At 45.0% G+C, this 71,673-nt stretch overlaps 2 protein-coding genes across 2 annotated transcripts; both read left to right on the top strand.

The window, feature by feature from the left end:
* Positions 1-21,121: 21,121 nt before the first annotated feature.
* Positions 21,122-31,994, top strand: LOC307063846 (signal-regulatory protein beta-2-like; the record flags this gene model as incomplete). The annotated part of the gene is made up of 5 exons (XM_079720168.1): positions 21,122-21,242; positions 28,206-28,571; positions 29,645-29,986; positions 30,534-30,599; positions 31,897-31,994. The coding sequence occupies 5 exons, from the start codon at positions 21,122-21,124 to the stop codon at positions 31,992-31,994; spliced, it is 993 nt and encodes a 330-aa protein (XP_079576294.1).
* A 6,496-nt stretch (positions 31,995-38,490) lies between these two features.
* On the top strand, positions 38,491-58,900 carry NSFL1C (NSFL1 cofactor). The gene is made up of 9 exons (XM_079718398.1): positions 38,491-38,781; positions 41,220-41,317; positions 46,966-47,040; positions 49,550-49,715; positions 50,326-50,418; positions 51,651-51,760; positions 52,165-52,302; positions 57,189-57,353; positions 58,499-58,900. Exons 1-9 carry the CDS (start codon positions 38,677-38,679, stop codon positions 58,659-58,661), a joined length of 1,113 nt encoding a protein of 370 aa, XP_079574524.1. The 5' UTR covers positions 38,491-38,676; the 3' UTR covers positions 58,662-58,900.
* The last annotated feature ends 12,773 nt before the right edge of the window (positions 58,901-71,673 follow it).

A 71,673-nucleotide genomic window follows, 5' to 3' on the forward strand; every position in this document is an offset into this window, starting at 1 on the left:
CATCTGGGACCTCAGAAAAAGCACTGTCGCTCTGAGCTCAGTTTCCTCAGCTGTGCTATAACACTGTTATGCCCACCAGGTGGGGACCAGCTGGGACTCTTTCCCTTGACCCCTGCTTGACATCCAGACAAGGGGATGCAGAGTGGGTGCTCTGTGATAACTGTGTATAGTCTCCATAGTGCCCAGCCTAGAATTGGACTGAAAAAAGGAAAATATCGTAGGTCACTGATTATAATGGGGACGATTCTGGAGAAAGAGAAGCAGCTGTGATGTAACAGAAAGAGCCCTTGAGACAGAGTCAGAATTCCTGGGTTGGAATGTGAGTTCTGTTTGCTATGGGGCCCTTGGGTGAGTCATTAACCCTATCCTCTGTTAACATTAGAAATATGATTCATAAACATTTCTCAGATGGTTGTAGTGGGTATATGAAGATGGTAGTTACAACTTACAGAGTGACTACTATGTGCCACATATTTTATGTGAGTTACTTTACTGAATTTATTAAAGAACCCTGTTAAGAAGCATCCCCGTGAGGCTGAGCGTGGCCCCCAGAGCCTGTGCTTCTCCCCCTTCTCTGTGCTGCCTGGGAGCAGTGAGATGCCCTTCTCTGTCCAGGGACTGAGGACAGAGCTGAGCCTGGTTACTGGGCACAGACCCTGGGTCCTTACATCCTGGCTAAAAACCCCAGCTCTACTGACCAGCTGTGGATCTTGGACAAGGTACCTAGGCTCTGGGCCTCAGTGTCCTCATCTGTGAAATGGGGATAGGAGCAGCTCCCTCTTCCTAGGGTTACAGTGAGAACTTGGTGGCTTAGTTCTCAGAGTCTGTAAGCAGGGTCGTGGCATGTGGGAGGGAGTCGGCCTCCTTATAAACTGCTGTGGTCCCTGTAGTTTCCTTGTGTGGCATGTGAAATAGGCTTCAAAACTGAACTGCTGTCAGAATGTAACCTTCAAATCCTATGGAAGAAGAGGTGATGGGGCTTCTCAATAGAGATGTTGTGCATTTGTTCGTACTTGGTTTGGGCTCCTCTGTGTCCTCTCACAGATGGGGTCTCTCCTACAGGCAGGAGTGGCTACTCTTATGCCCTGCAAGGCCCTCTTAAGTGCTGTCAGCCTGGCACAAGCATCCAAATGAACTTCATGTCCTGTAGATTCCCCACAGGCCAGGTTACTGTGACCTGGTTTAAAAACAGCCACAAATGGACATATATACACTGCCAAATGTAAAATAGATAGCTAGTGGGAAGCAGCTGCATAGCACAAGGAGATCAGCTCAGTGCTTTATGACCACCTAGAGGGGGGGGTTAGGGAGGGTGGGAGGGAAGGAGACTCAAGATGGAAGAGATATGGGGACATATGTATAACTGATTCACTTTGTTATAAAGCAGAAACTAACACACCATTGTAAAGCAATTATACTCCAATAAAGATGTTAAAAAAAAAATAACAGGCACAAGCTGTTAAAGACCAGTCTCCACCCTCGTGGAGACACCTACAATGTGACCAGCAGTGTGTTTATCCTGCTGCAGACTGACGATGTGCACTCCCTTTCCTCTGCCACATCAAACACAGGTTCACACTGGTTTTCCAGAAAACCATGAGATTGGATCTTTTCAGAAGTGTTAGTGCAGAGTTAGGATGTGATGTCTCTGGACCTCAGTTTCCTCATCTGAAAAATGGGACATCCCTCACTCGGTTGGGGCAAGGATACAGTACTTTACAATGGTAAAGTACTCAACACATAAAATACTCATATTAACCAGGCCGAAGTGGCAATTTTTATTATTCATTCTTATTAACTATTCACACAACCTCTCAGAACTCAGTTTCATTCCTCATTTGTAAAATGGAGACAAAATAATACACCAATTTAGTGTTATTATTAATATTTTAAAGTTAATGTATATGAATGGGGTATAAAGATCCTTGTGAACTTAAAATTTAGGGATTATAATGTCTTTAGGTAATTAGTCATGCCTGGGTAAAGACCTTATTTTTATCTGATTTTCTGGCTTGGATCAGCACTTGGCAGGTCTGTAAATTCATTGAGGTCATAAGGTACCATGCCTAAAAGGAATCTTAGTGATCATCCCTCTGTTTATGACTCTAAAGCCCTAAGAAAGCAAGTGAATAGTCTAGGGTTACACAGCAGTAAAATTAATTTCCTACATATCAGACTTTAAAGTTTATAAAATATTTTCCCCTTCATTTTGTGTGCTATTATCACATTATTTTACAAAATATTTTCCCCTTCATTTTGTGTGCTATTATCACATCATTTTACCTCATAAAAATATTGGCATTTGTATCTTGAATGAGCACAGCACAGTGCCAGCAAAGCACATTCGAATGGGTTGACTTATTCACTGTTTACAACTGCCCTGTCTTATTTGTCCCATTCACTTACAGAAGGAATTTGAGTTCAAGAAGTGAAGGCTGCCTGACATTTTAAAGTGGGTGAAGGAGAAATCTTTGACATGAATTCAGGCTTCAGACCCTGCTATTTACCAGCTATGGAACCTCCTGCTGGTTACTTAAGTTGTATTGGGTTTCCCATCACAGAAATAGCTTTGTGGGTATCTTTATTTGGGTTCCCCAGAAAGCAGAGTCTAAAACTAGGTCTTGTGTGTAGGTGGTTGGGAGGTGATCCAGAGGAGTTGGGAAAAGAGATGGGGAAAGTGAGACAGGGAATGAGAGACACCCCTAAAATGGTGAATTATTGAATTGGGAACCCCTGTGGACACCTGAGGCTAAACGCCATTGTGGACCCTCTGAGGAACTCTGTAGACTATTCTTCAGGATTTTCCCATGGAGGAGGGAGGCGGGGATGTGCCTGAATGGACTGGGTGGCGATTCATGTTTGTGGAGAAATCCTGAGGCAGAGTATTGGGGAAGTGTTTTAGGAACCTGAGGTGGGACGTGGCACCACAAGCAATGCTGCCCTGAGATCAGGTGGCTGAAGGAGGTGGTGCGGAGGCCAGAAACCCTCTGCTCTAGGAGGTGGGTCTTGCTTGAATGATGTGTGGCCACCTTGAGACCACACTGTGCAAATAGAATCCACGGCCATGTGAAATCAGGGATCTGGAAAAGTATTTCAAGAAGTTGATGCAAATGACGTGGGGGAACTGCTGGGATCCCAGGTGGTCTTCTGAGCATTTAAAGGTGGAAAAAGAAGAAAAACTATCTATGCCAGTGACCTGTGGGCACTTGAGAAGAGAACACTTTGATTAAAAGAGGCCCCTGTGAAATGTGATAAAACACTCAAATAATTTCAAATAATTTTTCAAAATTACCTTTAACAATTGTGCTGTGAATGTGAAATTTGAAATGAAGGATTTGTTGGTACTAAGGCATGGGTTTTGGGGAAAAGATTATACCAACTTCCTTACACTTCCAACATTTCTTTCAAGAGTTGGTGCATAGTTGTGACTATATTCTATATATTTTTTTTATTAGTTTCTGCTTTATAACAAAGTGAATCAGTCATACATATACATCTGTTCCCACATCCCCTCCCTCATGCATCTCCCTCCCTCCCACCCTCCCCATCCCACCCCTCCAGGCGGTCACAAAGCACCGAGCTGATCTCCCTGTGCTCTGCGGCTGCTTCCCACTATCTATCTACCTTACGTTTGGTAGTGTATATATGTCCATGCCTCTCTTTCCCTTTGTCACAGCTTACCCTTCCCCTTCCCCATATCCTCAAGTCCATTCTCAAGTAGGTCTGTGTCTTTATTCCCGTTTTACCCCTAGGTTCTTCATGACATTTTTTTTTTTTTAATTCCATATATATGTGTTAGCATACGGTATTTGTCTTTCTCTTTCTGACTTACTTCACTCTGTATGACAGACTCTAGGTCTATCCACCTCATTACAAATAGCTCAGTTTCGTTCCTTTTTATGGCTGAGTAATATTCCATTGTATATATGTGCCACATCTTCTTTATCCATTCATCCGATGATGGACACTTAGGTTGTTTCCAGCTCCGGGCTATTGTGAATAGAGCTGCAATGAACATTTTGGTACATGTCTCTTTTTGAATTATGGTTTTCTCAGGGTATATGCCTAGTAGTGGGATTGCTGGGTCATATGGTAGTTCTATTTTTAGTTTTTTAAGGAACCTCCATACTGTTCTCCATAGTGGCTGTACCAATTCACATTCCCACCAGCAGTGCAAGAGTGTTCCCTTTTCTCCACACCCTCTCCAGCATTTATTGTTTCTAGATTTCTTGATGATGGCCATTCTGACTGGTGTGAGATGATATCTCATTGTAGTTTTGATTTGCATTTCTCTAATGATTAATGATGTTGAGCATTCTTTCATGTGTTTGTTGGCAGTCTGTATATCTTCTTTGGAGAAATGCCTATTTAAGTCTTCTGCCCATTTTTGGATTGGGTTGTTTGTTTTTTTGCTATTGAGCTGCATGAGCTGTTTATAAATTTTGGAGATTAATCCTTTGTCAGTTGCTTCATTTGCAAATATTTTCTCCCATTCTGAGGGTTGTCTTTTGGTCTTGTTTATGGTTTCCTTTGCTGTGCAAAAGCTTTGAAGTTTCATTAGGTCCCATTTGTTTATCTTTGTTTTTAGTTCCATTTCTCTAGGAGGTGGGTCCAAAAGGATCTTGCTGTGATTTATGTCATAGAGTGTTCTACCTATGTTTTCCTCTAAGAGTTTGATAGTTTCTGGCCTTACATTTAGGTCTTTAATCCATTTTGAGCTTATTTTTGTGTATGGTGTTAGGGAATGATCTAATCTCATACTTTTACATGTCCCTGTCCAGTTTTCCCAGCACCACTTATTGAAGAGGCTGTCCTTTCTCCACTGTACATTCCTGCCTCCTTTATCAAAGATAAGTTGGCCATATGTGCGTGGGTTTATCTCTGGGCTTTCTATCCTGATCCACTGATCTATCTTTCTGTTTTTATGCCAGTACCACACTGTCTTAATTACTGTAGCTTTGTAGTATAGTCTGAAGTCAGGCAGCCTGATTCCTCCAGCTCCGTTTTTCGTTCTCAAGATTGCTTTGGCTATTCGGGGTCTTTTGTTTTTCCAAACAAATTTTGCAATTTTTTGTTCTACTTCTGTGAAAAATGCCAGTGGTAGTTTGATAGGGATTGCATTGAATCTGTAGATTGCTTTGGGTAGTAGAGTCATTTTCACAATATTGATTCTTCCAATCCAGGAGCATGGTATATCTCTCCATCTATTTATATCATCTTTAATTTCTTTCATCAGTGTCTTATAATTTTCTGCATACAGGTCTTTTGTCTCTTTAGGTAGGTTTATTCCTAGATATTTTATTCTTTTTGTTGCAATGGTAAATGGGAGTGTTTTCTTGATTTCATTTTCAGATTTTTCATCATTAGTGTACAGGAATGCCAGAGATTTCTGTGCATTAATTTTGTATCCTGCTACTTTACCAAATTCATTGATTAGCTCTAGTAGTTTTTCGGTAGCATCTTTAGGATTCTCTATGTATAGTATCATGTCATCTGCAAACAGTGACAGCTTTACTTCTTCTTTTCCAATTTGGATTCCTTTTATTTCCTTTTCTTCTCTGATTGCTGTGGCTAAAACTTCCAAAACTATGTTGAATAAGAGTGGTGAGAGTGGGCAGCCTTGTCTTGTTCCTGATCTTAGTGGAAATGGTTTCAGTTTTTCACCGTTGAGGACAATGTTGGCTGTGGGTTTGTCATATATGGCCTTTATTATGTTGAGGAAAGTTCCCTCTATGCCTACTTTCTGCAGGGTTTTTATCATAAATGGGTGTTGAATTTTGTCGAAAGCTTTCTCTGCATCTATTGAGATGATCATATGGTTTTTCTCCTTCAACTTGTTAATATGGTGTATCACATTGATTGATTTGCGTATATTGAAGAATCCTTGCATTCCTGGAATAAACCCCACTTGATCATGGTGTATGATCCTTTTAATGTGCTGTTGGATTCTGTTTGCTAGTATTTTGTTGAGGATTTTTGCATCTATGTTCATCAGTGATATTGGCCTGTAGTTTTCTTTCTTTGTGACATCCTTGCCTGGTTTTGGTGTCAAGGTGATGGTGGCCTCGTAGAATGAGTTTGGGAGTGTTCCTTCCTCTGATATTGTTTGGAAGAGTTTGAGAAGGATGGGTGTTAGCTCTTCTCTAAATGTTTGATAGAATTCGCCTGTGAAGCCATCTGGTCCTGGGCTTTTGTTTGATGGAAGATTTTTAATCACAGTTTCAATTTCAGTGCTTGTGATTGGTCTATTCATATTTTCTATTTCTTCCTGAGTCAGTCTTGGTAGGTTGTGCATTTCTAAGAATTTGTCCATTTCTTCCAGGTTGTCCATTTTATTGGCATAGAGTTGCTTATAGTAATCTCTCATGATCTTTTGTATTTCTGCAGTGTCAGTTGTTACTTCTCCTTTTTCATTTCTAATTCTACTGATTTGAGTCTTCTCCCTTCTTTTCTTGATGAGTCTGGCTAATGGTTTGTCAATTTTGTTTATCTTCTCAAAGAACCAGCTTTTAGTTTGGTTGATCTTTGCTATCGTTTCCTTCATTTCTTTTTCATTTATTTCTGATCTGATCTTTATGATTTCTTTCCTTCTGCTAACTTTGGGGGTTTTTTGTTCTTCTTTCTCTAATTGCTTTAGGTGCAGGGTCAGGTTGTTTACTCGAAATGTTTCCTGTTTCTTAAGGTGGGATTGTATTGCTATAAACTTCCGCCTTAGAACTGCTTTTGCTGCGTCCCATAGGTTTTGGGTCGTCGTGTCTCCATTGTCATTTGTTTCTAAGTATTTCTTAATTTCCTCTTTGATTTCTTCAGTGATCACTTCATTATTGAGTAGTGTATTGTTTAGCCTCCATGTGTTTGTATTTTTTACAGATCTTTTCCTGTAATTGATGTCTAGTCTCATAGCATTGTGGTCAGAAAAGATACTTGATACAATTTCAATTTTCTTAAATTTACCAAGGCTTGATTTGTGACCCAAGATATGATCTATCCTGGAGAATGTTCCATGAGCACTTGAGAAAAATGTGTATTCTGTTGTTTTTGGGTGGAATGTCCTATAAATATCAATTAAGTCCATCTTGTTTAATGTATCATTTAAAGCTTGTGTTTCCTTATTTATTTTCATTTTGGATGATCTGTCCATTGGTGAAAGTGGGGTGTTAAAGTCCCCTACTATGATTGTGTTACTGTCGATTTCCCCTTTTATGGCTGTTAGTATTTGCCTTATGTATTGAGGTGCTCCTATGTTGGGTGCATAAATATTTACAATTGTTATATCTTCTTCTTGGATTGATCCCTTTATCGTTATGTAGTGTCCTTCTTTGTCTCTTGTAATAGTCTTTATTTTAAAGTCTATTTTGTCTGATATAAGAATTGCTACTCCAGCTTTCTTTTGATTTCCATTTGCATGGAATATCTTTTTCCATCCCCTTACTTTCAATCTGTATGTGTCTCTAGGTCTGAAGTGGGTCTCTTGTAGACAGCATATATATGGGTCTTGTTTTTGTATCCATTCAGCCACTCTGTGTCTTTTGGTGGGAGCATTTAGTCCATTTACATTTAAGGTAATTATTGATATGTATGTTCCTACTCCCATTTCCTTAATGGCTTTGGGTTCGTTATTGTAGGTATAGTCCTTCTGTTGTGTTTCTTGCCTAGAGAAGTTCCTTTAGCATTTGTTGTAAAGCTGGTTTGGTGGTGCTGAACTCTCTCAGCTTTTGCTTGTCTGTAAAGGTTTTAATTTCTCTATCAAATCTGAATGAGATCCTTGCTGGGTAGAGTAATCTTGGTTGCAGGTTTCTCTCCTTCATCACTTTAATTATGTCCTGCCACTCCCTTCTGCCTTGTAGAGTTTCTGCTGAGAGATCAGCTGTTAACCTGATGGGGATTCCCTTGTGTGTTATTTGTTGTTTTTCCCTTGCTGCTTTTAATATGATTTCTTTGTGTTTAATTTTTGACAGTTTGATTAATATGTGTCTTGGCGTATTTCTTCTTGGATTTATTCTGTATGGGACTCTCTGTGCCTCCTGGACTTGATTAACTATTTCCTTTCCCATATTAGGGAAGTTTTCAACTATAATCTCTTCAAATATTTTCTCAGTCCCTTTCTTTTTCTCTTCTTCTTCTGGAACCCCTATAATTCGAATGTTGGTGCGTTTAATGTTGTCCCAGAGGTCTCTGAGACTGTCCTCTGTTCTTTTCATTCTTTTTTCTTTATTTTTCTCTGCATCAGTTATTTCCACTATTTTATCTTCCACCTCACTTATCCGTTCTTCTGCCTCAGTTATTCTGCTATTGATCCCATCTAGAGTATTTTTCATTTCATTTATTGTGTTTTTAATCGATGCTTGATTCATCTTTAGTTCTTCTAGGTCCTTGTTAACTGTTTCTTGCATATTGTCTATTCTATTTCCAAGATTTTGGATCTGGGAAATAGAATCTTGGATCAGCTTTACTATCATTATTCTGAATTCTTTTTCAGGTAGACTGCCTATTACCTCTTCATTTGTTAGGTCTGGTAGGTTTTTATCTTGCTCCTTCACCTGCTGTGTGTTTTTCTGCTTTCTCATTTTGCTTATGTTACTGTGTTTGGGGTCTCCTTTTTGCAGGCTGCAGATTCGTAGTTCCCGTTGTTTTTGGTGTCTGTCCCCCGTGGCTAAGGTTGTTTCAGTAGCTTGTGTAGGCTTCCTGGTGGGGGGGACTAATGCCTGTGTTCTGGTGGTTGAAGCTCGATCTTGTCTTTCTGGTGGACAGGTCCACGTCTGGTGGTGTGTTTTGGGGTGCCTGTGGCCTTATTATGTTTTTAGGTATCCTCTCTGCTAATGGGTGGGGTTGTGTTCCTGCCTTGCTAGTTGCTTGGCATAGGGTGACCAGCACTGTAGCTTGCTGGTTGTTGACTGAAGCTGGGTGCTGGTGTTGAGATGGAGATCCCTGGGAGATTTTTGCTGCTTGATATTATGTGGAGCTGGGAGGTCTCTTGTGGACCCGTGTCCTGAAGTTGGCTCTCCCACTTCAGAGGCACAGCACTAACTCCTGGCTGCAGCACCAAGAGCCTTTCATCCACCCGGCTCAGAATAACAGTGAGAAAAAGTAGAAAGAAATAATTAGTAGAAGAAAGAAAGAGAGATTGAAAGAAAGGAAGAAGGGAAGTAAGGAAGGAAGGAAGGAAGAAAGAAAGAAAGGAGGGAGGGAGGAAGGATGGAAAGAAAGGAAAGAAAGGAGGGAGGGAGGGAGGAATGAAAGCAAAAGGAAGAGTGAATGGAAGAAGAGAGGGAGGGAGGGAGGAAGGAAAGAAAGAAAGAAAGAAAGAAGGGAGGGAGGGAGGAAGGAAGGAAAGAAAAAGAAAGTGGAAAGAAGAAGGGTGGGAGGGAGGGAGGGATGGAGGAAAGAAAAAGAAAGAAGGAAAGGAGGAGCGGAGGGAGGGAGGGAGGAAGGGAAGGGAGGAAAAAAAGAAAGAGCAGGTAAAGTAAAATAGAATAAAGTATGAAATATAGTAGCGTTATTAAAATTAAAAAGTAATTATTGAAAAAAAAACACGGACCGAAAGAACCCTGGGACATATGGTGGAAGCAAAGCTATACAGAGAGAATCTTACACAGAAGATTACGCATACACATTCACAAAAAGAGAGCAGGGGGAAAAATCAAAAATCTTGCTCTCCAAGTCCACCTCCTCGATTTGGGATAATTCGTTGTAAAAAGAGGAAAAGGGCGAAAAGTCTGAAATCTTGCTAAGTCCACCTCCTTAATTTGAGATGATAATTCGTTGTAAAAAGAGGAAAAAAAAGGGGGGGAAAGTCTTAAATCTTGTCCTCAAGGTCCACTTCCTCAATTTGGGATGATTCGCTGTCCATTCATGCACTCCACAGACGCAGGGCACATCAAATGGACCGTGGAGCTTTAATCCACTGCCTCGGAGGCTGCACAGAGAGATTTCCCTGTCTCTGCTCTCACAGCTCCCGGGTCTCAGCCTTGGACCTGGCCCCGCCTCTGCGCGTAGGTCGCCGGAGGGCGTCCGTTCTTCGCTCAGACAGGACGGGTTTAAAGGAGCCGCTGATTCGGGGGCTCTGGCTCACTCAGGCAGAGGGGAGGGAGGGGAATGCCCTCTCCTCGCGCACCAGGCAACAAAAGGGAAAAAAGTCTCTTGCCTCTCCGGTAGCTCCAGACCCTTTCCCCGGACTCCCTCCGGGCTAGCACTAACCCCTTCAGGCTCTCTTCCTGCCGCCAGCCCCAGACCTCTCCCTGCGCTCCGACTGAAAGCCGATACCCGAGCCTCAGCTCCCAGCCCCGCCCGCCCCGGCGGCGAGCAGACAAGCCTCTCGGGCTGGTGTGTGCCTGAGGGCACCAATCCTCTGTGCCAAAATCTCTCCGCTTTGCCCTCCACACCCCTGTTGCTGTGCTCTCCTCCGCTACTCCGAAGCTTTCCCCCTCCGCCACCTGCAGTCTCCGCCCTCGAAGGGGCTTGTAGTGTGTAGAAACCTTCCCTCCTTCACGGCTCCCTCCCACTGGTGCAGGTCCCGTCCATATCCTATTGTCTCTGTTTATTCTTTTTTTCTTTTGACCTACCCAGGTATGTGGGGAGTTTCTTGCCTTTTGGGGGGTCTGAGGTCTTCTGTCAGCGTTCAGTAGGTGTTCTGTTGGAGTTGTTCCACGTGTAGATGAATTTCTGATGTATCTGTGGGGAGGAAGGTGATCTCCGCGTCTTACTCTTCCGCCATCTTCCTCTGGCTCCTATATTCTATATTAAGTTTTAAAAATTGTTTTTATAATTGAAATGTTTTTTCAAGTTCAAATATGAACCCATTCCTCTTTGACAATTTCATTGAAACTGGGGCCTCATTTTGTGTAGGGTCCTTCTATTGGTTTTTGTTTTCTTTTCTGATACCTAGTAACTGTTTGTGTTTATATTATTTGGTTTTGGAGAATAAATAACACATGTGCAGTGATTCAAACACTGCTCTCAGTGCAGGGGAGAAGTTATCATCAGCTGTGCCCAGGTCTATGTCCTCCCGACACTGTCCTGGACCCCTTACAGCCCAGAGAACTCACTGGTGACTGGAGTGGTCTCACTGAGACCCTCCATCCTTTTATTGGTCCTTGTCACCCTCTGGAGACCATGGCACTTGCTTGGTGGTACCTTGCCCTGGCCTGGTATCCTATTGCACCACCTAGTTACCAGGCCTTCCCAATCTGTTCTCAGGGTTCTGTTCTTTGCTTGGTAGGAATCCCTGCCTGTGTGCTGAAGGGGAAAGACTGAGAACAGATAGCGACCTTCTGGAGATGGTGTCTTGCCTGGCTGTCCCACCCATTAGCAGTATCATTGATGTAACCATATAGGTCAAGTTGGGTTGAGTATAAAGAAACAATATTTGGGGAACAAACATACACTCAGTTCTTTCAAATTGCACTACATAAAAGGAGTTTCTCTCTCTACCTTAGACCAAGAGCTGAAGTTTGTCTTAACTGGACCCCTGAAAGCTGATCTGACCTTAGACAATTTCATAATAAGGGTCTTGGAAACAGAGGGAAGGTGACCTTCACAGGGTCTTGCATTTGGCTGTGGTATCAGTGCAGGGACCAGAATCTGGTTCTCCCATCCCTTGGTTTAGTGTGAAAACTGCACCATCCTGTGTGTTCCTATGAATTCTACTGAAACCCTTAATGGCTTTTACTATTCTAGAAATCTCCCAAATTTTCTTCAGTATGCATACATTCTACTTCATAGCTGAAAAATCTGGTTGAAAAAATTCTAGAAATGTTAGATTATGATTCTGGAAGCCTAAAATCATAAATGCTTATAGCCTTAAAGTTTGGGTGTCAGAATAGCAAACGGTAAAACATACTATCTCTGACATGACCCCTGCTTTGCCACTTGTGACCTTGGGCAAATATCAATACTCATCATCTCCAAATCTAAGTTCCTTCCTATGTCAAATACTAGCATCCTGAGATCATGAAGATTAGAGGCTAGGAATCTTCAGCAAGACATAGAGTGAGTCAACTTATTCATAGGTTCTTAAATGGTATCGGGTACACCTTTTCATTTTTAATGGCCACAGTGGAAAAGAAAGGAAAGATGAAGATGGCTTTTATCATTCCATGCTTCCATCCAAACATGCATTCACTCATGCATTCCCACTCTCATTCAATCATGCATTTACTTATGCACGCATCTGTTAACTAATACCTAACTCCTTCTCAGTGGCAGGCCCTGGGCAGATGACCCCATCCTCAAGGAGCCCCCAGGTTCCCACAGTGAACTTCCTACAATAATTGTCTTCTCTTGCTGGGCTGTGTCAGTTCCCCGTACAGTGATCGTGTCCCAGTCTTCACCCTCCTTGGATTGTGGCTGTTACCTGTCACATGCAGAGATTCTATCCACAGGCTGTGCATCTTACCTGACTGGAGAACTGCCCTATGTTCAAGGGAGCTGAGCAACCCACATCCATGCAGAATAGCGATGGGAACTGCGCCCTGGAAAGCTTGCAGTTGGTAAATGCCTCAGTGCAGGGGTCTGAGCATGTGCTCAACTGTAAGGTGCAGGATGAGACGCAGCCTCCCATCCAGGCCAGCCTCATACTGCCTGTAGCAGCCCACGGCACATAAAAGCCCATTGGGACCACAGGTAAGTTCACCTCTACAACAGTGAGCAACTAGGTCAACTCTGTCTCCAAGTGGAGTGAGGTAGTAACTCACAGAGTCCCATTTGTTATCCTATCTGCACTTTGGCTCTTAGGACCAGGTATTCCTGCCCTTAACTTTGTGGCTTTCCTCCTGGGCTTCAAAGACCTGCTCATAATTACTTTCATGGTCACCTACTTCCACAGGTGGTGGAACCTATAACAGGTGAGTTGATGGCAACCTTTGTCCTTGGGAGGGAGATCAGGGCCACCTTTCTGGGCTGGCAAGAGGAATCCAGGGTAAGCCCGAAAATCACAGGGCGATCCAGCCTCAAGGGAGAGTCATGAACAATCTTATTTTTTCCAAATGTGTCTCGGAATTCTCAGAGGCTTCCAACTCTCATTCACTATTTAGTGCTCTGGAATTTGAAGTTTCTCCTATTAAGTTCCTTGGAAACTTGGAGGTGAGGGTCCAAGGTGTAAAAGTGGGATAAAGGTCCAAGTTTTGAGACCCAGACTCCAAAGAGCCCTTCCATAAACTGTTGTATATTCAGTTATCACAGGTATATCCTTGGAATGAATAAGGAGAGTATTGCTAAAATCAACTAATGGAACTTTTCTGGGGGACTTGGATGTGCTGACTAGTGAGACAGATGAATGTGCGTATGGGAGAGAATTCAGAACTCAGAAAGAGGTATTGGGGTGTAATGAGTAGGGTCTTCATTTCTGATCAGCACCATGAACCCAGGACAAGAGTGCCTGCCATAGAGTATGCGCGCAAAAAAAAAAAAAAACACTGGAATTAATGAATGAATGTTTTCCCCTACAGGTCCTGCATACCCTGGGATACACTACCTCCTGCCCTGTGCAAGGGGCTCAAGTGGAGAGAAGCTGTCAGACTAGAGGTAACCCAAGACTGCCCCCCACTTCACTCTGCTGTCCCCACCACGTACATGCTCCCTTCCACACACCCTCCTATGTTCCTTCTCTCTGAGCTTTGGAGCTGAGTCAAGGGTAGACATTGGTCATGCAGATCTGGAATGTCTGACCCTGATGCATTGAGCTTCAAATTGGCCCTGCCTGCACCCCAAAGAGAATCAATTAGATCAAGCAAACAGGTTTCCATTGTGCCCCTGATCATGAACAACCCTTAATTTTCAGAGCACTTTTTACATTCATCCCCAGCTTTTGCAAGTGTGATTTCATTTCAACACATATATACTAAAAATCACAAAGTTGAATAAGCATTTTTCTATCCAGAAGTTTATAAAGAATAATATAAAAAATATCTGGGCATCCCTGGTGGCTCAGTGGTTGAGAGTCCACCTGCCGATGCAGGGGACACAGGTTCATGCCCCGGTCCGGGAAGATCCCACATGCTGCAGAGCGGCTGGGCCCGTGAGCCATGGCCACTGATCCTGTGCGTCCGAAGCCTGTGCTCCGCAACAGGAGAGGCCACGGCGGTGAGAGGCCCGCATACCTCAAAAATATATATATAAAAAATATCCATGGACCTACCTACCTATCTTTGCAAACTGTTAACAAGTTCCTATTATGGTCTTTTGTTCCTTTTAAAATTACTGTCCTGGATTTGGTATTTATAAGCTCAATCATGATTTTGTACTTATGTAATATCTCTATAAATCCTTAAGCAATATGTAATATTACTTGCATGTTTTAAATTTCATATAGATGCTATTATACTGTATACAACATTCTGGAACTTTTATTTTTTGTACTTAACAAAGTTTGTGGGATTTGTTCATGTTAATGTATGTAGCTCTATTTTATTAATTTCCACTACTCTATAGTTTCTATTGTGATAATATGCCACAATGTATTGATTCTTCTTGTGATAGATATTGAAGCTTTATCTAAAGTTTTGTTACTATAATTTTGCACAAATATTCTTATCTTTGCTTCCTTGGCACATATGGGAGAGTCCCTCTTCCTCTGGTGTGGTCCACAAATCGTACTGTTGGTATCATTTGGAGCTTTTGTTATAAAAAAAAGATTTGCAATTCTTGATCAAGTTTTGCTCTTTCCATTTATGACTTTGATCACACTGTATTTTTCGTATGTGTCTGTCTGTGTGTGTATTATCAGTGGGAATCTTATTAAAATCTTATTTTTTTTCTTCCACAATGGTAAATTATCCAGCACTCACTGATCTGCACTGCTACTTTGCCATATATCAAGTTTCTATAAATTTCTGGTTCTTGGGACTTCCCTGGTGGCACAGTGGTTAAGAGTCCACCTGCCAATGCAGGGGACATGGGTTAGAGCTCTGGTCCAGGAAGATCGCACATGCCGCAGAGCAACTAAGCCCGTGTGCCACAACTACTGAGCCTGCACTCTAGAGCCCGCGAGCCACAATTACTGAAACCTGCACACCTAGAGCCAGTGCTCCACAACAAGAGAAGCCACCACAGTGAGAAGCCTGTGCACTACAATGAAGAGTAACCCCTGCTTTCCACAACTAGAGAAAAGCCCGGGTGCAGCAATGAGGAGCTTATAGTTGAAAACTTCCCTAATATAGGAAAGGAAATAGTCACCCAAGTCCAGGAAGCACAGAGAGTCCCATACAGGATAAACCCTAGGAGAAACACATCAAGACATATATTAATCAAACTAACAAAAATTAGATTCAAAGAAAAATATTAAAAGCAGCAAGGGAAAAGCAAAAAATAACATACAAAGGAATCCCCATAAGGTTATCAGCTGATTATTCAGAGAAACTCTTCAGGCCAGAAGGATATACTTAAAGTGATGAAAGAGAAAAACCTACAATCAAGATTACTCTACCCAGCAAGGATATCATTCAGATTCGATAAGGAAATCAAAAACTTTACAGACAAGCAAAAGCTAAGAGAATTCAGCACCACCAAACAACTTTACAACAAGTGCTAAAGGAACTACTCCAGGCAGGAAACATAAGAGAAGAAAAAGACCCACAAAAACAAACCCAAAACACCCATTTATGATAAAAACTCTCCAGAAAGTGGGCATAGAGGGAACTTAGCTCAACAAAGACTATATATGACAAACCCACAGCAAACATCACTCTCAATGGTGAAAAACTGAAAGCATTTGTATTAAAATCAAGAACAAGACAAGGATGTCCCCTATCGCCACTCTTATTCAACATAGTTTAGAAAGTCCTAACCATGGCAATCAGAGAAGGAAAAAAAAAAAAATAAAAGGAATCCAAACTGGAAAAGAAAAGGAAAACTATCACTGTTTGCAGATGACATGATACTATACATAGAAAATCCTAAAGATGCCACCAGAAGACTACTAGAACAAATCAATGAATTTGGTGAGGTGGCAGGATACAAAACTAATGCACAGATATCTCTTGCATTCCTAAACACAAACAATGAAAAATCAGAAAGAGAAATTGAGGAAACAATCCCATTTACCATCACAACAAAAAGAATAAAATACCTAGGAATAAACCTACCTAAGGAGGCAAAAGACTTGTATTCAGAAAACTATAAAACACTGATGAAAGAAATCAAAGAGAACATAAACAGATGGAAAAATATACCATTTCTTGGATTGGAAGAATCAATACTGTGAAAATGACTGTACTACCCAAAGCAATCTACAGATTCAATGCAATCCCTATCAAACTACTAATGGCATTCTTCACAGAATTAGAACAAAAAATTTTACAATTTGTATGGAAACACAAAAGACATTGAATAGCAAAAGTAATCTTGAGAAAGAAAAACAGAGCTGGAGGAATCAGACTCCCTGACCTCAGACTATACTACAAAGCTACAGTAATCAAGACAGTATCGTACTGACACAAAAACAGAAATATAGATCAATGGAACAGGATAGAAAGCCCAGAGATAAACCCATGTATATATGGTCATCTAACTTATGACAAAGGAGGCAAGAACATACAATGGAGAAAAGACAGCCTCTTCAATAAGTAGTGCTTGGAAAACTGGACAGCTACATGTAAAAGAATGAAATTAGGGGCTTCCCTAGTGGCACAGGGGTTAAGAACCCACTTGGCAATGCAGGGGACATGGGATTGAGCCCTGGTCCGGGAAGATTCCACATGCTGCAGAGCAACTAAGTCCATGTGCCACAACTACTGAGCCTGTGTGCCACAACTACTGAAGCCTGCTTGCCTAGAGCCCATGCTCCACAACAAGAGAAGCCACCACAATGAGATGCCTGCACACTGCGACAAAGAGTAGCCCCCACTCGCCACAACTAGAGAAAGCCCGCATGCAACAACGAAGACCCAACACAGCCATAAATTAATTAACTAATTATTTTTTTAAAAAGCTCAGCATCTTGAGGTGGTGATTACATGCGTGTATACAGAAATTTAAAAAATCTAAAATTTCAGTGAGCTACATTTTTGTTCCCTTACATACACTACTCTGTAAGTCATACCTCAACAAAAATTAAAACAATACCAACAAACATGTCATGGGATTTGACATAAAATAAGAAAAAATAGACAAGAAAGGGGAACCAAGCCACAGGATAGGACAAGTTGCAAACAGCAGAGAGTCAGGTTCAAGGACCTAGAGGCTTCAGTATTAATGAGACACCAAATGCTCTTCTAAATAAAGAGAATGGGACTTCCCTGGCGGTCCAGTGGTTAAGACTCTGCTGTTCCAATGCAGGGGGCATGGGTTCAATCCCTGATCAGGGAACTAAGATCCCACATGCAACGTGGCCTGGCCAAAAAATGAAAGAAAGAGAGACAGACAGAGAGAGAGACAGAGAGACAGAGAGGGAGAAAGAAAGAAAAAAGAAAAAAGAAAGAAATAGAAAGAAAGAAAGGAAGGAAGGAAGGAAGGAAGAAAGAAAAAAAGAAAGAAAGAAAGAAAGTAAAAGAAAGAAAGAAAAGGAATGAAGAAAGAAAGAAAGAAAAAGAAAGAAAGAAAGAAAAGGAAGGAAGAAAGAAAGAAAGAAAAAGAAAGAAAGAAAGAAAAGGAAGGAAGAAAGAAAGAAAGAAAAAGAAAGAAAGAAAGAAAAGGAAGGAAGGAAGAAAGAAAGAAAGAAAATGGCTGAAATGATGCTAGATGAATTCAAGTTCAGGTCAAAAAAAAAAAAGCCATGCAATCCTGCTTTATTCTCATGGAAACTGGGAGATTTGTTGCGTACAGAACACTGGACATCCTCACTGCTTTAGCTCCCTAGTTCATTCCTAGCTTCTGAAGAAACAAGAATCTGCAATATTCATGGGAACCCACCACCAGTGGTCACAGCTGCCTGTGATTTACAAGTGATTTATGGAAGATTTATGGTGGGAACCACTGCAAAACCGCACATTTGTCCCCTTCTGATGCCCACACATCTTCCCCTCTCCATTTTTAGAGGGGCAATCATGCCTCTCCTTCTCTTTCACCTTCCAAATCTAATGCAAACATCTCTCCTCAGTAGAACTGAATCCCAAGCAAACCTGGCAAGGAGTTCTGAAAAATGTGGTCCCCAGGGTTTAGCCCCTCTGATAAAGAGGAGAACAGAGAAAGGAATGGAGATAAATGTTGATTACAAAAACACCAGTGCTGTTTTTCAAATTGTTTTCTTTCTTCTTCTTCTTCTTTTTTTTTTTTTTTTTTTTTTTTTTTTTTGCTGATGAGGTTGAATATTTTCCCTAGATTTGCTTACTGGGTTTTCCATTTTGTGGTAAACAATGAAGAAGCTGTTGTTTTACAAAGTTCCAATTTTGCAGAGAGAAAAAAGTCAATGTTAAGTGTGGACTTGTGTTTTATATATACCTCAGTTACCCCTGTTGAAAACAATTTAGACTAACTCCTCAAGCCAGTAGTAGACACCACCATTCCTGCAACAACCAAGTACCAAGTCCACTAACCAGGAGGAGAGTCACTGCTCCTAGATACTGAGAAATTACTGGGAGCCAGTGCCCCACATGCTAATCATATGGCATCCTTTTTATGGTGAAGGGATAAGTTTAATATTTTTTATGTACTTCCTTGTGCATTTTTCCTCCTCACGGTAGTCCAGTCCCTTCCTGTGCAGCTCTGTCCCTTATCAAAGATGGAGCCTAAGACTTGTTGCCTCAATGAGGGGGGCAGAGGGATTCCAGCCAAAACAAAGAGACCATCTGCTCAGAAGACAGTTGAGGTTAGGAAAGTCCCCACAGAAAGAAAGAAGGGGATGTCTTCCCTATGATTTGATGAGGGTGGCAAGAAAGGGGGAGGAAGAGCAGGAGTTGAGATGCTAGGGTCCTGGCAACCATACTCTGGGGTCAAAACTCTGGGGTGTGGTGAGAATGGCATATACAAACCCCAAGTATATTTAGAAATCCTAGGGCGCAAGGGATTTGACCTGGCTTCTTAGGGTGTCCAGGAACCTTCCTAGGGTGTCACAGACCACACAAGGGGCCACGTTCAACCTGACATCTGAGCAACAGATCAGAAATAGTGAGGGAACTGAATGTCTCCAGAAACTTGCAACCATGGTTAACCCTAGGGAACGTAATATTAGGGAGCCCTATGAAGGAGACCTTAAATCATGTGAATTTTGAAACCCATGGATGCCTGTGACAAATTACAAAAATATACATAATTCTTTACCCCCTCCCTGTATCCATGCCCTTTGCGATCTGATTTTGCAGCTCCTCTTATTAATAGGTTAAGTCTATTTTCCATCCCTTGAATCTGGTCTGGTCTTGTGACTTCCTTTGGCCAAAAGAATGTGGCAGAAGTGACATTGTACCTTAGAACTTCTGCTCTTTCTCAAAACTGCCCCTCTCAACTGTGCAAGCCCAGACTAGCCCCCTGGAGAATGAGCAACCATATGGAGGAAAACTGAGGTGGCCCAGGCAACAGTCAGCCAACCCCAGTAGCAAAGCAACTTAGCCAACCTGCTGCAGATCTCGAATGCAAGGCAATACCAGTCAAAAATCAGCAGAGATATGAAGAACCATGGAGCTGAGCCCAGATGAAATTATTAACCCACAGAATCACAAGTTAAATAAATGGTTATTGTTTTAAGTCACAACATTTTTGGTATGATTTGTTACTCAGCAGTAGCTAACCAATACAATGCCTTACCTATTAAAATAAATTAAACTAATATTTTAAAAAACTTGAGAATGAAAGAAATAGCTGAGAATGGAATTCACAGAGATAAGTGGCTGATTCAAAAGTTCCCCTGTGAGGATGACATGGAGGTCCTGAGGGTCTGGTGGAATTCTCTAGGCCTGTGGTCTGTCCAAAGAGGTTCCAATAGATGGGCCTCCTCAACAGGAGAACAAGTAGAGGAGGCAATGCAATTTAGCAGTGGTGCCACTGAAAGGTCCCAAAGGCCATACAGGACCAGCCACACCTCAACAGACCCAGTGAAAAGTGCTCAGGGATGAAACTAGACCAACCTCCAAGACAGACCCAGACCCCAAGACAGTGTTCAGACCCAAGGCCCACTATTCCAGCCCAGAAAGAAACTTCAGCTTCCTCTGCACCCAGGACCATCTGCATTAGGAGAGAAGGGAAGCACTGAAAGCTTGAGCTTTTTTTTTTTTTCTAGAAAAGACTGAGTTAACCTAAGAGGGAAGGATGGCAGCATATACAGTGCTTACTCCACCCCATACTTGCAAGCATATTTTAATTTTAATTTTACAGATCAATGATTGTCCTAGGGTCACACAGCCAGATCTGGGTAAAGCCAAGATTTGAATCCAGACAGTGCAGCTAAAGAGGCTGTCAGACCTGGAAGAGCCTGGGATTAATTAGCACACTTAATCTTTTCCTTCCTGATAGGCAGCATGATGGGGGCGGTGGTGGGGGGGTCTCAAGGAAGTTCAGATCTATTCCAGAAAATTAAGGTGCCACAAAACACAGATTTTTGCACAATCCAAGTGTGTTACATTTGGACCCCAGGAAAGGGAGGTTTAGAAAGTTGCCCACGATTACACAATTAGGAAGAGAGTGTGTGCCGCCCTGCAATGCTAAAAGGCCTCTGGGAAGCTTGCTTTATAAGTCCTTCTTAAGCAAATAGCACCTCCTCTATTTCCTACATATTATGAATAATGATGGCTAATATGTTTAGCCTTTACATTATGCTAAGCCCTCACACACATATATTATTCCTGCAACACCTTTCTTAGGAAGGGATTGTTATTGTCCCCATTTTGCAAATGAGGCAACAAAGGCTCAAAGATGACAAGTGACTTTGAAATGTCACACAGCCAGGAAGAGGCAGACCCAATTCTTGATCCAAAGTCAGGCTGACTTGAGGGCACACTGTGACAGCCATGCTCATCTCCCTTCCAGGATGCCAAGGACAGGGCCTGGAAAAGGTCATTAAGTCTTTGACAGGGTGATTACAGGAACTACTGCTCAGACACGAAAGCCGGAAACCTCTCCACCCAGGTTCTTCCTCTTACAACAGCAGCCTTGACTTGCGGTAGTGAAAATACTTCCCCAAATAGCCTTGGCCATGAGAAGCAGAAAAAGCCTTGCCCACAGATCTCACTTCAGACTCCAACACTGATCAGAGAACGGAATGGTGGCCAGTCTAGGAGACCACGGGAGGCACACTTTGCCCCCAGTGATGTCCACCCCTACCCGCCTGGCTCATTCACCTACCTGCTCCTGGCTGCTGGCACTACTCCTTGTCCTCTGGGGTGAGTAGGATCTTGGACAGAACAAGATCCACCCCTGGCTGATCCCACAGAGAGGTGTCAGGAGGGGCTTGACCCCACCAAGATGGAGAGGGAGTGGGGAGCTGAGAACAGGGATGTTAAGCTTCCAGGCTCTGGGCTCATACCGCCGGGTTCTGGCTCAGACACTTGTATGCCTATCTACAAAGAACTGCTCTTTGGAGCCTTTCTCTAGGGGTACTGTATTAAATATAAAAATGGTGAGGCTCAGCCCAGGACCAGCTACATAATTTGCCCAGCCCTGTGAAAAATGAAAGTACAGGTCCTTTGTTCAAAAAGTATTAAGAGGGTTTCCCTGGTGGCGCAGTGGTTGAGAGTCCGCCTGCCAATGCAGGGGACACGGGTTCGTGCCCCGGTCCGGGAGGATCCCACATGCAGCAGGGCAGCTGGGCCCGTGAGCCATGGCCGCTGAGCCTGCGCGTCCGGAGCCTGTGCTCTGCAACAGGAGAGGCCACAACAGTGAGAGGCCCGTGTACCACACACACACACAAAAAAAATATTAAGAGCTGCAATGAACATTTTGGTACATGACTCTTTTTGAATAATGGTTTTCTCAGGGTATATGACTGAGCCATAAAAAGAAACGAAATTGAGATATTTGTAGTGAGGTGGATGGACCTCTGTCATACAGAGTGAAGTAAGTCAGAAAGAGAAAAACAACATATAGCATACATATATGTATGCTAACACACATATATATATATGGAATCTAAGGAAAAAAATAATTAAATAAAAAATAAAAATAAATACATAAATAAAAGGCCATGAAGAACCTAGGGGTAAGATGGGAATAAAGACACAGACCTACTAGAGAATGGACTTGAGGATATGGGGAGGGGGAAGGGTAAGCTGTGACAAAGTGAGAGAGTGGCATGGACATATATACACTACCGAACGTAAAATAGATAGCTAGTGGGAAGCAGCCGCATAGCACAGGGAGATCAGCTCGGTGGTTTGTGACCACCTAGAGGGGTGGGATAGGGAGGGTGGGAGGGAGGGAGACACAAGAGGGAAGAGATATGGGAACATATGTATATGTATAACTGATTCACTTTGTTATAAAGCAGAAACTAACACACCACTGTAAAGCAATTATACTCCAATAAAGACGTTAAAAAAAAAAGTATTAAGAATTTTAAGACAGCAGCAGTAGAGCATTAAGGCAATCATGAGGCCCATCTAAGCTTTGGGCTCTGTGCAACGATACAAATCAAACATCCATGAGCCAAAATGCGACTAATCCTAGGACCCACCTCTTTGTTTGGAGGATTCAATGAGATAATGTCTATAAGTACCTGGCATGATGTAAAGATTTAATAGCTGTTGGCTATTATTATCATACCCATGTCTCCTCTAAGTCAGAATCAGGCTGATTTAGCTCCTGAGTTTTGGGCCTTCTGGGTACAACTCACCCTCTGAGCCCAGAACCCTCTGATCCACCAGACAATATGCATGGCTATCAGTGGGCTCATTCCACCACTTGCCCATGTGGGTCTCTGCCCCAAGCCCTAATGAGATCTCGATTCTTTTCATCACACCTAGGGTCCTCGAGAATTGTCACCCCCAAGAGAGGCCGCAGTGGGACCCTGGTGTGGAGTCAGACCTGGATGCTCCCTCGTTCACTGGCTGTGACTTGGGGCACCACTTCTCTTCTTCCAACTGGTTTTCTCGAGGAAAATGTGAAGGATAATTCTTTTTTTTTTAAATTTTATTTATTTATTTATGACTGGGTTGGCTCTTCGTTTCTGTGCGAGGGTTTCTCCAGTTGCGGCAAGTGGGGGCCGCTCCTAATCACGGTGCGCAGGCCTCTCACCATTGCGGCCTCTCTTGTTGCGGAGCACAGGCTCCAGACGTGCAGGCTCAGTAATTGTGGCTCATGGGGCTAGTTGCTCCACGGCATGTGGGATCTTCCCGGACCGGGGCACAAACCCGTGTCCCCCGCATTGGTAGGCAGATTCTCAACCACTGCGCCACCAGGGAAACCCTGTGAATCATAATTCTTATTAACTCATTTCACAAAGACTTTTGAGTGTCCATGACATGTTAGGCACTAGGTTAGGAAATCATATATCTAAACTAACTTGGATAAAATATATTCAAAATATTTTTGAAAAATATTGATTTCTATCATGCTTCCAAAAGGGAACCCCTCAACAGGAATCATGAAAAACCAGAGCATGCAGATGGGAAATGGGTGGAAAGGAATCCCAGAGCTGTGGGAAAGGGACTGGTCCAGCTCCACAGCCAAGGTAGAGACAAAGCACCGAGGACAATTCCCAAAGTCCATGTGACAACACAGAAGGAGAATCAAGAAAGGGAGAAAGAGAAGGGTGTGGGGCACAGGGCCTTATTCCAGGCTCCAGTTTCCTCCCTGCTATTTCACTTCCCCAGACTCACCCCAACTGGGATAAGAACCATGAGACTTTCTGAGCCCCCACCTCCTCCCACTGCCTCTTCCCCATTAGTTCTCCCTTTCTCATCACACACAGAAGCTTCATTTTCATAAATTTTTAACAGCTTTATTGAGGTATAATTGACATACAATAAACTGTACATATTTAAGGTGTACAATTTGACAAGTTTTGTGGGCATTGGACATTTCACACTTGTGAACTTATTACCAAGATAATCAAGATGAGGAATACATCAAACACCTATAAAAGTTTCCTTGTGATTCATCCTGTCCACTCCTCCTCCTCCCCAGGCAGCAACTTATCTGCTTCCCATCACTATAGAGTAGTCTGCATTTTCTAGAACTTTACACAACAAACATCATACAGTATACACTCCTGTTTGCCTGGCTTCTTTTACTCATTGTAATTATTCTGAGATTCATTCATATTGTTGCACATATCAATAGTCATTTCTTTTCATTTCTAGCTACTGTATGGATAAACCACAGTTTGTTTTTCCACTAACCTATTGATAGACATTTGGGTTGTTCGCAGTTTGGGGCTATTACAAATAAAGCATCTATGAACATTCATATAAAAGTCTTTGTGTGAACATATGCTTTCATTTCTCTTGGGAAAAATACCTAAGAATAAAATGACTGGATCATATGGTAGGTGATTGTTTAACTTTTTAAGACACTGCCAAAGTGTTTTCCAAAGTGGTTGTACCACTTTACATTTTCATCATCAGTGTAGGAGGATAACATTTCCCCCACATCCTTGCCAACACTTGGTATAGTCAGCCTTTTCAATTTTAGTCGTTCTAAAAGGCGTGTAGTGATATCTGATTGTAGTTTTAATCTGCATTTCTCTAATGTGTAATGATGTTGAATATCTTTCACGTGCATTTTTTTGATGAGGGTCTGTTCAACTCCCATTTTTAAATTGTGTTTCTTATTATTGAGTTTTGAGAATTCTTTGTATATTCTGGTTACAAACCTTTTATCAGATGTATGCTTTGCAAAGATTTGCTCCTACTCTGTAGCTTGTCTTTTCTTCTTTCACAAGTGTCTTTTGAACTCCTTTTAAGAGTTCTTAATTTTTATTTATCAATTTGTTCTTTTATTGATCAAGATTTTGGTGTTGTATCTAAATATATGGTAGAATTCACCAGTGAAGCTATCTGGACTTGGAGTTTTCTTTGTGGGAAGGTTTTTTAAACAAATTAAATGTTTTAAATAGATAGAAACATCTATTTCTCTCTTCTTGAGGTAGCTTTGGTAGTTTGTGATTTTCAAGAAATTTGTTTGTGTTGTCAAGTATATTTAGCCATGAAACTTGCTAATAACAATGCCTAATTATCCTTTTAATATCTGTAAAATCTGTACTGGTGTCACTGCTCTCATTCCTGATACCTATCTATGACTGTCACACACTCTCTTTCTCTTTCACTCTCCTTTTCTCCTTATTCAGAAGGGCTAGAGATGTATTAGTTTTAATGATTTTCTCAAAGATTTCATTCTTGTTGATTTTCTCTATTGTTTTTGGTTTTCTACTTTATTGATTTTCACTCAGATCTTTGTAGTTTCCTTTCTTTTATTTACTTTTGATTTAATTTGCTCTTTTTTTCTATTTTAAGATGAAACTACAGTCATTCATTTAAGTCTTTTCTTCTTTCCTAAATAAGCATTTAATGCTAAAATATCCACCAGCTTAAGCAGCATGCCACCAACTTTAATGTTGTGTTTTCGTTTTCATTCAGATCAAAATACTTCCTAATTTCCCTTTTATTTTGTCTTTTTTTTTTTTTTTTTTTTTTGCGGTACGCGGGCCTCTCACTGTTGTGGCTTCTCCCGTTGCGGAGCACAGGCTCCGGACGCGCAGACTCCGGACGCTCAGGCCCAGCGGCCATGGCTCAGGGGCCCAGCCGCCCCGCAGCATGTGGGATCCTCCCGGACCGGGGCTCGAGCCCGCATCCCCTGCATCGGCAGGCGGACTCCCAACCACTGCGCCACCAGGGAAGCCCCTTATTTTGTCTTTGACTCGTGTGTTATTTAGTTTGCAAACATCTGAAGTTTTCCAGGCATCTGTCTGTTACTGATTCTACTAATTTAATTCCATTGTGGTCAAAGTTCATGCTTTTCATGACTTGAATTCCTTTAAATTTATTGAGACTTTTTTATGACTCAGAACATGCACTATCTTTGTAAATGTTCCTTGTACAATTGAAAGTAACTGTATATCCTGCTATTTGGGGATACAATTTTCTGTAAATATCAACTAGACTAAGTTGTTGATAGTATTTTTAAATCTTCTGTATTCTTTCTGATTTTCTGCCTACTTGTTCTATCAACTATTGAATAAGGATATTGAAATCTCAGACTGTAACTGTGGATTTGTCTGTTTCTCCTTGCAGTTCTGTTGGTTTTTGCTTCATATACTTTCAAGTTCTGTTATTAGGTGCATAAATGTTTGGGGGTTTTATGTCTTCTTGATTATTTTACCCCTTTATCATTATCAAATGGCATTCTTTATTCCTGGAGATATTTTTTGCTTCAAAATCTACTTTATCTGATATTAATATAGCCACTCTAGCTTTTGATTAGTGTTAGTATGATATACCTGTTTCCATCATTCTTCTTTTAACATATTTGCACCTTTATATTTAAAGTGGAGTTCTTGTAGGCAACATGTAGTTGAATATTACTTTTTTGTCCAATCTGACAATCTCTAACTACTAATGTTTAGACCATTTACATTTAAAGTAATTTTTGATACGATTAGGTCTAAATCTATTACTTTCCTATTTGTTCTACTTGTTCTTTGTTCCCTTTTTCCTCTTTTTCTGTTTTCATTTGGTAATTTAATATTTTTATAATGCTATTTTCTCTCCTTTATTGGCTTATTAGCTATAACTTTATTTTGAAGTTTAGTGGTTGTTTTAGGGTTTATAATATACCTCTTTAATTTATCAACATCTACCTTAAGTGATATCGTACCATTTCACACATAGTATAAGAACCTTATGATGGTATACTAACATTCTCCCCACACCAGCCTTTATTTTGTTATTGCCTTAACTTTACTTACACATGCATTATAAGCCTCACAATAGAACGTTATTATATTTTATTATTTGGGGACCTTGCTTTCTAGATTTGCTAGGTGGGACCAGAGCACTTCTCTCTAGGTAGAGTACTCCCTTCTGTGTAGTCTACCCATTGCCCTGTCGATCATGAGGTTTTCCAGTTTTACAGGTGGGAGCAGGCATCATTCTCAGCCCTGTGCTGAGTGATGGGCACAGTTTAGCACATCCATGTGAGGAAACTACCTGAGGCCAGGGGAAGAACCACTAGAAAGAATTAGAGAGAACAAGGTCTGACTGACTCAAATAGTGGTGTTTGGGGGTGGGTGTTTGCTGAAAACTTCCTGGAACTAAGGACAAATGAAATTCCTAGGATTGAATGTGGGGTGTCACTTGGTCACAGCTGTGAGGCAGTTCTTAGTGGCTAATGGCACATGCCTAGCTGAAGATGGGGGGAAATGAATTTAGAATTCCACAACCCTTCCCCAGATCCTGTTAGAAGGGAATGTTTGCTTCATTCTACTCCCCTACCTCACTCCCAACTGAGAAACACCGTGATACAAACTTAAGTCTTGGAATGAGACCAAGTTATTCCCAAGGCCTGATGGAAGCACAGATGAAGGGAAACTCGGGGCCCAAAGCTGATGACCTTGTAGTGAGCAGAATCTTGAGGCAGTTGATCTGAGTCCAAATCCTCGCCATGACACCTACTGAATGCATGGTTCCCCTCAGGTTTCTGCACCTCCCTGAGCATTAGTTTTCTCTCAGAAATGGAGAACCTCACAGAGCTCTTGGAGGGAGTACCTGAGTTGCTGTTCATAACCCAGGTGTAGAAGAACTTCCATGGGAGGGCTTGGCCTTCCTTCTCTGTGCCCAGTCTCAAGCCAAACTCCACAGTTCAACCTATCTTCTTCTTATAAGGTCACCAGTTATATTGGGTTAGGACCCACCTATGTGACCTAATTTTAACTTAATCACCTATTTAAAGACCCTATCTCCAAATGAAATCTCATTCTGAGGTACTGGGAGTTAGGACTTCAGTATATGAATTTGTGGGGGAGGCAAAATTCAGCCCAATTAGCAGTGATCCTGGGAAAGCTACCTAACTGTTTCTGGGTTCTCAATGTCTGCTGTTGTAAGATGGGGATGATGCTGCCAACCTCTAAGGGGTGTTGGAGGAATAAATGAGATAATACATGCATTGCCTGGCACATGGTGAGCACTCAAGTGCCATCTATTACTCATAAGTAATCCATTTAATAGCCCTGCTCTCTGTCTCTCTCTCCAGCCAGCTGCCTCATCTCCTCTTTTACTTCCCTCTCCAACAACACCCTTCAAGTGTTCTAAGCAATTGTTCTTGACCAGCTGATGGCTGGTTTATGTTAAGTTTGCCTCTTAGGGCTTCAAGTCCCTCCAGCCCAGCACAAGGCCTTGCTTCCTCTGTTGCAGGAGCTTCTGAGCAGAGCAAGGGGGGTAAGTGGCAGGTCCTTCAGCCTGAGGGCCCCATGCTGGTGGCAGAAGGTGAGACACTCCTGCTGAGGTGTACAGTAGTCGGCCCCTGCACTGATGACATGATAAAATGGGTCAAGGTGAGCAACAAGGACCAGCAGGAAATTTATAACTTCAAACATGGCTTCTTCCCCGGGGTGATGCCCATGATCCAGAAGACACTGGAACCACTTAATTGTGACTATTCCATCTATATCCACAATGTCACCACGAAACATGCTGGAACCTACCACTGTGTGAGACTTGATGGCTTGAGTGAGCGCTCAGGAAAGAAGCTGGATGAGGGCACCTCTGTGCTTGTGAAGAGTGAGTATCAGGCCCTGCAGGTCATAGCATTCTGCTCTGATCTATCTCCCTGCATCAGTCACCTTTATCCGCAATCATGCTGCACACACAAATTCTCAGTGGCATATAACAATTAGTATGTCTCACTCACACATTTACAGGCAGCTGGGGTGGTTCTGTTCTACATGTCTCATTCCAGGGCCCAGACTGGCCAGAGTACATATTTCTCATGGAGATGGCAGAAGCACAAGAGGGCAAGTCCCAGCACCCTAAGCACATTTCAAGCTTCTACTCATATAATGTCTGCTAACAGCCCATTGGCTAAAGCAAGTCACATGGTTAAGGTCAAAGTTAAGAGACAAGGAAGTGTACCTGGCCACCATGAATCCACAGCAAGAGTATGGATGTGCCACACTATCAGAGGAAAGTCAAGAACTGGGGCTGATCATTTAATCCCCAAGTAACCACTCATACTATCTATAAGTCCACCATTGGTGACCTGGACACCCAAATCCTGGGTCTGTCATTCAGTAGAAATGTGTTCTTAAATTAGTCACTTCAGCTCTATCTCCTTCAAGTGCTTAACTTGCAAAATAGGCAACAAAATTCCTACTTCAAGGGATATTCAGGTGATGAAATAGAAGAATTGATGTTTGTGAAACCCCCGTAAACCACTGACATGGAGGGTATCCATGTACGTTTGTTGGGGTGGGGGGGGTTCATTTTAACTTAATGCAAGCATTTCAGGAAGTCTTCTCTGACTCCTTCCAAGCTTCTCTTAGTCCCGCAGTCCTCTGGGTTTCCAACCTCAGGGGGATTTTCTGGACCATCTCCACCCACAGACTGAGAACTTCTCCAGGGCAGGACATTTGTGGGTCTTAGCAAGCTTCTTTTTCCCCAATCCTAGCATCAGCACATAGTAGGTACTGAGAATTCCTTTACTGGGTGAATCAATTAGTGAATAACAAGGGAATGCGGGAGGGAGTGACTGAGTGAAGAAAACAGGGGAAGGAAAGGGAGGGTAGATATGAGGGAGGAAATGATTGGACTGTGGAGGGAGAGAAGGAACAACAAAGTCCTCTCTTTGGCTGCAGAAGCTGGGGACCCAGAGCCAGACCTCTGGATCATCCAACCCCAGGAGCTGGTGTTGGCAACCACTGGAGACACTGTCATCCTGAACTGCACGGTGCTTGGAGATGGTCCCCCCGGTCCCATCAGGTGGTTTCGGGGAGCTGGTCTGAGCCGGGAGGCCGTTTACAACTTTAGAGGCATCTCCTACCCCAATGTGACAGCAGTCCGGGCTTCCAACAATGATTTCAGCATTCTTCTGCGTGACATCTCCACTGAGTATGCAGGCACTTATTACTGTGTAAAGTTTCAGAGGAAACCCAACAGGCAGTACCTATCTGGACAGGGCACCAGGCTGAGAGTCAAAGGTGAGACAGGTGGTTTAGGAGATGTTGGGGGAGAGGGGGAGGTGGTCCACAAGGAACATTTCATCATGTCCCAAACAAGCTGCTCCTCTTAGCCTCAAGGCCTTTACATAAGCTATTCCCTCTGCCTGGAATGCTTTCTCCTTTTCTACAGAGAACTTTTACTCATCCTTCAAGGCCCAGCACAAATAGCCCCTCCTCTGTGAAATCTTCTCCTTCTCCCAGGCAGAGTTAATTTATCCCCCTTCTGGGCTCCACAGAACTTTTTATAGACTGTTAATGATTCAACAAACATCTATTGCATGCCTGTTGACTACTCTACACTGTACTAGGTGCTGCAGACACTGCAATGAAGCAAGCATTGTCTCTACCCCAGAGAGGCTCATGCAGGTCTAACTAGTCCTTCATAGTTACAGGGCTTGACTTCTAGCCCCCATCCCAGGCAGAAACTGGCAGACTCATCTCAGGGACCCCAGCTCCTAACACAGGGACTCAAGAAGTGGAGTGATAGAAAGAAAGAGGAGTGTGAGACCACTTCTCTCCCTTGCAGCAAAGCACACTTCTCTCCAAGAGTCAGAATTCACCAATGAACGTGCAGCCAAGGTATTTCCATCAGGTGAGTGTACCTATCTCCAGTGGCGTTAACCCGGCTCCCACAGGTAAGTGGGGCCAGAGATGGCTTGGCCATGGGAAGGGTGCAGTTCCAGACTTCTAGGGCCCTTCTGCCACTAAGACAGTTCCCAGGACTCCATCTCAGCTGCAGAACCAGAACCCAGAGAACCACATTAAAGCTCAATCAAAGGAAAGACTTTCTAACAGTCAGTGCTAACTGTTCAGTGGGCACTATTGCTTACGAGGTGATGAGCTCCCCGTGATTCAGAGCAAGGCTACACTATGAAGCTGTGCATAACAGTGCTGAAGAACATGGCTTTGTAGCCAGGCTTCCTGGATTGAGCCCCTTTCTAGCTGTGGGATTATGGACAGGTTGCCTTACTCCTTGAATCTCTGGTGCCCTGCTCTGTGATCTAGGGGGAAGAAGGGAGATAAGAAACAGAGAACCTACCTCGTGGGGTTATGTACAGATCCAATGGGGCCACATGTGTCAAGTGCCCAGAACTGTGCCTGTCACATCACCTCAAGGTACACTCAAGGGCACTTGATAACTGGGGCAAACTTGGAAAAGAGGTGAGCAGGTTAGCTTCCCTGATGCTCAGCCCTGTTCCTGCCATTCTTGGGAGCCAAACCGCTTGGTCCCATCACTACTTCGACACATGTAGACCTGAGCAAATCACTTCCCCACTCTGGATCTGTCTCCTTATCTATACAAGCTGGATTGCTATCCTACCTTGCAAGATTAGTTTGAGGATTATATAAGGTAATTAGGAAGTGCTTAGCTCAGGGCCTGGGACAGAGGAGCTGAACAGTCTATAATGAAAGCAATTTTCTATTGTTATCAGAGGTCAGAGATGCTGTCAAGATGATTAAAGGTAGAGGTAGGGGGCTTCCCTGGTGGCGCAGTGGTTGAGAGTCCGCCTGCTGACGCAGGGAACACGGGTTCGTGCCCCGGTCCGGGAAGATCCCACATGCCGCGGAGCGGCTAGGCCCGTGAGCCATGGCCGCCGAGCCTGCGCGTCCGGAGCCTGTGCTCCACAACAGGAGAGGCCACAACAGGGAGAGGCCCGTGTACTGCAAAAAAAAAAAAAAAAAAAAATAGGTAGAGGTAAGATATTGGGCAAAGGCTCTTCGAGCCTGGGACAGGGGGATGGGAGGTCTTTGATCTCTTCCAGGGTAAAAAGGATGAGGCCCCAGAGGTTACACAGAAGCTTGACCCAACTGCACCATAGAGGCACTGAGGTGTGGGGTGTTGGGGGCTCAGCTGGGGTCCTTCCTGAGCTTTCCTCTCTGTCCCCCAGGCCTCCTGTCTGTGCTCACTCTTGCGGTCCTGGGGCTGAAAGCAGTGACCTTGGCTGCACTCCTGCTGGCCCTGGCTGCCCACCGGAGGAACCCTTGACAAGAAGATGGCAAAAATTCAGGCCCAGCAGAGCTGTGCTCATCTTGGCATGGGGCATGGGGTATGGATGACTGGTCAGCCCTAGAGTGGGTCCTCTAAGAGAGGGCCAGGGACTCCCCAATCATTCCTCTGCCTCCAATTCCAGCCTCCAGTTGCCCTCAGGCCTCATGAAGAACTCCAGATTCCCTACACCCGATTTCCTTTCACCTGGCGAAATTCCCCATTTGGCACTGGGCTCCCCTCTGATTTGCCTTCCTCTGTCTTCTCAGCCTGTTCAAGCCCTCCTTGTCCTTCAAGGCCTTGCCCGGGTCTCTCCTCGAGGCCCTTGCTCCTGCTGCAGCCCCTTCTGGAGGGCTTGCCCCCTTGCTCCCCACTCCACATTTTCTCTTCCTTCAAGATGCAGCTCAGAGTCCTTCCCAGAAGGTTTCCCTGAGTGTCTCTGAGCCCAACCAGACTACCTGTGCCCCTCCATCTACATCCTTCCTTCCTCCTTTCCTGCCTTCTTTCCTTCTCCCCTGTGGCTGACTTGTGTGGCTGTAACAGTTAGAATGCAGGTTTGGCAAGTTTAACAAAACTCTTAAATAACAGTGGCTCAAATCAGAAGAAAGTTGGTTTCTCTAGTAATATTCCAGTATAAGCCGGCCAGGCAATTCGGGACTCCCTGGTATTGAGACCCAGGATTCCTTGGTCTTGTTGTTACCAGGTCCATATCCCAGGCAGAAAGACCAGGGAAAGAAGTAGTGAAGGGGAGAATGACACTTCCCTTCAAGGTCACAGCTGGGAATTTGTCCACATCACCTCTAATTGGCTGGAATGTGGTCACGTGGTCACACCTAGCTGCAAGGAAGTCTAGGAAATGTAGTCTTTATTCTAGCAAGGTGTGCCCAGCTAAAATCTGTCACTAGAGAATCAGAGAGTAAACATCAGTAGATAACCAGTGATCTCCACCTCTGTGGCATAGAGTTTCTTACTTGTTCCGTGGGACACCTGAATTCAATTCCCAGATGAAATGGCATTTCTTTATACCTCCACCTCCACTAGGGCAGCATAATGGAGAGCAGTAGTTCTCAAGAAGAGAATACTTTGCCCCCCAGGGGGTATGTGGCAATGTCTAGAGACATTTTTGATTGTCACAACTTAGGGGGTACTATTGTCATCTAGTGGGTAGAGGTCAGGGATGCTGCTAATTATCCTATAATGCACAGGGCAGACCCCACAACGGAGAGTTATCTGGCCCAAAGTATCAGTAGTACCGAAGTTGAGAAACCCTGGTGTAGGGGAAAGCGTGCATTCCTTGGAGTCAGACACGCCCGATTTCTAATCCTGAAGCCCCCACTCCCTCCCTGTCCACCATTAGTAACAAATTGCACCTCCTGGAACATCGAGGACAACCACGTGGACTCTCTGCACTGTATAAGAAGCAATTCAATTCAACATCGACTGAGGGCTTACAATGGGCTATGTGCTCTGTGTACACTCAGTGCATGCAAACTCCCTTTCTTCTTTCCACACAAACATTTTTAGCACCTATTAGGTGGGGAAGTGGATTAGTCTGGATGTTTTTCATCATAACAAACAGAAAAGCAGCTGGAATAATACTAAGTCTAAGGGGCCATTAATTTAGTCTGAGTGTTTTGTGCCAGTTTCAGCATATCAATAATCAGTGTTGTGGTTGGACTGGCCCCTGTGGTTGGTATTATGAGTGCAAGATGCCCTTCAGTAATACCCATCAGGGAACTTTGAAGAAACAGAGGCTTATTACTTTACAAGACCTGGAAATTACACAGCATTCCTGGGGCCACACAACGAGGTCACAGGGAAAGAGAAAGAGAGAGAGAGAGACAGCACCTGGGGTTCTGTTTTATTGGGGTTCATGATTTTGTGGGCTCACTCTTTATTGGTAATTTAAAACTTAAGAGTGAGAATTTAAAGCCCAGGAAGAGGAAGAAAAAAAAAAAAAAAAACAACTGGTAGCTCAGATGATCAGTTACTGAAAACAAACAAGATCTCTAAAACAAAGGAACCTCTATGGGGGAAGATGGCCTGACTCTTTATCTAGCCCTGTGGCTGGCAATGTTTTTATTCAAGATAAACACATTGAAGGGGATGCCTCTTTGAAATGGATGCCTCAACAATCAAAACTTAAATCAGATAATCGCATTACAAAAAAGGAAAAAGAAACAAGTGTCAAGGTTTACACTGCACTGAGAATTGAATAAATCATTGAATTACCAGATATCAGAAGAAAGGGTAGATATAATAAATTGAATAATGCCTCTCACAAAAGATATCCAAGTCCTAATCCTTGGAACCTGTTAATGTTAACTTATATGGCAAAAAGGACTTTGCAGATGTGATTAAAGATCTATAAATGGAGCAGTGGTCCTGAATTATTCAGGTGGGCCCTAAATGCAATCACAAGTGTCCTGATGAGAGAGAGACAGAGGGAGGTTCCACCCAGAAGAGGAGGAGAAAGCAATGTGACCACAAAGGCAGAGATGGGAGTGATGCAGCCACAAGCTAAACAATGCTGGCAGCCACAAGAAGCTGGAAGAAGCAAGGAGCAGATTCTCCCCAGTGTCTCTGGAGGGAGCATGGCCCCCTAACACCTTGATTTCAGCCCAGTGATACTGATTTCATACTCTGGCCTCCAGAAATAGGAGAGAATAAATTTCTATTGTTTTATGCCATCAGATTTGTGGTAATGTGTTACAGCAGCCATGGGAAACTAATAGCCTGGAACTGGGCCTCTGAAATAACTGGAGGTGGTTGCCTTCTCTGCCCCTGAAAATCTCCTTCATAGTCTGGTCCCCCGGCTTATCTCCCACCACCACCCTTTAAACTGACTCCAGTCTGGCACCCACGTGGGCCTTGGCCACACACATTCCCTAATTCAGCCAAGTCTCTACATAACTGTTTCCTTCAAGAAGTCTCCCGAGATCACCCCCTCCACCACGACATCTTCCTCCTTCTCATTTCCCATTTGCAGCTTAAGTTTTCTTCTCAGCACTTACTGCTACGTGTAAATGTGAGTGTGTGTGTATTTATTTCCTTGATGATTATTAGTTGTCCCCACTAGAATTTGAGCTCACTGAGGGCAGGAACCTAACTTTTCACTATTGTAGCCCCTTACATTCCATCGTAAAAAGTAGCTGAAGGCTGACAACATGCCAGGCAGGTGATGGAAGTTGGAACTAGAGAGTGGGACTGGGATAAGGCCAGGATGGGAACAAAGGTGTGGATGAAATTGGAGGGGACTGGAATGAAACTTTGGGAGGAAGTGGGCTTTGAAGGGTGGGGGAGCATGTAGTACTGGGAGTGGGGTTATGGGAGAAAGGGGTGGGGCTGGTGGTGGATCTTCAAGGTGGGGGGGAGCCTGGAGCTGGTAGTGGTTGTGGGACTTGGGGGTTGAGGTGGGGGGGAGGGGCAGGGGGAGGGGCTGGAAGTAGGAAGGTGGCAGGGCCTTCAGCACCACCCCCCACCCAGTTTTGTTAAGGACATTTAGATAAATGTTATGAAAATGTAGTTTCAACTTCACACCCTCACATTCCCTTCTAATCAAATTGTGGCCCTAAATACCTCCAGTCAGATCATCTGGAGCTGCGTCCAGAAACCAACCATGGAAGCACAGTCCTATAGGCCAAAGAGAGATAACGTTGGTGTAGTGGTTGGGAACACAAGGATCATATCTGAGATGCCTGGATTCAAACTCATTTAGGAATCTAGGGTTCCCCATTTATAAAATGGAAATGATAATAGAACTCACTTCATAGAGTTGTCATGAGGATGAGTAAGTTAGTGTATTTAAGGTTCTTTTAAGAGTGTCTGGGGGCTTCACTGGCGGTGCGGTGGTTGAGAGTCTGCCTGCTGATGCAGGGGACACGGGTTTGTGCCCCGGTCTGGGAAGATCCCACATGCCGCAGAGCGGCTAGGCCTGTGAGCCATGTTCTCTGAGCCTGCACATCTGGAGCCTGTGCTCCGCAACAGGAGAGGCCACAACAGTGAGAAGCCCGCGTACCGAGTGTCTGGGACATAGTAAGTGTTCAATAAACATTAGCTATCAGGTAATGTTACAGGGGAAGGATACCCAGAGGCCTCTGGAGGAGGGGCCAGGGATGCCCTGGAGTAAGAAAGGGTTTTCCCAGGGGCACAAAAGTGAAGAGGGGTGACAGCTGGAATCAGGGACTCAAATACCAGTTGAGGAGCTGGATCATGGGAAGCCGGTCACCTCCAGACCTTTAAGCTGGGGCAAGTCATCAGTCAGTTTCCAGGGTGGAAAGACCTTGCTTGCAGCTGAGCATGAGCATAGTGTAGAGTGAGCCCCCAGGCTCTTGGACTTTCTGGGAAGTTGGAGGGCATCTGGGGTGGACACAGCGATGAAGGGGGAAGGAACTGGGAACCAGGGCTGGTGCTGGATGCCCTGCAATGGAAAGGAGATAGTCGCGCCACAAAAAACGGTCCTTCCTCCCACACATCCCACCAGGACCTAGTGCAGCTGAAAATCTGCTTTTAATAAAGTGAACCTAGACCCTAATTCATTTAACATATAAACTTAAAAGTATTTTTGCATGGTTTTGATATATACCAAATTGCCCAGGAATGCACCTGCTGTGTCCATCAAGGGAAGACTGAACTTTGGGTTGTTCATAATCTTACTGAGGCTTTTTTTTTTAACCATTTTGAAAAATTACATCACCCACAGCAGCACACTAACAACATTTTAATCAACCATAATACAGCCCTGTACGTAGAGGCCAGCATCTAACTGCTTCATTTTGCTTTGTACTGTTCTTATACCTGAGGATTGAAATACAGATCATTTTATTCCAATTACTATCCTTTCTTTTCTCCAGTTAGGGCATGATATTGGTTTTCTCAGTGCATGTAGGTCAGTTTTATTATCTCTGGATTCCATTTAAGGCAGTAAAGGGGTGACACAAAATGTTTGTTATGGAAATGGGTCTGAGAAGGCTGTGAACACTGGGCTGGCCCACCTCCAACCTCCTACCTTGTATAATGTAGGCCCTGAGGCCCAGAGGCCCAGAGAGGGCAAGAGGCCTGCTCTCGTCACCCAGCTTGTCTAGCAATAGCGCAGCCCACAGCAATAGTGAACACTAAAGGCAGTGACTCTGTAGCCACATCACTTCGAGACTGTATGTTTGTGGGTCTCTCATTTTTCCTAGTCACAAAGGCATCTGTTTTATGGAAAATGAAAATTTTTATTTATTGAAATTAGGTCATATCCCACAGTCAGCTCAATATTCCTTGGGGGTCCAGGAACCTGCCCAGCATCCTTGTCCTCAGATTTTGATCCCTGCATTTCTCACCCGGATATGCAAACACACAAGGTTTCATTTATTCACTCCTTTATTAATTCAGCAAAGAGTCAGTAAGTGACTGTTTAATGTCAGTGACTGCAGGTCACGGGAGATAAAATGACAGCTAACGTTTGCTGGGGCCTCACTAAGTATCAAACATTGCTCTCAGCAGTTCACATTGAATCCTCACACCTCCCTCTGAAGTAGGAACTCCACTTCAGTGAAGTGAGGAGCTCCACTTTGCACATCAGGAAATGGAAGCTTAGAGAGATAATCTGCCCAAGATCACACAGGCAGTAACAGCTGGGCTTCAACCCCAGGCTGAGTCCAGGGCATGTGCTCTTAAGCCATATTGTGCTGGAAACAGCCAGAGACCCTGCTCTTCAAAGGGATCGTGGCCCTTGGGGAGGGCAGACATTTAACATGGCACCAGAGGGCATACACTGGGGACCGTCTGACAGAGCCTGGGTATGTAGAAAGGCCTCCTTGAGGAGGGGACACCTAAACTGAGACCAGAAGGATGAGCAGGGGAAGAGGAAGAGAAGAGCGTTTCAGGCAGGGTGGTGAGAGGCAAGAGGGCAAAGAAGCTGAGGACCTGTAAGACGGGATTGTGTCTGAGAGACTTGAAGAAAGTGAGGGAGCACCTTGCCCACCAGAGAGTGAAAGGTGTTCCAGGCAAAGGGAGCACAAAGGCTCTGATGCAAATACGCATCTGGCACCTTCAAGGAACAGCAAGAAAGGAAGTGTGCCTGGAGCAGAGGAAATACTGAGAAGCCTAGGAGATGAGATGGAGAGCTGGCACATCTCACAGGGGTCTTGCAGGCCCTGAGACATTTTTTAAGCAGATTGAGATGGGGAGCAACGGAAGGGTTGGGAGGCAAGAGTGACTTGTTCAAGGCTCTCTAATGTGAACAACAAGAAGGCAGGGACTTTGTTTTGCTCGCTGCTGATCCCCAGCCGTGGAAGAGCAACGGGTCCTTGATTCCACTCAGTAAATATTTGAACAAGTGAATGAACGAATGAATAAATTAATGAAATGAAGAAACGACTCAGTGAATAATTGTGAAACTGACTCCTTTCGGGATCTTTCATCCCACAGGTACACAGCGGAAGACCCGCCCCTCCTCTCATCCTCCCCGCGCTCCCACCCCCGCTGTTAGGTTGAGGGTCCACGCTACGGCCGCCAGAGGGCGCGGAGCGGCGGAGTTCTCGCACGGAAGGCTTTGCGTGAGGCACCGCATGAGGCGGGGCCTGCGGGCGGGCGCCGCTCCGCTGGACAGGGCTGACCGGTGGGCGGAACGCGCCGGCGGGGCTGAGGCTGTGCGGCGGCGCCCGGAGCGGTTTGGGCGGCGCACGGGGCTAAGATGGCGGCGGAGCGACAGGACTCGCTGAGGGAGTTCGTGGCGGTGACGGGCACCGAGGAGGACCGGGCCCGCTTCTTCCTGGAGTCGGCCGGCTGGGACCTGCAGGTAGCGCCGCGAGGCGGGCCGCGTCGGGCGGGCTGGGGACTGCGGGGCGCGGGCGCCTGGCGCGACAAGCTCGCGGTGGCCGAAGCGCACAGTCATCCCGCCGGGCCGCGGCCCGACCCAGGCCTCAGCGTCCTGGGGCCGCTTGCCACGCGTCGCCAGCTTGGCCTGGGTTTGGGGAAACGCGGGGTAGCTACGGCCCCTACCTGTTCTACCCGGCCTCAGTTTTCTCTTCTGCCTGGCTCTCGGGTCAGCGAGATTTGGGGCACTGCCGCAGCCCGCGTGAAGAGGGGGAGCCTGGGGGCGTGGCTGCCGCGCCGAGTCTCGGCTGCAGGCCCGGCCCGACTGACCAACTCCCTGTTGGAGCGCCGAGTCTCGGCTGCAGGCCCGGCCCGACTGACCAACTCCCTGGTGGAGCAGCCCCGGCCTCAGGACAGGGGAGAAGCCCAGCCCAGGACTTGGCCCACGCCCCCTCCTACCTAATTGCTGGGAGAAACTGGGTAGTGGAGGCTATTCATCTTTAATAAGTAACTCTTCTGTAAAATGGGAGTTTTCGTGGAGCTTATCGTCTAGTTCACCAGCATGTATTAAGTATACGTTAAATATTTATTAGTTAAGAAGACAGTAAGATAGGCTACACGAGGCAGGGATTTTTGTAAACTGTTAAATCCCCTGTGCCTGGAAAAACGCCTGACACGTAATAGGCACTCAGTAATTAATTGTAGGAAGAATTGCATACACGTTGTTGGCCAGCCTACGTCTTAGGTAGGTGATGATGATGAATATTTATTGAGTGCCTGCCATGAGCCAAGTGCTGTTCTAACTGCTTTAGGTGTCTTAAGTCGTTTAACCTGTGCATTTTGAAGCTGAGGTTTAGGGAGGTTAAGTAACTTGCGCAAGGCCTCACTAGCTACCAAGTGGAAGAGATGGCATTTGAACTCAGTTCTGTCTGATACCAGAGCCCAAGCTCTTAACCACCATGTGCCCTGGCACTTTACGTATGATGGTTCAGTTAATCCTAGCCACACTATGAGGTAAAGAAAACTTCCTCAGTTGTATAGATGAATTGGAAGCTCAGAGGTCAAGTGATAGACCCAAGGTCACACACCCAGGGATTAGGATTTGAACTGTGTCTGCTGACTTCACCATTTATATGCTTCCCGAAAGTGTAAGAGTTAGATAAAGCATCACACCTGTACAGACACACAGTGTAAGGCTCCTGTGCTGGGCAGAAATACAAAATGCAGCTTCTGCCTGAAACAGGTGGCAGGTCATCAGTCCCAGTCTCCTCATGCTATTAGTGGGGAAACGGGCTCATGCATGTGACATGACTTGCCCAGGACTTGAATGTAGACACCCCTCAATGCCAGTTCAGTGCATGTCCCACGGCAGCATACTGCCTCCTGGCAGGCCTGCTAAAGCGTGTTCTGTAAAGGCACACTGCTTCCAACAGGCTGGTTATGTCCCACAGCAGCTCACTGCCTCCTGACAGGCCTGCTAAAGCGTGTTCTGTAAAGGCACACTGCTTCCAACAGGCTGGTTATGTCCCACAGCAGCTCACTGCCTCCTAAAAGGTGGTGACCTTGAGGACAAGAGCCGTGTCTTTTTCACCTCTGTAGACCTCATTGCTCTCTTACTTCTTTGTGCAAAGTAAGTGATAAGTAAATACCTGTGCACTGAGTCCATGCGAGAAACATCCAGTTACAAATGGCCAAAAGAGGCCCTTATTCCTTCCGTATGTATAGAGCTAAGACATGACTGCATAAATGTTAATGGATCCTCTCATCCGTTTTGCAGGGTTGGTGGGATGGGTGTCCCCATTGCACAGATTAGGAAACAGCCTCAGAGAGAAAGTGAAAGTAGCAATCTGGACTGACCTCACAGTTCCCAGCTCCTGGCTATCACCTGAATGCTGAGAGTGAGGGCCCGAGCAGACTGCGTGGGATCGAGCCTGGCTCTATTCCTTACCAACTGTGTAACCTCAGACAGCTTTCTTAACTCCTCGGTGCTTCTCTATCAGCTATAAAATGAGATGGTAATAGCACTAACTACATAGGGTTCTTTAAGGATTAAATGAGTTAACACAGGTAGAGTTGTACTCAGAACAACATGGCTCATAAATAAGTGCTCAATAAATGTACACTGCTTTTACTAGATCACATTTCCTAATGAAAATGAGAATGAGGAGTGTCTCCATCCCAACTTTCATTCTTGCCTTCTTTTCCCCTTAGTAGGTGGAATTTTTTTCAGGTAATATGAAAACAAGTAGTTGGGCCATTACCTTTTGGTCTTATTTTCTATGGCCCCCCCAAATGCAGACTGCCTTGTAAGCATGGGCCATATTTTTGTGTCTTTGCTCCTTTGTGTTCAAAGGAGATGAAAGGAGATGTGTTAGATGAAGGCCTGTTTAAGGATCCCAAGTTACTACCTCTCTGTTTCAGCTCGCCCTAGCAAGCTTTTATGAGGATGGAGGGGACGAAGACATTGTGACCATTTCGCAGGCAACCCCCAGTTCAATATCCAGAGGCACAGCCCCCAGGTAAGGGCCAACTTCAGTTATTGCTACATTGGTGTGCTTCCAGCAGTGGGACAGAGGATTCAGGCCTGGGGATGTGGACCAGTGGGTTTGAGGGAGGAAGGTAGACTGACTGGTGGGTAGTAGTTTCTTGCAAGACTTATTCCTTTCCTGTAGAGATGTGGGATTCTTAACTGAGTCTGGTATATGATCCAATCCTGGAGGAAACCACAGAACCAACTTTTAAGATGTTTGTGGGGAGGGGGTCTCTTATTTATGAAATATGAGGAGTGGCCTCTCCATTTCTGGAAGTTTTTAAGTAGAAACCGAAGTACTTCCTTTCAGGGATGCTGTAGATGTAAAAGATTAGGCCAGGTGACTTTACAGAGGCTCTCAATAGTTTAGGATGCCCATTACCCTATTAAGAAGACTGAGAGAAAATAAACCTGTTTAACCCACTCTTTCCCAAATTGATTAGGGAGACCTTGTCTTATTTTGTGAAGCAGTGTTAACCTTTGCTATCCCATTTTCATCCCCTGTCCTGGCCACCCTGGCTCCAAGGTTCTCACAGCCAATCACTGCTGTGATCTACAGAGTGGGATAATGCAGGTCTTCTGGGAGACAGGCAAGGCCTCTTCCTTTAAAGGTGTCTGAACTACAGCTCCCCTCTCCGCTGTAGCCTGATTTGTTTCTACTCTCTGGTGTATGTTCTCAATGTATTTGAGTTTGAATTCAACCCCAGAATACAGATATAGTGTGTCTTTGCTGGTGAAGTGATAAATTGTGTTTCTCTCTAAGGGCATCTGAGATTTAAATTACATTTCCTCCCTTTCTAGAAGGAACACTAACCCCAGTTCTCATTGCTTCCTTAACTTCTTCCCCTACCTACATTTCCAGAGGAAAGAGGTAATAGGCAGGAAGGACATCTTTTAGTTATTCATAGATGCCCACCTGTGAGGTGTCAGTGATGGCACATCAAGATGTTACTGCCTGGGACCTGGTTGATAAGGTAAGGGCTTTTCTTGTAGCTGCTGATAGAGACAGCGGATTTCCTGGGGTGTGTCTTTCACAAGCACCCCAGATTACTGTTGGGGTGTTGGCACAAAAATACAGAGGAGGAGAAATTGAAACTTAGCCTCTGATGTCAGTCACATATTCACACCTGTCTTCTCTGGTAGACGCAAAGTCCTGTCAAGACAGTGGTTTATGGGACTTCCCTGGCGGTCCAGTGGTTAAGGCTTCACCGTCCAATACGGGGGTGCAGATGCAATCCCTGGTTGGGGAGCTAAAATCCCACATGCCTCACAGCCAAAAAACCAAAACATAAAACAGAAGCAATATTGTAACAAATTCAACAGAGACTTAAAAAATGGTCCACATTAAAAAAAATCTTAAAAAAAAAAAAAAAAGACAATGGTTTATTAGAACCTGGGCTAGGAGCCTGATTGCTCATGTTCAAATCCCAGCACTGCCACTTTAGAGATTTGTGACCTTGGGCAGGTTACTTAACATCTCCAGTCCCTCAGTTTTCATCATCTGTCAAATGGGAATGATGATAGTGCCTACCACATGGGAGATTAAATGAGTTAATACTTACATAGCACTTAGAACACAGAACGTGTTAACTGCTATGATTGTCATTATTACCATTATTAGCATCCATTCTCATCTTCTCCATTCTTTTCTTATTTGTTCCCTGTCTTATTCCACAGCAAGACTTAAAAGTAAAAAAATCAAGGGAATAGAGTTTAACGTTAAGACTGCGGGGAGTAAAAGACCGAGCACACATGCAGGCCTAAAGGTCTTACTTTTTTGCTTTGGTTAAGCCTCAGACTTGGTACTGGGCTTAGGTGAAGCCTAGGAAAAGGGAGAGGGAAGGCACTGTTTGTTACGTCGTTGTCCTTGTCCAGGTGGTAAATGCTGACTGCATTCTCAGGAAAAGGCAGGCTTGTGCTAGCACCTCAGAGGAATCCTTTGTGGGGCCTGCCTTTCCCCTGTTTGACCTGACTGTTGCAGGACACTTAGCCTGCTGCTGAGCTCTCCCCGACCCCACTGTCATCTTCTCACATACCCTTTCACGTCATCACTACCTCTGTGGCGCAGCACTCAATTAGTGAGTTCCTCCTCTGACTCTAGAACAGGGGTTCTTCACGTGGAGGCCCTGAACCCCCTAGGAGGAATCTGTGGAATGGATGTTAGAAGGTCCATAAATTACCTGAAATTGTAGGTAAAAACGTAAATATATATAGTACCTTTTCTGGCAAGAAAATTCATAACTTTTATCAGATTCTCAAAGGGCTGTGGGACATAAAAAGGTTAACCATAGCTATAGGAGAAAGTCTAAACTCCTCAATTATAACAGCTGTCATTTATTGAGCACTTAACCAGCTGCCAGGCACTGGGTTAAGCTTTTATTGATATATATATACATATTTTTAATCCTTACTACAACCCTGTGAGGTGGGTACTATTATTCTTCCCATTTTACAGATGAAGACACTGAAGCTGGGCATCTTCCCAAGATCACACAGCTAGCAAAACAAGGATTTAAATGCAGATCTGTTTCTGCTTCCAGCATTCAGCTCTCGGCCAGAATGATGTACTGCCTCTCCCTGTGGACTTTCACTGTCCTCCAGAATTTGCTGTGAACCTGCCATCCTCATCTTATCCCCCATTTTCCTCCTTTCTTAAATCTTTATTTCAACCAAACTGATTTGTTTGGTGTCTCATTTCTGCCTTGTTTTTGGTTATTCTGCTTTTGTTTGAGCCTCTCATCTGACTGGACATGCCCACTCTCTTGCTTCCTTTCCACCTGTGCAAATCCTCTGTGTCCTTCCAGGTTTAGCTCCCTCCCCACCTTCTCTGCTGAGCATGTTATCCCCCAACCCATAGGCAGCACGAACTCCAGTCACAAGCCATATCCACGTACTACTGTATGATATCTTTCCTGTGTTGTCTTGAATCCTTCTCCTGATAATTACCTTAATATTTTTCTCCCTAAGTAAGTTGTAAGTTCCTGGAGGTGGGAGGGCTAGTATTCCAGGAGCACCGACCATCTGTCTGGCTCTGCCAGATATTCTCACATACGTTCTCTTCTTATACCTCTGTAACCATGGAAGTAGGTCAGGTGCTCACCATTTCACAGGTCAGGATACTGAGTCTTAGGAAGGGTTGAGTAACACATTTGCTGTTTTAGTGGATTCAAACCCAAATTTGTCTAAATCCAAAGCTGCTGCTTCTGCCATGTGCTAGCTACCTCTCTGTGCAGTACCTCCCACCCCTGTACCAAGCACAGGGTCAAGCAAGAGGTAGGCTGTTATTTCTTCCTTTTTTTCTTCTTTAATTCAACCAAACTGTACTTTCTTAGAATTCTAGGGACCACTGTTTTCTGATTCTCTAAAACTATACTGTCCAGTATGGTAGCTGCTAGCCTCATGTGGCCGTTTAAACTAATTAAAATAAAACATTCAGTTATTCATTTGCACTTACCAAATTTTAAATGCTCAATAGCCACATGTGACTAGTGGCTTCATTATTGGACGGTGCAGGTACAGCATTCTGTCACTGCAGAAAATGTGATCTGACAAAGCACTTTTGTGCCACTTCAGGGTGCCTGGGAGATAGAGTTCTGATGCTGAAAAATTGAAATTTCTGAGACATTTTGCCAATTTGTGGAAGATACAAGACAGAGTATTCTGAAATTGGTAATGCCCCCAGGACATCCATACTGTTAAGGTAACTCTCAGAGCATTACTCCAGAGCAGTTGTTCTCAGACTTGAGCATGCATCAGAATTACTTGGAGGACTCCTTAAAACCAGATTGGTAGACACTCTTTTCAGGGTTTCTGATTGAGGAGGTCTAGGGTAGGGGCTGAGGATTTGCATCTTTCACAATTTTGAGGGTAATACTGATGCTCCTGGTCCAAGGAGAATCTGGTCCATCAGAACACTTTGAGAACTGCTGCTCAAGAGTAGTACTTGAAATGTGCTACACCGTGCATCAGCACCCCGACTGTTCACAGCACGCCCACGAGGTTGGTGCTGATTGTCTCCATTTTCACATGAGAAAATGAAGGCTTAGAGAATTTCATTAGCATGCCCAAGATCCCAGGGTTGGAGGCTAAGTCGGGATTGGAACCAAGTAAATGGACACCAGAGTCTGTGTTGGATACTGTCAGAGTCTAGGTGTAAGAACTTTTGGGGAAAGAGTCAGACCTATAGCCAGAGCAAGTGGTTTGCTTAAGCAGGTATACACATGTGTATTTGAAGGTGTTTAACGATGGAGAGATAGAGGATATTTTTTTGCATAGATGCTAAGCTAAGCATCGTGGAAAACTCCCCTGGGAAGAGTAATGAGTGGAATTAGCCTTTTAGGGCACTAGTATGGATCTTATCGCTTGCATCCTTTTAAAACATGTTATGTAGAGCATGAAGGAATGCCCAGGAGGTTGCTCTCAGCTCACTCAGGCAGGAATGTATTTGCTACATCGGTTGATCTTTGTCCTCTTTTTTCTAGTTGGTGGAGCCTCAGAGCCTATTCTGTCCTCTGATTGTCTCACTGAAATAAATCTTTCATCAAGGCCGAACTAGAGTAAACAACTCCCTCTCTAGCCTCACTAAAATCTCCATTACCCTCTCCCCCCATATTAAAGAGAAACAACTTTTTTTCCCCTAAGTAATACGGAAAATGGTGTGTCTCATGATTCTTGAAAAACTAAGATTGTTCCTTAAGGACAAATCTAAACTAGGAAAAAAGTGGCAGTGTAAGACAGTGTCAGAGGAGGGAGTTAACCCTTGTCATAGCATGTTTAGTGTGCCCTCTCCACCGCACCCCACACAGCCCTGCTTTTTTCCTAAACACTAATAAATACTTGACTAACCTACAGCAGAAGCAGACAGAGACCCTTTCACCCATATATTCATTTCATTTTTACTTCTTGATGATTTATCCTTCCTCTAATGTGTTACTTTCACTAGTCTCTGTGTATGTGCCTGTGCTGCTTTCCTGTAATGCCCTGTTGGTCCCCTTTCCTCACCAGCCCCACCATCCTTTATCCAATTGACTGATGGTCCCCTAGTTTGTCAGTACTCGGACCAAATGTTGCATTTTTCTGGGACGCTTTTCTTGATCTTCCCCAACCCCCACCTAGAACAGGAGACTGCTCTCACATCCCATGTGCTTCCCTCTGTCACAGCCCCTGTTGCACAGTATATAATGGATGGTTTCCCGGCCAAAGAGCCACTAGCCTGTAAGCAACTAAAGGGTAAGAACTGTGCCTGATCATTTTATAGACCTAGCATCCAGTTCAGTGCCTGGGACACAGGCATTCCCCCAGTATTTAAAAATTATATGATGAAAATCGCTATCCAGTAGTACGTTTTTAAAGTAGTACAGACCCTATCCGGTTCCCTCCTCCCCGTCTAGGAGAGCTTAAATTGGATTTCATTTTACTTCTTGATACACTTTCTAATTTATTCTTAGTCCTGTGTGACCTTGGATAAATATCATTGTTTTGCATATAAACTTGAGAGGTTAACCCTCTTCCCATAGATCCTCTTCCTGCCCCACCAAAAAACCTAACCTCAGTGTCCTCAGCTGTTAGCAGCTGATGATGCGGATCACCTTTCTTTAACTCCCCTTGAGATCATTTTGCTCCTTTCTGTGTCTCCAGCGATAATAGGGTGACATCCTTCAGAGACCTCATTCATGACCAAGACGAGGACGAGGAGGATGAGGAGGGTCAGAGGTGAGTCTTTATTGGGGGCACAGTCCACAAGAAAGTCCATGGTAATGTATAAATCACCTAGAACAGCCTAGAAGGATAAACATGCTCTGTTGTCATTAGCCATTACTACTGTGGGCTAGTCATACGCATACTAGAAACAGTTTTCCACTCCCTGTGCTTAGAAGTGATCCCTGTCCTCTTACCATTTTATTTTCCTTTGGGGTATTCTGGATTTGTTTTTGTTCTGTTTCATTTTTAATTATTAAGATAATATGTATTTTTGAAGAATATTAGGGGAAGGGAAATAAATCTATAAGGAAAAAAGCCATTCGTAATACCGCAACGCAGAGGTAACCACGTATCAATAATATTTTTGGTGTATTTCCTTCCAGCTTTTCCTTAATTGAAAAAGTAATATATTACATAATAAAGAGAAAAAAAGGGCTTACAAATGTATATTCCTCCAATATACAGACACAGTACTGTTTTTTGTTGGTTTGTTTTTAACCTTTAGGAATGTTATAATAAAATTAGTGTCCATTGTGGAAAATGTAGAATAGCATAATGAAAAAAAATATAACACTCATCCACCCTTTGGTAACTATGGTTAATATTTTGGCATATTTCCACTAAGTGTTGGTTCTCTGTGTAAATATAGTTTGTTTATATTGTATTTTACATGGTGAAAGTCAGATGTTTGTATCTTGCTTTTGTAGGATTAATGCTACATCTTGAATACTTCTCCAGGTCATTAAGATTCTTCATAAGTGTTTTCAGGGACTATAATGGTCCATCATATGGAATGCTCGACATTTAAATCATTTCCAGTTTTTTGCCACCTTAAATATCAATGCTGTGGACATCTCTGTGTATTAATCTTTGACTACATTTCAGATTATTTTGGATAGTTTATAGAAATGAAAGTACCGGGTTAAGGGCATGAATATTTTTAAGACATTTGATCACAGATTCCTAGTTTGTAAGCCAGGGCTTTGAGATCCCTTAATAAGGATTTTACAGTCCACTGAACAGAACTTTGTCTACCTGGAATGAACAAGGATGAACTGGCTGCGGCCTCACTTCATGGGTTTTGGTTCTCCATGGAATCTGTCTTGGTCTGTCAAACATTCCTAAGGAACATTGTATAATAACCATTATGGAAATGCAGTTCTCTCATCGTGGTCACTCTTTGGGAAGTGGGCTGAGAAGTTATGTGTGTTCTGTTCTCGCGTCTTCATCCACATAGTGACCTTTACACTACCTCAGAGCCTTCTATTTAGATACGCTCAAAGTTCAGGAATAAGTGTTAATTTCAGTGTTTTAATACTCCTTGAATGAAAGGCAGTGTCATCAAGTAAGTGAATGCCCAACTCCTAAATGACCTCCTCCTACTTCTCCTGTCCTGTCGCATCCTCCAGGCGGTGACCTTCTTTTACTTCACATCCCGGTTACATCTCTGGTCCCTCAGCATTTCAGACCTAATGACACTGGTGCTGTTGTCCACGCCAAGGCCTAGGGTTTTGCCTTGCATTCTCTGGGGAATGTCAGGAAATGGAAGGCTGAGGCTCAGTTTTATAGGTTCTCAGTTCTCCTCACTGAGATGTGCTATTGACTTAGCTGTGAATAGGAGTGATAAGGAGGCAGCTAGCCAAGGCTACAAGACTGAAGGTTTTCAGATGCAGGTAAAAAAAAAAAAGTGCTAACTTCATCTCAAGCCATGCTTGGCCTATTGCAAAGCAGGTATGGGTATCTTGGGGCTTGCATTTGAGCTTCCCTGACCTCCTCCAGTACCCACTCTTACGCATTCGCCCGGTGTATGTCACAAGAATTGCAAGGTTAGGTGAGGCTTGGGAGCTCTCGGTGCTGTATCACACCTTACATGTGTGCATTACTCTGTGCTTGTTCTTTTGCATACTTCCGCTGATTTGAACCTGATGGCCCTGACTTAAGGAACAGGTAGGTAGGGCATGTGGTCCTTCCCTTCCATTTCAAAGAAGGAAAGTGAGGTTAGCTCAGTGCATTGGCTTGCCCAGGTCACTCAGTGGCAGAGCCAACAGTGGAACCTAGCTGCTTGTACTAACCACGCCACTGCCACCATTAATCCAGTGCTGCTAGTGGTAGCTGCTTCTAACTGACCATAGTGATCATCTGCTGGAAAGATGCTGGCCGCCGGATGGTGAATTCCCAGAGCTAACGTGCTGTCGCGCATGCCTGGAATACCCTTCCCTTGTCCTTTACCTGATAAATTCATCCTCAAGATTTAGCCCAGAAGACACCCTTCTAGGAACCCTTGACTGTACTCCCCAGCTCTGTGTGTTCCCAGAGCACCCCTTACTGACTTGTACTGTGACTCACACTGCAATATGGCTGCCTGCCTCTTAAATCTGTCCCCACCTAGACAGTAAGTTCCTTAAAGATGGGCATTTGTACCCTTTGCCTCATTGTGCCCAGCTCCTAGCCCAGAGCCTGGCACATGCTGTATTCATGTTTTCTAAGTATATTTGGTGTTAGATGTGTATTTTCTGCACAGGTTTTATGCCGGGGGCTCAGAGAGAAGTGGACAGCAGATTGTTGGCCCTCCCAGGAAGAAAAGTCCCAACGAGTTGGTGGACGATCTCTTTAAAGGTGCCAAGGAACATGGAGCCGTAGCTGTGGAGCGAGTGACCAAGAGCCCTGGAGAGACCAGTAAACCAAGAGTGAGCATAAGGGGTCGGGGTCGTTGTCTGTGTCCACAGGACTGAGGTTCCAGAGCGGAGGAAAGGAGGCCTTCCTCACCCCAGTAGTGACTGAATTTGTTTTTGTTTTGTTTTTCATTTGCTCACTTCCTCTCATATGCAGAAGAGCAGTGCAGTTTCTCTTACCTTTTAACATGAAATCAAGATTTGGGGCAAAGTTTTCAAACCTATGGCCTGTGGTCTGGATCAGGTTCTGCAAACATGTTTTGTTTGGCCTAACCAACCTGACTTACTCAGTGTCTTGCTTTATTTTTGTTTTAATTGAATTGGTGGCCACCTGTTTTACATACAGTCAGGATTTCTGTTTTCTTTGTGAAAATCAAGAAGTCTTTAGTGTTATCCTACACCTAGATTCTGAAATGGTCATGATTAACTAGAGCTTAGTAGCAGCCTTTCCCTTTAACCAAGCAGTACCCCCCACCACCATTCCAGTTTTTACACCAGTCTCTGAGTTTCCTACTCAGAGAAAGTATACCTAGTAGTTAACAAGCTTGAGATAACATCATTGTATATGAATAACCTGATAGCTGTTAACCCACTCCTCCGGTGTTAGTGAACTTGTCTTTTATAGCCATTTGCAGGAGGTGGCTACCGCCTTGGAGCAGCACCAGAGGAAGAGTCTGCCTACGTGGCAGGAGAAAGGAGGCGGCATTCCGGCCAAGATGTGAGTGTGCACCTACCTTCTCTAGGGAAGCTCGTGGACTGTTTTATCATTTTGGGGGAGAAATTAGTCCCATGTTACACGTGAATCAGCAGCCTCTGAAAGGGAAGCGGCAGCAGGTTTGCTGGCATCCATGAATGGAAAGGCTTACCTAAGAATCAAAGACAGCTCTCGTCTGGCTGGGTGTGGGGGGAGGGGCGTGGCTCATGAGTGGGGACAGGCAGAGCGGATGGACAAATAAAGGAGTTTTCTGAGCATTCCATGGACCTCAGGCAGAAGGATAGTGATTCCAGGGTTCTCTGGTGTGAACGTGCCTAAAGAACTTGATCTTTAGACGCCCCCCACCCCAAGAAGGCCTGAAACGTACTTTTTGAACTTTTTCCGTATTATATTCCAGTTCTTTTTTCCCTGAGCATAGGGATCCCCCCTCTCCAATAAGTGTAATCATACTGTAGAGTCAGTTTTGAGGTTTATGTCGTAAACTTTTAAAAAAATTTTATTGAAGTATAGTTGATTTACAATGTTGTATTAATTTCTTTTGTACAGCAAAGTGACTCAGCTATACATATATATATATATATATATATATATATATACTTTTTCAGCGCCATAAACATTTTCATATGACCTTGTGACCATTAGTCTCCATAATGTATTTGTTTTTAATTATTTTGGGTTTTTTTCCAAAGTTAAGTAGTCAAGCAAGCAAGAAATAAAAATCCTATCCACCTGAGGTAGTAGCTGCTAATATGCTGGTCTTTAGTCCTCTAGACCCTTTTCTGTGTATATATATAGGGAGTCATTAACAGAAATTGTAGATATCATTTTTAATGGCTGCAAAATAGTCCACGTAAGATTTGCCATGCTACTTTAGTTGAGCACAAGCTTTGTGCCAAGCACACTGGCAACCCTATAGATAAGGAAGCCACAGCTTCAGTTGAGTCATCTGTTCAGTGCCACTTAGCTAGTGAGTGGCAAAATCAAGATGCAGACCCAGGTCTGCTTAAATCAAAGCCCATTCTCTTAACTTGTGCCATATCACCTTCTTATTTTAGGTTAATAGTTATTTCATTGGTTGTTGGTTGATCTCCTTGTGCATGAGTATATGTTTGTCTGTCTGTGTGTTTTAATAATGACACAGTAAAATAGTAAAAACTTGTTAATTTGCAAGTTCTTGCTGGTGTGCTTGCCAGGTTCCTGACAATGTATGGACTGCTTACCTCCTGTTGTCACAGGTTCATATAGTGTTGAAGCTCTGGAAGAGTGGATTCAGCCTGGACAATGGTGAACTCAGAAGCTACCAAGACCCATCCAATGCCCAGTTTCTGGAGTCTATCCGCAGAGGGTGAGCAGAAAAGCCCTCCTTCGGATTCCATATCAGTGAGTGAGATGGCAGATGGGAAAGAAGAAGCTGATTCAAATATTTATTATTCAAGAAGTTTACCTTTTTAAGCAGATTTAGCACAGTTGAGATACAGATTCACAAATCTGCTCCCAAAACCCTGTGTATCTACATTTCCCCTTCGGGCCTAGGACAGAGCCAAGTCACCAAATAAGATACTGGTCTCCACTCTTGACTCTGAGCAGGCATGAGAGAAGGGGGAGGCGGACAGGTAGCCACTGGAGCAGTTGACTCCCTGTGAAGCCCAACTTCACAGTTGGAACTGAGAAGTTTCTCCTCCCTTTGTACCATCACTGTCATTCCCATCCTGCTCTTTGTGGGCCCCAGCACTGCCTTTTCTCCCACAGAGAGGTGCCAGCAGAGCTGCGGAGGTTAGCTCACGGTGGGCAGGTGAACTTGGACATGGAGGACCATCGGGACGAGGACTTCGTGAAGCCCAAGGGAGCCTTCAAAGCCTTCACTGGCGAGGGTCAGAAACTGGGCAGGTAGGAGTGGGACTGTGTGGGTCACTCCTGTCGGGCCCAGCAGGCCCTGTGTAAGGCTCAGTGTGTATAGCTCTTTACTGTTGATTACAGAGTACTTCAGATTTTATTTTTATGGGAGGAAGAGTATGGGGAACATAGGCTTTGGCATTAACAAACCTGAGTTTAAATCTATTCTTCACTTTCTAGCCATATGACCTTGGGCTATACAGGCTCAGTTTGCTCAGCTATAAAGTGGGACTAATAAGAATCCTTACCTCCTCGATTACTGCTGGGAGGAGCACGTAGAGCACTGCCCCACAGTGAGCTGTCAGTGTAATCGGTAAAGGGAACACACTGCTGCTTTGACTCGGTCATCCAGGGTGTCCAGGGCAGGGATAACCTTCTGCAGGGCTTTAAGGCTGAAACAGACACATGTATTCAGGTCACTTGAAATGGGGGTTCAGAGGAAAAAGGAATCCTGGACTCTTGCCGGCCAGCCTGCAGCAGCATCGTTTAGGATCCAGGGAAGCTCAGAGACATTGTTGCCCCTTTGCAGCCTGCTGCTCCACTGTTATGGCAGCTCCTATCTCTACTTCTTTGGCCCTGCCTGAGAGTTTGTCAGTTCCAGTGAAATTTTTGCCACGTGTCCTCTGCCACTGTCTCCATCTTGCATTCAAACCCCTAATAGGATTTGACTGGTTGATAGTCCCTATTACCTCTGATAGGCAGGGTTCTCACACCAGATCCTTGACCATCCCACAGACATGCAGCCTTCTCTCAGGGACCCACTCAGCTTTGGCCATGCATGGGGTCGCTTCGTCAGTATCCTTCAGAGGGATATTTGCACACGAGAGGCACTTAGCATGGTGACCCTCCCCTCCAGTACCATCCTTATTTTACAAAGGGAAAGCTGAGGCTCTTGGACTTTAAGGGATACCCTTAGGTGCTCCCTATGGTAGAGCCGGGACTGGAATCAGGCCTTCTGATTGGCATTTCTCCCCACACTCCTACACAGCAAGACACCGTTTCTGACCTAGCTCTGGCAGCTCTTGAACTAGGCACTGCCCCTGCTCACCTCACCACCATCTGCAGGAATCAGAGTGTGGTCTGCCAACAGCTGTGCTCTTTTGAGCTTCTGGCTGGCCCTCTCCTAGAATCCCTTGCCTCCCTGCTGGCCGTTCATGCCTCATCAGGAGCAAGGGTCATAGCTCAGGACATTAGAGACCAATAGATTGTGGTTTACCGGGACCAAAATAGTTAAGTCCACCCTGCTCATCATTTCATCTACCACACTGGGGCCTGTGGGTTAGTCCGGGACAGCTGTTCTCTGATCCATCTGTGACTTACCTGTCAGCTATGGTAAGCTCTGTAGAGCACCAGGTACTTTTTTTCCTTATATTATTAAAATAAAATGTGTTTATCTTTAAAAAAAAAAAAAAAAAAAAGAAAATACAGATAAAGAATAAAAACTGTCCCTAAACCTAACACCCAGATATGTCCAGTTAGTATCTGGGAAGTATCCTTCCAGTCTGTATACGTGTATGGTGTGTGTAAGGGGGGGGGGTCTCCTTCCAGTCTGTATATGTGTATGGGTGTGTGTGTGTGTGTGTGTGTGTGTCCTTCCAGTCTGTATATGTGTATGGGTGTGTGTGTGTGTGTGTGTGTGTGTGTCCTTCCAGTCTGTATATGTGTATGGGTGTGTGTGTGTGTGTGTGTAAGTAAAAATAAATGTTCTATCACCTGTTACTTTGCCTAATTAGTGTAGTAAGGCTGTCATTCCAGATTAGTAAGTGTATTTCTACAATTTTTTTTTTTTTTTTTTTTTTTTTTTTGCGGTACGCGGGCCTCTCACTGTTGTGGCCTCTCCCGTTGCGGAGCACAGGCTCCGGACGCGCAGGCTCAGCGGCCATGGCTCACGGGCCCAGCCGCTCCATGGCATGTGGGATCTTCCCGGACCGGGGCACGAACCCGTGTCCCCTGCATCGGCAGGCGGACTCTCAACCACTGCGCCACCAGGGAAGCCCTACAATATTATTTTTAATGCTAACGTAATTTTCTGTCTTATGTATGTGCCATAATTTAACCAGTCCCTGATGTTAAACATTTAGGTGGCTGCCAGTATTATGAACAACATTACAATGAATATCTCTTAATTAAATCTTTATATACCCCTTAATGTTGTACTAGAAGTAAAATTGCTAGCTCAAACGATCTTCATATTTTTAAGATGTTGTCAAATTGCCCTCCAGAAAGGTTGTATCCATCTTTCACCCACCAGTAGTTTTAAGGAAGGGTCCAGGGCACCGTGCAGTTTGGGTTTGTCTGGTTTCATGATACTAACAGAAAATGCTTCTATTATTGGAAAGTCTAACTCTATTATGTGTGAAGACTCCACATTCACATCTCAAAAAATTAAGATGTTTTTAAGGAGTCTGTTTTAGCAGGATGGGTATACTTAGTGCAGGTGATGAATCAACAAGTCGAGACAGAGCTTGATAATCAGATGTGATGCTTGTCAGCTAAATAAATGTTCATTGCTAGTTCCACTTTGATTTTATTTCAGTTCTAGCTTTTAATGAAAAATGAGCTAAAAAAATGTTTTATACAGCTAAGGGAGATGGAACGTTAGCTTTTCAGTCTAAACTAGATGGACAGCTCTTTTATTTCTTCCAATAAATTTTACTATGCTTTCCATTGTCTTCTTGTTAACTAAAATGATCAGGAAGCCAAAAGTTTAAGAAATTTTTCTCAGGTTTGCCTCAAAAGTCAGTCAATGCTTGTTTTTTCTCCATTTACCTAGAAAAATAAAGTGAATGAATAGATTTTTCTCAGTTCAGAAATTTGAAAAAGTTCATTCAGTTGCATGAAACTTTTTTTCTTTTAGGCTTTGCATTTGTTTGTTTGGATGGGAACTAATCTGAAGATTTGGGAAGCCTGCATCTACTTGATTTTGAGACCAAACACCCAGAGTGCACTTGGGATGGGGGCAAAGGGTGACACTGGTGCCAGGATGAGCTTTGTCCCCTCACCATGCTTTCTGTAGTGGTCATCTTTGTAAAGCAGGTGGCAGGGTCTCAGGAGGTAGCATTGTGGCAACAAAGCACCTTAGTGCCCAATTTATTCCCACTCCAAAGGAAATGAGCAGTCAGGTGATTCAGCTTCTCTCTCATTCAGGCCTTTCTGGCAGGCAGTAGCATCAGTGAGTACCCATCATGTACTTGGAATTGTTATAAACAGTTGAGGGACAGGCTGCCTAGAGTCTAATTAGAGAGTTGACCTAATGCCCTTAAAACTAATGAGCAGAACAGAGTAGATCTTAGGCATTTACAGGTTCAATATTTAACTTTCCACTATTTCCAAGCATCTCTTCAGGCCCGTGATGGTGTAATTTATCAGTGTCTCAGCCCACATTTGAGTCCCACGTGCTGTGAGACTGATCCATAGAAGCTCCTCTCATAGCCAATAAGTGTGGCCAGGTTTCTCTTCTGAGCTCCACTTTGTAATTTTCTAAGCCACTATTTTTCATGTTTACAGAAAAGAGTAAGTTCAGTTTTCAGTTCTTCCTTGCTAATTATGTGCCCTGGAGCAACATTTCACTGTGTTCGATGAAACAATCTGCAGGGGGTTAACAAGCGAAACATGAAAGAAAGGACATGGTGATCAAATAAGTTTGCCTTAACCCCACGATCTCTCAAGACCTTCTTTAATACGTTAGTGGCCTGTGATGCTGTTGGTATAATATGTGGCATTTCCAAAACCTTCCTGGAGATAACTCAAGGGACTAGGGTCCCAGGGAACATACTTAGGAAAGCACTTTCAGTTGGATTTGCTAAGAATACCCTTTTTAGGTTGTAAGGATCAGAGGGAACGGTGAGGTGTATGAATTAATCTAACTAGAGGCTTTGCGTGGAAGCAAGGGAGTTCTCATCCAATGGCCTCTATTCTCTGCATAGGTCTAGGCCAAGACAGCTGCTAAGAGAAAGGCTGAGAATGAGATGCATAGATGGTTTACAGGAGAGAGATGAAGCCTCCAACGGTTATGGAGAATTGGGAATTTGTGTGCATTTTGTGTTTGTCAGCCACCCTGAGTGTAGCACCCCTTTAATCCTCACAAGCGTCCTTGTTAAAGAACCTTGTTACTACCCTTGTTGAAACTCAGGGAGCTTAGATAACTAGCCCAATATTACCATAGCTAGTGGGTGAATTCATACCCTGGTCCATCTCATTCCAAGATCTGAGCTCTCAACACTGCAGTAGGAACTGTGTCCTGTTCATATTGTATAATTAATCCCTGCGGTGCCAGGCACTTAGTTGGCTTTCCAGAAATCTCAACCACCTCCTGATAGTTGACACATGAGTATGAGATACTCACATGAGTGAGGTTGCACTGGGGCAGGCAGGCCTGAAAACTCCCATCAGAGGAAAAGAATCAGGACTTGTCCCTTACATTCCAGCAGTCACCTGCCAAGCTGTGTCGTGCCTGCCTCAGCTGCAGACTTGGAGTGCCCCCTCCCCATTCTGCCCTCAGCTTTTCGCGGAGGCTAAAACTCATCCTGGTCTGTTGGGTCCTCCAGCATCAGGTCCCAGTTTCTCCTGACCCAGGCTGTCATGCATACTGCTTTCCTCCCTTCAAGCCCTTGTTCAGTTGTGGACACCAAGGAAGAAGGGGGTTGGTAACATGCCCAACTCCAGGAGTGAGGGAGCTAGCAGTAATTTGGGGGTTGAGTTGAATTCCGCTGGACCTCTAAGTTCCATCAGGACAGGGATTCTGTCTTGGACACTCCTTATATCAGTAGCGACTAACAGCACCAGACGTAGCAAATGCTCAGTAAAAATCTGAGACAGGATTCCCCTCTTGTGTGGGGCCTTGTTTCTGTTTGTGTCCTGACGCGATCCTCTCTCCTCAGCACTGCCCCCCCGGTGTTGAATACCAGCTCTCCAGCCCAACAGGCAGAAAATGAGGCCAAAGCCAGCTCTTCCATCTCAGTCGATGAGTCGCAGCCTACCACAAACATCCAAATACGGCTTGCTGATGGCGGGAGGCTGGTGCAGAAATTTAACCACAGCCACAGGTACCTTGCATTATGTGGCCTGGCTTATTCTAAGAGAGTCCCAGAAACTCCCACAGACAGGTGAGAAGCAGGGAGCAGTTCTTCCTCCTAAACACCAGCAGGCACTCCGTGCTTTCCCCAGAGGAGGCAGTGGGATAGGAAGGTATGCAAGTCTGAAGCTTTTGGTTTGGTCCCCACTCTTCCATTAAGTGTGGCCAGTGACTTGCTCCCTCCCCTGTGTGGGTCTCATTCCTCATTTCTAAAATTAGGGGATCGGATTCCTCAGAGGCGTTTTCTTAGCCACCAAACAATTTGTTCAAAGGAAGTTTCATGCTAAAGCCCAGTTGTAGAACAGATAAAATTTGAACTGCTGTGGTTGATGGAGGGGAGAGGGGATGCAGTGCACTCCCCCACCCACCTGGCTTCCTCTACCTGCCTGCCCGCCAGCAGCCTCTGAAAACCACTAGGCTACTAAGGTCTCTTCTAGATCTGGACTTTGAGAATTCTAGAATACCTGTTCCATCTCAGATCATCTGGGATCAAAGCAACTGTGCCTCCCCAATTTAAAGATGGGGAAACTGAGGCACAAAGTGATGAAGGGATTAGCAGGGGAGGACTGTTGCCAGTAAAGATATTTGGCAACTCCTTTTTCTAGAATAGCAGTGTCTAAATTTCATCAATCATAGGCCATGTAAACCAGAACCCACATGTGGGGCCCAGGCAATGGCTTGCCAATCCTTGAGTGTTGACAGGCTTCACATGAGGTTAGTTGTGAAACAAGTTTGATTAGGATTACAGAAAAGGGATCAGGCAGAGAAGCCTCTAGGGAGAGGGACCCAAATGTGGGCAGGGAGCACAGCATGATGAAGAGCTGAAATGGGGAGGTGGGAGAACGGGGAAGGGGGGTGGTGTAAAATTAGGCAGGCCTCAGGACCACAGTCAGGAGATTGCTGTTTATACCAAGGAAAGTGGGAGCAATTGTGAAGGGTTTTAGACCAAGGAGTGACATGAGCTCATGTGGTTCCAAATAAGAGCTTTGGACACTGTGGAGAAGGATTGGGCAGGGGAGGGGACCTGGGGATGTGATACAGCCTCCCGAAGCGGGGGGTGGGGGCGGCAGAGAAGAACACTGCTCACCCACCTCCCCACTCCCCCCACTCCACCAGGATCAGCGACATCCGACTCTTCATCGTGGACGCCCGGCCGGCCATGGCTGCCACCAGCTTTGTCCTCATGACCACCTTCCCAAACAAAGAGCTGGCTGACGAGAGCCAGACCCTGAAGGAAGCCAACCTGCTCAATGCCGTCATCGTGCAGCGGTTAACATAACTGCCTGGCCCAGCCAGCAGCCTCATCTCCTTCCCGTGTCCCCCACGGCCAGCTGCCCCGTGGAGACCACCCCTCCACCCCCTCCCGCACACCCAGCAGTCCAGTGCCACGTCTCCTCCGTAGCTCTGCGTTCTTAGATCTCAGTTGGACATTTGTTTTCTCCTTAGTTGCATTTCCTGGGTTTTTGTGACGATCAATGGACTTTAAAGAAAAAAATAAAAACAACAAAAAAAATGGAAGGAATATCAGCAGCATGTTATACAGAACCTCTCCCACTAAGGCAGGCTTTGATTATCTTAAAATCATATTTATGTCTAAGGTGTGTGGGGAGGAATTTTCCACCCCCTCTGCATAAAAATTGCATGTGGCACACAATACCCACCCACTAGTGTGTCCCCCACTGCCCCCAGGATGACTAGTGGAGGATTTCCCCTGGGTAGGGAAGGGAGTGGGGGGACTTACAGAAAAAGGCTTTTGCAGCCACTCACCTCCACAAGAACAGATCTCTTGCCTGGATAAAACTGAGCAGCAACAAGAGTCTCCTGAAGCATGAGGTCAGATCCAGAGGCACACAACTCCTGTGCTCCTTTCACTCAAACCCTGGGAGGTTTACGCTTTCCAGGCCTTGGCCAGCTGAGATTCTAACTACACCTCCTGCTTCAGCGCTTTCCTCCCTCATCATCCAGGCTGCTCTGTCACTGCTTTATTTACTCCACATGCAGAAATCTGTACCTACGAGGTAGATAGGGTATCTTTCTACTGGGAAACAGCTTGTGCCAACCCAGATGAATTCAGAGTCAGGGTGTCTTGGTCTGAAAGAGAAACAAAATACCACTGAGCACTGATGACGCATGGCAAATCACATGCTGAAGAAGGGCTGGGTTCCCTGTGCTACGAGCTTCTTGTACTGTGTTAGCGTTTGCAGGAGGCTTCTGCTGACTGAAGTTAGGGTGAGTAACAAAGATGGCTTTGGTGTGCAGGCTTCACTCCGCTGTTCTCTGCCCGCTGAGTTCTGACTTGCACCAGCGTGGGCAGTAGTCCCAGCCACGGCAAGACCCTCCCCCTATAAGTGTGCAAGTTTGAGAGAGGAGGATCACTGGGGTCTTGGATGGAAGCCTTTCCACCCCCTATTAAATGAGCCACAGACTTAGAATCAACACTGACTCAGAATTTTCTGGGTTTGAATCATAACGTGCCTCAGTACTCTTTCCAAGCAGTCATTCACCAATCACTTTCTCTTTTCTGTTTTACCCCCTGCAATGAGCCAAGAGCCAGCACTACTTCTACCCAGAGTAGGGGATCCTTGGGGATCCAACCTGAGAAAGGGACTTGGCTTGGTGCTTCTGATCCCAAAGTGACAGGGGGCTGCTGGGGCTGCAGCATCTGCCACAGTTGGAGGTAAATATGAAACTAAATGCTGGTCTGGAGAAACTAGATTATTGTCACCTTGACCATTAAAAACCAGAATGAGGACAATGGCGTTTTGTACTTTGTAATGGGTTGCTTTGAAGAAGTTGTGTAATGACAGCAACCATTGTATACTTCAGTGCCTCACAACGGTCCCATTGTACAGTGCCAAACCCTGAAGCCCAGGTCACACAGCTGGTATGTGGTAAGGCCTATCTGCCCCCCAAGGCTCCTGCTCTTAACCACCATGCCACATATACGTGCACTCCATCCCCAACCCCGGCCCTGTATACATAAATACACTCGACACTCCCCACCCCTCTTCAGGATTTCTGCTATGTTTATTAGTAGAACCAGAACAAAGCATAAAAACACGCTTAAAACCTGCATCGTGTAGAATTTACAAAGGCCTCTTTGGCTTCCCACCCAGCCCTGGGAAGTGAGTGAGGCAGCTGATGTAACTGTTGCAGCCACCACAGTGCAGACCAGCCAGGTAACTGGCCCTAGGTCAGAAGGACTGCCAACCACAGAACCAGGGACCACACTAGTCTGGTTCAAAGCTAAGTTAGGGTGTTTTCAGTCCTAGTTTTTTGTGCTGGTGGCCCAGATGGAAAGGTTCAGCCATCCAGATAGGCTTTCATAGGTTTAAAAAAAAGGGTCGGGGGGAGATACTCAACAGCCACTGGTTCTGGGGTTTCTGAATTCAGGGCAGTTCTCAGTTGAGGCATTTTGGGTCATCCCAAAAATCTGCTGGTGAGTGGGATCCTCCTGGCATTAAATAGGCTGGGCCAAGGATATATTGCAACATTTGGACATGTCCTAACGGAAAGATACCTAAAATTCATCACTGAGTGAAAAATGCAAGTTAGTTGTCATGATGATGCCCTAATGAGTGCATTTTAAACTAGTCTCTACTGTGCAACGTGTGTTGTTCCTGTTTGGTCTCGTAAACCACACCATGCTGAACAAAACCCTGTAGGTACAGTTTGGGAGACGTCTGGTTGCTTCCTCAAGAGATTGCTTTGGATGGCATTGAGAAAGTGCCCTTCCGAGCCACAGGGCCCCTTCCCATGCCCACCAACAGTATAAAGTGTGCCCATCCCTGCCAGGAACTCCTTAAAGCTGACTTTGAGTTCATTGGGGGAAGAAGTTGGTGCAGAAATGTGGGTTCCCTGCTGCTCCCTCTATCCGAACTGCATTTTAGGGGGAAACTGGTGTCAGGACTTCTCCCTCCCAGGGCCAAGTAAGGAGGTCTTCCTTCTTTAAAACGGGCTTTGCTCCCTTGTCAAGGGCTATGACTGTGTCCTCCCCTCCCCCCTTCAACATCCTCCGCCTTCTCAGGCCAGGCCAGGGAAGCAGAGCAGCAAAACATTGTTGAACGTAGTGTCCAGCCTGGTTCCCGGTCTGAGCAAGCTCCTGTGCCGTGTGCCCGCACATCTCTCTCTCTCTCTCTCTCAGCAGTCTCGTGCCTCGCCCCACGTCCAGTCCCTCAGCAAGTCCTCCAGGTTCTGCTGCAAATGCATCCCAAACCCAGCCACTTACCATCCCTCCCTACTATCTCCCTGGCCCGTCGTCCATCTCTCACGTCAACAACTGCAGTGACTTCCTTGTTGGTCCCCCTGCTCTTGCCCTTGCCCCTGACAGTCTGTTCACACACAGTCACCACATCCATTACTCTCTTCCTTTTAAAGCCCTCAGGAGCTCCTCAGTAGCCCTAGAAACTTCTTCTAAAGCCTGAAGAGCCCTGCAGGACCTGTCCCCTGCCCATCACTTAATCCCTCTGTCCTCTTTTATTCTCCGTCTTATCCTAATCTCCAGCTGATGCATTATACACTCTGATTCCTTTGTCCCTCCACTAGATTATAAGCTCCATGAAGCAGAGGGTTTTGTATGCTTCACCCATGTACCCTGAGCACCTGGCACAGTGCCTGACACATAGTAGGTCCTCAACAAATAACTGGTTGGATGAACCTGTGAAACGGAGATAAGGCCTCCCCATCTACTCCCTTCCTCCCGACACAGGTTCCCATTCAGCCACAGGGGGGCATCATTCTAAAGGGTGCTATAGCTTCAGGTTCTTCTGGAAAAGACACAGGCAGAACAAAAAACAGGTGTGGGTTGGGGGGTAGGGGGCCCAGGGTGTAAGGGAATGCCCCCCAGCACTTTCCCCACCCTGCCTGGGCTGGACTAGGAAGGTTATTAAGGGCCAGTTACCTCCACAGTGAGCACCTGAGATCCTCAATGCCGGGACCAGTTCTTTAGCTTCTACTGATGATAATAGCAGCCACCATAATTTGAGCACTAACTTTGTGCCAGACCTTGTATATACCTTACTTCATGTAGTTTGACAACACCCAAAGGTACCGTGGTAGCCCATTTTGTGGAGGAAAATACTGAGGCCTAGTGCGGTGAAGGGATTTGCCTGAAGTCACACACCAAGTAAAAGAACCAAGACTTTGAATCCCCCAGCTGCCTGACTCCAAAGCCACGGCCCTTGACCACCAAGCTCTACGGCTGTGAAAAAGGCCCAAGGACAGCGGTGGGAGGAATGATTGGGACACATGGGGAGAAGGGCAGCAGGAAATCAAGGAGGACTTCTGGGAGGAGGGCACCCTTGAGCTGGGCTGTGGAGGATGTTCATTAACAAGGAGGAGAAGAGTTTTCCTTCCTCAAGAGACAAACCCACAGGATTTGTGAAGGCGTGGGGCAGGCAGATCTGGCTCTGAATTTAGGTTCCATCTTTTACCAGGTATGACGTTGGACAAGTCCCTGGAGCCAGTGCCAGGGACCGCATCTTGTCCCTACTGAGGGACAACACTAAGTTCCCCTCTGGACTTGTGGGATGAGAGAAGACTAAGGAAACCAAGAATGGACTCCAGAGCCCTGGGGTCAAGCCCTTCCTCCTCAACTCAACTTCTCTGCTCTGCAGTTTTCCCATCTGTAAAATGGGCTCTCAGCAGAATTATTGTATTGTTAGTAACAATTACTGTATGCTAGTAACACTGTTTCCCAAACCTGTGAGCGCCTGTGTCCCCAGATCAGCCAGTACTGTTAGTTTTGACAGGAACACTCAGCCTCCAGGGCAGATCTGGGACACCTCAACTCCCTGAAAGTGATGGGGTGTATCCAAAGATTTCAGACTGATAAGATGGCAGGTCAGCTTGCAACCTCTCTCCCCGGGACGGGGGTTTGTCCTTTTCTGGATGATTTTCAAACAGGAACTTGGAGGGCAAGGCCCCAATCAGCAGAGACACCAAAGGCTCTTAGCAGGTGGGACCACGTGACCCCATGGAGATGGGATGGCTTTCCTTCCAGGCAGGCCAGACAGGTCCCCAAATCACCAGTTGTGGCCAGAATTCAAGAGAGACTTTGGCCATCTGAACACTCTCAGCTCACCAGCCAGATGACAGAGATCTAAAGTTGCGGGGGGGGTGGGGCGCGGGAGGTTGGGGGGTGAGAGTTATTGCAAAGGCCAGACAATTATCTAAGCCAAATTCCTGAAGCCCCAAGGGCAGAGGTAGAAGTGACCAAGAGACAAAGTGCCCAGTGCCCTGAGCTGGACTTGGATCTGAATCTTGCCACACCCCTTACTGGCCGTATCCTCTACCTGAGCCTTAATGTCCTCATTTCTAAAGGAAGATAATAATTATATCTGCCTCAGAGGGTTACTGTGAGAATTAAATCAAATAACGTGTATAGGCACACACTCATGAAGTGTTAGTTGTTACCTGCATCAGGGCAGAAAGCAGATAAGCCATGACCTCAGACCTCGGCTTGCTAAGGGCAGCTGAGATCTTGAGCCCAAGGAAATACATTTTCTAAAATCCAGGTTTCTTGCAGATTTAGGAGATTAAAACAAGTGAGAAATATAGCCCACAGTAGCCATCAGTCAACAAGGGTTGGTAAGCACCTCCTCGGTGCCAGGCCCAAGGGGTCATGGTGGGGTTCCTTGAAGGTTGCACCCCATGTACAGTCTGCAGGGGAGAGTGACAGTAATTAAAGGACACTGAGGAAGGTGAGGGGCAAGACAGACCCCAGGAGCTTGTCACAGGTAGACGTGAGCTGTCAGGGAGCCAGAGAGCCTTCCCCAAGGAGAGGACTTTGGTGCTGACAGCTGGACATTGTGCAGGATTCAGCCAAGTGGTCCGAGGGCTGGTGAAGAATGTTTCAGGAGGAGGGAGCAGAAGGTGCAAAGGCCAGGAAGCCCCAGAGTGTGTAGTGCATTCTGGGAGCCAAGTGAGGTACGCACACATGAATGAATGCATAGCTTTGAATCAGTCTTTGTAATGCAAGATTCTAAATGAATTTAACCAGATGGTTAAGTAAATTATGGCACATTCACACAGTGAATACAATGCAGCCATTTTTAAAGAATGAGTGCTCATGCATGAAAATGAATGTTCTCCAAGACGCCTGATAAGTCATTTCCAAGACTAGGGCTTACCGCGTTCCAGACACTGTTCTCAGCCCTTCACAAGTTTTAACCCATGATCTTCACACCAACCCCATTAGGGAGAGAAGAAAGAGAAACATGGAGTGTAGATTACTTGCCCAAGGCCATGCAGCCAGTAGGTGGAGGAGGCAGGATGTGAACATGAGGACCTGGTTCCAGAATGTGTGCTGGACCATTTCCCACCCTCCCTTGGAACGTGTAGTTTGCTTCTGTAGGGGAGGCAAAACTTTACTCTACCTGTCTTAGGTTTTTAGCTAGGACTCTAACAAATAGATTAACAAGAGGAAAACAGTTTATTAATGCGTGCAGTGCACAGCACACAGGAGAAACCTAACAAATAGTACAGTAACTCATCCTACATATGAACGAGTTCTGTTCCGAGAGCACATTCGTAAGTCCAATTTGTTCGTTAAGTCCAACAGGTTAGCTTAAGCACCCAACTAACACAATCGGCTATATAGTACTTTAATACGTTTATAATACTTGTCACACAAATAATACATAAAAACAAACACAAAAAATAAAGAACACATTTTTAATCTTACAGTACAGTACCTTAAAAGTACCGTAGTACAGGGCTTCCCTGGAGGCGCAGTGGTTGAGAGTCCGCCTGCCGATGCAGGGGACACAAGTTCGTGCCCCGGTCCGGGAAGATCCCACATGCCACGGAGCGGCTAGGCACGTGAGCCATGGCCGCTGAGCCTGCGTGTCCGGAGCCTGTGCTCCGCAACGGGAGAGGCCACAACAGTGAGAGGCCCGCGTACCACACACACATACAAAAAAGTACAGTAGTACAGTACAACAGCTGGCATACATACAGGGGCTGGCACCGAGTGAACAGGCAAGAAGAGTCACTGACTGGAGGAGGGAGAGGAGGTGGGAGATGGTAGAGTTGAAGGATCGTCAGCAGTAGGAGACGGAGGGCAAGCTGCAATTTCACTCACGCGTGACGTTGATGGCACAGGTTCTGGCTCCTTGCTGGATTCAATTCTATCTACCCTCTTGAAAAAAATGATCCAGTGATGTCTGGATACTAGCTCTTTTTTTCTCATCATAGATGACATGGTAGCACTGGATTGCATTCTGAACTGCTTCGTGTACCGTTCTACATTTGGGTCCTGTGCCTCAAAAACTAACAGTGCCTCCTCAGATAAAGAAAATCCCCTTGCCATTCCCCACCTCATGAATCTCTTCAGTTCTTCAGTTACTTCTTCTTCCTCTTGTCTCTCTTGGTCCTTTCTCTGGGCCTCCAATTCCATCAAGTCTTCATTAGTAAGCCCCTCGTGTTGCACAGCAAGGAGTTCAATGAAGTCGTCCTCTTGCAGATCTAGCTCCAGCTTCTCACTTAGGGTCACTAAGTTGATGAAGACCTCTTTGGACTCCTCATCTACCTTCTCAAATCCACAAAAATCATGAACAAACTGTGGGCAAAGGTTCTTCCAAACCCCATTCATGGTGATGGCTGTAAACAAATGCCAAGCAAAGTCAATGTTTTTATGGTCTTGTAGATGTTATAGTCTTTCCAAAATTGTCAAAACGTTGTTCCTGAATTGTCACTCACCTTTACAGCCTGATGAAAAGTGTGATGTAAATAATGTCTTGAAAGTCACTATAACTGCCTGGTCCATAGGTTGGATGAGCGACATGGTATTCGGTGGCAATGCACTACTTTGACATTGGGATGAAAGTCGTCTGTGAATGGAGGGTGGCCTGGAGCCCTGTCAAGCAGCAAAAGAATGTTGAATGGGACGTCCTTCTCCAAGCAATATTTCTCTACCTCTGGGTCCTGGAAAATGGCCTGTGTAACCCATGCATTGGAGTTACTCTTCCACACAACAGGAAGAGAGCCCTTGGCTATGTTTTTAAGGGCTCTTGGGTTCTCTGAATGATAAACTAAGAGAGGCTTCAGCTTCATATCACCAGAAGCATTGCCACCAGACAACAGTTAGCCTATCCTTTGCTGCTTTATAGCCTGGCATCAACTTTTCCTCCTTACTGATGTAACTTCGGTCTGGCATCCTCTTCCAGTACAGTCCTGTCTCATGCACATTAAAAACCTACTCGGGTAAATCCACGCCTTCATCAATAATTTCTCAAAGCATTTCAGGAAATTCCCTGGCAGCTACCGTATCTGCACTCTCTGCCTCACCACTTACTTTTATGTTTTGAAAGTTGGCTCTAGCCTTGAACTGATGAACCCAGCCATGGCTGGCAGTAAAAGATGCACCCTCTGATTCTTCGCTGTGTTTCTTCTTCAAGTCTTCATAAAGGCTTTTAGCTTTCTCTTCAATCAGCATTAAGCTGAGCCGGAACTTCGACGCTGATGCTGATCCTGCATCCACACACTAAGAAGTTTCTCCACCTCCTCCATCACTTTTCCATGGTTCTTCAATATTTTTGTTGACATCATTGGCACAGCAGACTTCACATGTTCCATGATCTTGTCCGTGTTCTTTAGAATCCTGACAATGGTTGAACGATTCATGTTACAAGAACAAGCGACGACTACCATCTTTTTGCCTCGCTCCACTCTCTCAATTATTTTGTTTCCATCGTTATAGCTTGGTTCTTCTTATTAGTACCAGCTACATCACTGCTGGTTTTATGCTTGCTTCTGGACATCCTGGGCTTGAAATAAAGATACTGTACGGGGACTTCCCTGGTGGTCCAGTGGTTAAGAATCCACCTTCCAATGCAGGGGACACAGGTTTGAGCCCTGGTAGGGGAACTAAGGTCCGACAAGCCACGGGGCAACTAAGTTTGCGCGCCTCAACTACTGAGCCTGCGCACTCTGGAGCCTGCGCACCACAACTAGAGAATCCTGCACACTGCAATGAAGAACCTGTGTACCAAAACGAAGACCCAGCATAGCCAAAAAAAGAAAAAAGATACTGTACTACTATACTCTATACAGTACTGTATGGTAAAGTACACAAAAGTACAACCACTTGTAGAGGATGCACACACATGACAATGTATGCCAGACATGTGAACTAACTTACGTGATTGGACATGTGAATGCACATTTGCATCTTTGAAAGTTCAAAACTTGAAGGTTCGTATGTAGGGAACTTACTGTAATTCAAAATGGCAGCTTAGAATTCCAGCATCCTCAACAAAGAACAGTAAGTTTGTAGAGAAATGACAGGACAGAGCAAAGCAGTTTTAGTCTTCCAAAGATGGCAGATTGTGGGAAAGTAAATAAATGGGAGGGAACAAATGGAAGAAGGTTTGTTTGCAGATTCCTCTGGTGTCATCTCTGGGCTGAAAAGTCTGTCTCTAATAAAAGGAGAATATCCTGCCTTTAGGGGGGAAAATGGGGGAAGCTTCTTCTGGGTTTTCTGCTTCTTAATTGTCTTCAGTTTAAAATAATTTTTATGTCAAAGAGGCACATTTTGGGATGACATATTCTGCTTTCCTTCACTTCCATCCATATAAAATAAACTTGATACAAATATGTATTTGCTTGTATCTGTATAGACACCACACACATGCTGGAAAGACGCACCAAATGGTGATTGTGGGGAGAGGAGGCACCTGTGTGGCTCAGGGACAGAGTAAGAGGACTTATGTTACACTGTTTTTGGTGGTTTTTTTTAAACTTTAGAATTTTGAACTGTGCACTTTTATTGCCTATTAAAGATCATGCTGGCTGGGGGAAGGGAATGGATTGGTAACACATACACTGTGGATGAGAGTGTAAATTGTTAGGATCACCTTGGAAAACAAATTCTCCTAGGTGTGTACCCAAGAGAAATGAGCACATTTGTCTAAAAAAGGCATTTCAATAGCCCCAAACTGGAAATGTTGACATGAAACAAATAGGCTGCCAGATGTTTCTCCAGCAAAGATAGACTTATTCAGGATCAGCAGAGAATTGCAACTCAGGGTCTGCAACCGTGGTGAGCCACGTGCAAGTCCCTGCACTGCAAGGAAAGGAGATCGCTTTTATAGAGGGGAAAAGGAAGTTGGAGGGCTGTAGTAAACAAAGAGTCAATGGCTTTTCATTGGCTGAGTCCTTGCCAGGAGAGAAGAGGAGTCCTTCTTCTTCCTGTTGGGCTCTGCTATCATTGCAGGGTGTGAGAGCTCCCCCTACTGGTCTCCCCACTCTGTTTAATTGCGGTTTCTGTTTATTAATTTTTTTACAGAAACATCCAATGTTTCCATTAATGGTAGAATATATAAATAAACGTGGTATGTTTACACAGTGGAATACTCTGAACAGTGCAAATGAACCGATGACTGCTACCTGCAAATAACTGATGAATTTCACAAACATAAAGTTAATCAAAATAATCCAGACACAAAAGAGCAAATACCCCATGATTCCATTTATCTAAAACTAATCTGTGGTGTTGGAAGTCAAGATAGAGGGTACCCTTGGGAAAAAGAAAAGCAGCCAAGGAAAGGGCCCAAGGGGACTTCTTACTTAGAGGCTGGTCATATGCTATTTCTTGTTTGGGTGATGGTTTCTCAAGTGTATTCAGTTTGTGAAAATTCATCAAGATGCACACTTTTGATTTTGTAATTATCTATATGTATGTTACACATGAATAAACTACTTTAAAATGAAAAAGAGAGAAGCATGGAGGGATTTGCAATCGGCAGGGTGAGAGATGAGAGAGTGATTGAACCTGGCCTGCGAAGCTGGCAGTGGGGTGGGGAGAAGTGGGTGATTTGAGGGGTGGGGAGGGAGTAGGATTTTCTCAATTGGTGAAGGGGGCATGAGAAGCCAGGAGGGTGCCCCGCTTCTGGCCGCTGCTTATGGTGGTGCCATCAGAGACATGGAGAAGCTGGTGGGAGACACAGGCCTGTGGGAGTATGAGAAGCTCAGCTTTTGCAGTGCCTGCGAGATGTGCAGGAAAACCGTCATGCAGAGAAGTGGCTGGAGGGGTCTGGATTCACAGGAAAGATCTGGAATCTTTCATTTCACAAAGCCCAACCTGGAGCTCAATCCAGGAGGAATTCTACTCACTGGGAACCTATCTGGTCAAGAGAAACACAGCCTTGTGCCTCTGAGATTTGTCACTGGAGCCCTGGTGGCTTTATGGAACCTGGCAGGTCTAGCTGGTTGGGGGCAGAGTGGGGACAGATCCTGTCTTTCTCAGTGGTCAGGGCTCTGGGGCTGGGCCTCAGGAAGGTCAGTGAATGAGAAGGGGTGGAGTAGATGTCCTCCGGGGCCGTAGCCCTTGGCTTTAGGAGAAGTTAGGTCAAGGGCTGAGTTATAGTAACTCAGCGGGCCATTGCCAGGTGGTTCCAGTGTGGGCCACTGGGGCCCATCTGTACCACAATCAAGGGGGTGGACACAGGAAACTGATGTTTCACAAAGAAACTCAATGTAGTCTCTCTATGGAAAGTGAAATATGCTCTCTCCTTAGAGAGGTCGGAGGATCCCTCTACAAGGTATCTATTTCCAAGTGGTCACAAGACGAAACGCTCCAAGCCACATGCACCACTGCCTGCACCACCGTCTTCCACCACTCCTCCCCTGGCAGCCATCACCTTTGCCACCATCCCCACAATTACCTGTACCTCCTCCTCCTCCACCATCCCCAGCACTGGCTCCTCCCCCATCTCCCCCTCCCCCATCTTCCATTTCCACAACCATCATCCCTACGTCTTCCAAACCCAAGCTATCTGAGAATGCCCCCAATGCACAAGGACATTTTTTTAAGGAAATATATTAATAACTACTTTTTCTGGGTATACCTAATCATTTGAAACATAAAAAAAAAACACAGATAAAGTTACTGGCCTCCATAATCCACTATCACCATCCAAGATAGGGACAATTTGTCATTTAATGTAGATCCTCCCTGACTTTTTTCTATGATGACAGCTAATATTCACTGAGTGCTTACTTCCTGCCAAACACCCTTCTGAGTGCTTAAATGAAAATTTTCCACAGCAGAATGAGAAATTAAATCCTCACAACAACCTTATGAAGGGTGTACCATTGTCTCCTCTGTTTTACAGATGACGAAACTGGGGCACAGAGAGGGGGACTGAGGGCCCCCCCAGCCCTGTCCCCCACGCTGGGCCTCCCTGCTGTTCCTCAGATGCACCCAGCACCCTCCCACTTTGCCCATGCTTTTCTCTCTGCCTGGAACACACTCCGCTCAGATCTTTACATGGCCTGTTCCACACACACACACACACACACACACACACACACACACACACACAATGTATTCAGGTCTCTTCAAACGTCACCTCCTGGAAGTGGCCTCCCCAACCCCCAGCTTCAACCAGCTTCATTTTGCTTCATAACAATTTCCTCCGCCTGCCATATTAATCACCCATTCAGCATATATTTATTGAGGCCCTACTGTGTGCCAGGCACAGTTCTGTGCACTGGGGCTGCAGCAGGGAAAAGACAGACACAAGCTCCACCCACGCAGAACTGATGTCTGTGAGGGAAACAGACATTACACATAGGTGAGTGGTAAGCAGAGCACAGGAGGGACCCGAAGGATGTGCTGTGGGGAAGCAGGGAAGGGGAGATCAAGTTGCAATTTTAAGTGGTGAGTTCAGGGGAAGCCTCACTGATAAGGTGACATTTGAGCAGAGAGCTGAAGGAGGCAAGGGGGCGAGTCATGCAAGTACCTGGAGGAAGAATGTTCCAGGTCCAGGGAACAGCAGTGGGAGGGATTAGGCAGGAACAGCTTATGAGCACCAGGAGAGCGGGGACTTTGCTTTGCTCACAGCTGAATCCACAGCACCCAGCACAGCGCCTGGCACATGGTAGGCACTCAGTAAATGCTCTCTGGATGGCTGAGCACTTTCTATACCCCAGGCACAGTTCTAAGTGCATCGTACACCTTTTTCCATTGGTTCCTAACAGCTGGCCTATTTCTTGGCTCCATGTATGAGCTGTGTGGCTTGGGCAGCTTCTTAACTTTTCTGAGCCTCAGTCCTCTCACCTATAAAGTGGAACGAATCATAGAGCCTGCCTTTGAGAGATGTTGCAGGGATGAAATGAGTTAATATAATAGGAACTGTTCAATAATTGTTAGCTATTATTATTGTGGTTTTTGTTAGCATTACTAGGCTCTGTAGGGAGGCAGAAGAAGTAGTCACTATTTCCTCCCTCAAGGAGGTGGCAGCTGAGTTAGGAAGTCGGGAAGGACACATAGGAGATGACCCTGTGTC

This window comes from Hyperoodon ampullatus (genome assembly GCF_949752795.1).
Source record: "Hyperoodon ampullatus genome assembly, chromosome: 14".
Classification (NCBI taxonomy): domain Eukaryota; kingdom Metazoa; phylum Chordata; class Mammalia; order Artiodactyla; family Ziphiidae; genus Hyperoodon; species Hyperoodon ampullatus.

Bases quoted from the DNA above. Each gene is read 5' to 3' on its own strand.
- NSFL1C (XM_079718398.1), top strand. From the start codon at position 38,677: ATGGCGGCGGAGCGACAGGACTCGCTGAGGGAGTTCGTGGCGGTGACG. The intron at 38,782-41,219 runs GTAGCGCCGCGA...TCTCTGTTTCAG, and splicing joins CGGCCGGCTGGGACCTGCAG to CTCGCCCTAGCAAGCTTTTA. The intron at 52,303-57,188 runs GTAGGAGTGGGA...CTCTCTCCTCAG, and splicing joins GAGGGTCAGAAACTGGGCAG to CACTGCCCCCCCGGTGTTGA.